Consider the following 72,089-nt stretch of genomic DNA (forward strand, 5'->3'; position numbering starts at 1 on the left):
TGACACCTTGCTTTTGCACTCCAGGCCTCCAGAACTGGGAAACAATCATACTGTTGAACACCAAAGATAGAGAATTCTGAAAGACACAAGAGAGAAATAACATGTCGCACGCAAAGGAGTCTCAATGAGATCAAGCACCAATGTCTCCTCAGAAACCAAGGAGGCAAGAAGGCCGTGAGATGATATATTTAGAGTGCTGAAATAAAAGTATTGCCAGCTAAGGATTCTATATCCAGCAAAAATGTCTTTCAAAGATGAGGGAGAGATTAAGACACTCCCAGATAAACAAAAGCTGAGGGACTTCCTTGCTGCCAGACCACCCCTACAAGAGATGTTAAAGATAATTCTTCAGGTTGAAATGAAATGACAATAGATCAAAGCTGCATGAACAAATAAAGATCTTCAGTGAGGGTCATGACACAGGTAAATAGAAATGCCAGTACTGTTGCATTTTTGGTTTGTAACTCCATTTTTCACTTCCTATGGGGTTATACAAGCAAATGTGTAAAATATAATGATAAATTATTTTGGACTCATAATGTATATACCTGTAATTTGTGTCAATAATTACATGAGGTTGGGGGAAAGAGGGATATAGGAAAAGCTTGGATATCCTGTTGAAGTGATGTTAGTACCATAGCAAATGTGATTCTTATAAATTTAGGATGTTACATTTTAATCCACATAGTAATTGAAAAGACTATATTGGAGAATAGGTAAACACCTAGAGGCAGAAAGTAGAGTACAGGTTTCCAGGGGGCAGAGGGATTTGGAAATTAATGCATAAAAGCGATAGGGTTTTGTTTGGGAAGATGGGAAAGTTTTAGGAATGGAAGGGGGTGAGGGTACCTCAATATTGTGAAGGTGATTAAAACTTTTGAATGGTATGTTTGGGAGAGATTGAGATGGGAACATTTTTGTTGTATGGATGGCCCCACAATTAAACAAAAGGAGAGAGAGCAAATAAAGAGACAGTGAAGCCATCTGGCTCAGGGCTAATCTTAATGGGAGGTTTTAATGACTGATTCTAACTCTTTAGTTGTGATTTGTTTTTTGAGGTCATTAATTTTTTTCTGTCATCAATATAGGCTGCTTATGTGTTTCTGGGAATTTGCCCATTCCCTCTAACTTGTCCTTGTTGGAATATATTTTTTCCAAGTATACTTTTATGACAGTCTTTATTTCTGTGCAGTCAGTGGTGATATCCCCTTTCTCCTTCCTTCCTTCCTTCCTTCCTTCCTTCCTTCCTTCCTTCCTTCCTTCCTTCCTTCCTTCCTTCCTTCCTTCCTTCCTTCCTTCCTCCCTCCCTCCCTCCCTTCCTTCCGGTTTGGCTTGTTGTTTTTTACTACTTCCTCCAAGTATGCAGTTAGGTCTTCAATTTTAGCTCTTCTTTTTTGATGTATGAATTTATGGCTATGAATTTCTCTCTCAGTATAGCTTTTGCTGTGCCCCATAAGTTTTGATATGTTGTGTTGTCATTTTCATTAGTTGCAAGGTAGTTACTGATTTCTTTTGAGATTTTCTCCTTGACCCAATGTTTTTCTAAGAGTGCGTTGCTTAACTTCCATATCTTGGTGCCTTAACGGTGCTCTGGCCCTTGCAGATTTCCAGCTTAATTCTATTGTGTTCAGAGGAATTATTTGGTATGATTTCAAACTTTCTGAACACTTTGAAAATTCTCTGTGCCCTAGTGTGTGGCCTATCTTGGAGAATAATCCATGTGCACTTTAGAAGAATGTATATCCTCCTGTAATAGAGTGTAGTGTTCTGTATATGTCTTTAAGCCAAGAACTTCTAATATATTGTTTAAAGTCTTTGTTTCTTTATTGATTCTCTGTTGTGATAAACTGTCTAATGGTGATAATGGTGTATTTAAGTTCCCCAGTATAGTTGTAGAGCCATGAATCCCTCAACTTAGTTTTTCCTGTTTTTGCCTCATGTATTTTGAGGCACCCTGGTTAAACCTATAAAAGTTTATGATAGTTTTTTCTTTGAAAGAGTGCCCCATTTACTGGTATTTAGTGTCCATCTTTTTCTTTCACAATAGTTTTGCATTTAGAGTCTGTTTTGTCTGATATTATGATAGCTACTCCTGCCTTTTTGTTTGTTTGCTTGTAAGATTGTTTTCCAGGTGTTCACTTTCAGTCTCCTAGAATTTTGGGTCTAAGGTTGGTTTCTTGTAGACAGTATATAGATGGGTCTTATTTCCTTATTCATTCTGCCAATCTGTGTCTCTTGACAGGTGGGTTTAATCCATTAACATTACTTGTTTTCTCTCAAGGAGTTATTTATACTAGCCATATTTTCTTTGGATTTGTGCATGTCATATGTTTTTTTTCTTCTCTTTTTGTATTTTTTGTTGTTTTTACAACCTCCTCCAACTGTATCTTCAGTTTCTTTCTTTCCTTCTGCAGAACTCCCTTTAGTATTTTGAAGGGCTGGTTTGTTATTGGCATGCTCTTATTTTCTGTTTATCTGGGAATATTTTGAACTCTGTTATTTTGAATGTCAGATTTGCTGGATAGAGTATTCTTGGCTGGAAAATTCTTTTTCTTTCTTTTAATATCTTGACTATACCATATCACTGCCTTCTTGCCTCAGTGGTTTCAGATGAAAAATCAGCACTTAATCTTATTGAGTTTCCCTTGTATATCATGGTTCTCTTTTCTCTTGCTGCCTTTAGTATTTCCTCTTTTCTTGAGCATTGGATGATTTGACAAGTATATGTCTTCGGGTAGGTCTCTAGGGACTTATACTGTTTAGGGTGTGTTGTGATTCCTGGACATGTACATCCATCTCCCTCAATAGGTTTGGGAAGATTTCAGCCATTATTTCCTCCAACACCACTTTTGTCTCCTTTCTCTTCTTTTCTTCTTCTTGGATGTCTATAACGCAAAATGCACAAAATGCTTGTGTATTTTGCATTATCATTCAAGTCCTTAAGTCACTGCTGGCTGTTTTCTATCTTTTCATCTATCAATTCCACAATGTGATTGATTTCTGATTACTGTCTTCTATATCACTAATTCTTTCCTCTGTCTCTTCAAAGCTGCTGTTATTAGCTGAAAGTGTACTTTTGATTTCTCGTTGTGCCTTACCACTTTAACTGGTATATTTCTTGATTTGGTACTTGCCCTGTCACTGCAGTCCTTTAACTCTTTTCTGGAGCTTTGAGAAGGATGTTTCTGCTAGTTCTTTCTGATTGTTCAAAGCTTCTGTGGGGGAGCAGGGCCTGAAGCTCTTACTCCAGCATCTTGAACAGGGTGGGGACACCTGAGAATATGAATTTTTAACCAGCTTCCTGGTGACTCTGATTCAGTGCATCAGATTCACATTGAAAAGTCATGAGAATAAATGGTCTCCAAGACTACAGTTAATAAAATACAAATGGTATTTTATGTATCACAGAAATAAGTCTTGAAGTAGACTGAATGGAAACACAGACTAAAGTAATAAAGATAGTGACTTCCACTTAACAGAACTTGCTTTATTATGGGAATACTCAGAGAGGAGACTGAAAAATGCTAGAGGGGTTGGGCTTCCAGAAAGATCCAAAGGAACCTCAAAAGAAGGTCTGAAACTGGCCTTGAGTCTGTGAACAGAAGTTTCCCCAAATGAGTGCAAGAATTCTAGAGGATGGAGGATAGAGCATATGGATATTTCATGAACAATTTAGGCAACTTAGTGGCTAGCACTAGGTTATATCATAAGTAGCCAGAATTTGCAAAGGGTGCTAAGATAAGAATGCATTGCTCTCGGTAAGGAATTGGCAATTTTTTTTTCCTGAAAAGGGCTAGATGGTAAATATTTGGGTTGTTGTAACTACTCAATATTTGGGTTGTTGCAACTACTCAACTCTGTGGTTGCAGTGTTAAAGCATCAGACAATCCATAAACCTTTGTGTACCAAAAGCAATCTGATCTAAGTCAAGCCCTCACAGTCATCCCTCTGCTAATGACCTCTGTAAGATAGCACCTGGAATGTCAACAGGATTGTTTTACTACTATGGACAGGCTTGTTCTCCCCCATCCCATCTCCTGCAAACCTGCAATTTTATGATTAGAATTTTTCCTTGGGTGAAAGCAGTGTCCACAGAAGTTCTCTAGATAAATGCAAGCATACTGGTCTTCAGAGACAGCATAGTCCACCTAAATGAAACTTTGACACAGAGAGCATTCCATCTAGGATAAAAACCATTTTATACATGCCTTTCATAGACATGGGAAAACTAGGGGGACCCCTTGTTTGGGAATGAATGGAGCACCCCAAAGCACAGTCTGGGAGGATGGGAGACTCTGGCAGCAGAGTTCAGCCACTTGTTACCTACTTCAGAGGGTCTCCAGTTTCCTCTAAGGGTGCCAAGGATTTCCAAACAAAATTAATTTCCAATCATTTTAACTGAAAACATAATACGAAGGCTATTATACATGAAGCAAAGATGACATGTCACTATTTTTGTAAAAGCCTGGAAATCACTGCTTTCAACAGTCAAAGTCATTGTCCTTAAACAGAATGTTATGCCTGATAGAAAGCCCCAGATTGACACTCAGTACTGATCAATTAGCTCTTCCTCTCTGCTTTCTTTGTCTTCCTATTCTGAGTTGAGATCAGAGAACATCAAAACATAAACAATCAGAAAATTCTCTGTGCAGGTGTATGTAGACACAATGACAGATAGATAAATGCTAACCTAGCACTCCATGGTAGTTAATGAACATATCTGAATCTCTACTGTCAGAAGCCAGGAGAGAGGCAGGGTGCAGGTCCTTCCCTACAGGTTTCACAGAATGCATGACACCTTGCTTTTGCACTCCCAGCCTCCAGAACTGGGTAACAATTCATTCCTGTTGCTGTAAGTCAACAACTTCATGACACTTTAAGAAATGCTCTATAGGGCACATGTTTTTTGAAAACTGTGGGTGATTTATAGACAAAATAATCACTACATAATAGAACACAAAGGCAAAGAATGCTAAAGAACTTGGACACATTAGAGCATGAACTTGAGATACAGCTCACTTTGTGTTGACTGTTTGCTTCCATTTACCCAAAGCACCAAGTAACTGGAAGCCATCACAAAGATGAAGGCAATATAAACTGAGGAATTTCCTCTTAACCAGCAGTCAATAAGCTTGAATTGAAATTGAAAAGAACACTATTCTTGTGGGGACTTGTTGGTGTGGGTGTGCTCTATTTATTAAATAATACAGAGTAGAGTGTGGACTTAGTAATGGGCCTGTGGAATAAAACAGGTTAAGAACCCTCAGGGGTGGAACAGCACTATTAGAACCTGCAAAGCCTGATCAAACCATGACTCACAGTTGGCACTGTGAGGCTTGAAGGAGATGGAGACTTGATTCCACACACCAAAGGGTGACAGCTTGTTTTCTTGAAATACATTTCAGGTGTTTTGGGGAAAGAACTCATGCTTAGTGGCTTTATAGAGACTTCTTTCCAAGCTCCCGCCAACTTCTTCCTCCTCTTCCTCCCACCTACCAGGAAAAAGTTTTTCCTACCTTCACTGCCTCTCTCTCAATCTCCTACACCAAGATTTTAAACAAAGAAATCAAAGGAGGCATGCTTTCAGGTAATTAATGAGAATCAAAGGACAAAGAAACTGTCCTTCAGATCAACCAGGACTTAGCACTCCAAAGAATGTCCTGATTGTTCTTATAGACCTCCCTCCATAAATAGAGAGGGAAAGAAGAAAAATATCCTTAAATAACTCTGTGTACCCAAGGCCTCAACACATTTTTTCCAAACATAGAGATTTCTAGATTTCCTAAGGGTAAATTCACTTCTTCCATTCCAATTTAAATTAGGGTTTCTCTAACATTTAAGCAGATAGGAACTATGCGGGCATCTTGTTAATGGACGATTTTAACGCAGCAAGTGTGGGGTGGGCCTGAAATTGTGCACTTCTAAGGAGCTCCCAGTTGATGCCAATTCTGTGGTCCAGAAGATCACACTTTGAGAAGAAGTTTTAAATTTTCTTAGAATATACTCTGAAGCCTTGTGTTACTCAATCTACAATAGCCTGGAGATATTCCGCATCATTCCATACACACGGTAAGCACAGTATTCCCCCTAATGTAGATTTAGCATTAAGAATTCCTTCTTTCACCAGTTCAACCTTTTAGGCTGAAGTCCCCAAGGCAGCATCACCTGGGTTGCCTGGAGCCATTCAGCTTTAATTTCCTGTGGGCCTAGAGAAGATGTGAATATTATCTGCCCAAGTAAGTGAAAAGAGAAAAAGAAAAGTAAAATGAAGAGGAAAAAGGAAAAGGAAAAGGAAAGGAAAGGAAAAAGGAAAAAAGAAACATGGTAAGAGTAACCATCCAAATTCTAAAAATGTACTTTAACTGGGAACTGAAAATGAAAAGCAAAACATGAAAAGGCCAGGGCAAAGGAAACTGGGACCATCTTGACCTTGCCAATTAGGATAAGGAAGTTGGTGGAGGTCCCTACTATTATAACCAGGTGGTAGGTGGAGAAATTTGCCTTTGGCAAATATTTCCTAGTCAGTCTTTATCAAAGCCTCTTTTCCTTCTATAAGAAGGAAAACTCAGCCACAAAATACTCCAAAGCAATATGATGTTCTTTATGTTTTAACTCATACCATCTGCCTTGAGATCAAAGTGCAGAATGGCAACTGTATTGATCTGGGAGCTGACAAAATCTCCAAGCAACTGGGAAGGTGATGGTATAGCTAGGTTAGGGCCCTTGAGCCATGGCCTTCACTGGCCCCTTTATGCCATGCCCCATAAGTTCTGTGGAGCTGGCTCTGGACTCCCACTTTGGGCAAGAACCTGCTTGTTCATGGAGTTCTCACTTGCAAGATCACCAGCAACCACTATAATTCCACAAGTTCTCATTGTACCATTCCAGAAATCCAAATAAAAACTTAGAAAATGATTTCTTTACCTGTTCCTTTGGGAGGGCAAACCTGCCCCCAACCTTAATTCAATTGAGGCCAAACCCTGACCTGAATGGATAAGAAGTTATTTACAGCCTCCAGGTCTCTGACTTGGGCCCTCCAGAAATATTAATGCATAGGTTTTGCCAGAGCACCTGAGATCTTCCTGGTGTTGTTGTGAGGTATATAATGCATGCATCATATTACCTTTTGAAGAGCCCCAAATTCAGAATTCTGAAGCAAATCTGGCCCCAAAGTTTTCAGAAATGGGTTGTGTCTTGGATTACCCATGTTCCGGTATTAGGTTGTAGGGTCAAATGCACACAAGTGTCATCCCAACGTGCTTTCAAGGAACTGCTCAACAAGTGGAGAAAAGTCTTTAGGAGCCATGGATAGAAGTTCTGGGTATATTTGATCTCTGCATAATCCCTCTATATTCACATTTTCAATGACTTGCATTACAGTTCTGTCATAGCATACTCACTGAGTTTTTGCTAACTGAAATGAGTATTAAAAAGAAGAGCTATGGTGTGGGGGCATTTTCAGGATTTGGAGTTGTCCTAGGTGGTGTTGCAGGGATGGATGCTGGACATTGTGTGTCCTGCTATGGCCCACTGGGAGGACTGGGGGACAGTGTGGACTACAATGTGGATCACTGTTCATATGCTGCAGCGGTTCTCCAGAATGTATTTGACGGGTGCAGTGGATGTGTCACAATGATGGAAGAGTTTGTTGATGTGGGATGGGTAGTGTGGGTGGGGTGGAAGGTATATGGGGACCTTATATTTTTTGATTGTAACATTTAAAAGGATATAAAGAAAAAAACAAAAGAAAAAAAAACTTAAAAAAATAATACATAGGCTTTAGGAATGCTGAGGTGGATGTTCAATTGCCTAGCATTCTCCCTGTTCTGGCCTCCAAATTTGCTAAGGAACCCTTCATCCAGATACAGCACCAGGCACTTCCAAGAGACCAGAATTTATGGTGCTTCAAGAAGCCAGAAGCTGGCTTGATGAACCTACCTGATAGGGATTGAGTACACAGCTATCTGATCCCAATTTCTTGGGTTTTGATTTTTCCTTCTCAAAATCAACAATTACTGTTAAAACAGAGCAAAGCAAAGCTGAGGGGCCAAGAAGACATTTAGTACTATTCAAGGCCTTGGGGAAGAGACTTAAGTGCTCTGGCTTCATCCTTGGACCTATGGGTAGATATTTGTGGACACCCCCCCAACTCAGTTCTGACACAGGAACTGTCATGGTTAACCCAAAGGCATATCTGACTGTAATATTCTCTCTTTGAGAGGACTTGAGCATAAAGAAAGAGGGAGGGGAGAGTGAGGAAAGAGAAGAAAGAAGAGAAAGATGGGGTAGAATGGAGATGGGGTAGAGAAAAAGATGATTAAAAAAGTTTTAAAGGGCCAATTTCACCCAAACCCATGTGAACAATTTAATGTATCAAGCAAAACACAGAATATCACCAAACAGAAAGAGCCATTACAATAATGCAAACAGTCAACTTGCTATCAGAATTCATCCCAAGTCCTATTTACCTGCACTGTTCCAGGGGCTAGCCCTGTCCCCCAGGGTTGGCACAGGATGGTAGTGGTGGTTCTTTGAGCTTGGGTAAATCCAGTGGTACCTGCAAATTTCCATTTCAGCTCTGCTGTTCACTGTCAATTTCAGGTAGCAAAGAGTTAGTGTCTCTATCTCTGTGAAAGATTCTATATCAGCATTTTAACTTATTCTTTTACCAATAGTTAAAAGAAATCGGGGAGTTAAAATATGCTATTAAAATGCAACCTTCAGGACCAACCATCAACTCAGTGTGAGTTGGGAAACTGGCCTTTGGTGGGTTTTCCTGTGGTATTATTGGAGGATTAGCTGGAGAGGGTGTTGTTGATACCATTATTTACAGGGAGAGGAAGGACTCTGAAATGGAATCTCCCTAGAGGATCTTTACCTGTAACATCTCCTCCCATTCCATATACTCTATTGACTACTTGGTCTCTGGTGCTGCTCCCAGTTTCTAATTTGTCTGCCTTCTTAATAATTATTACTACTGGATTGCATTGAAGACTTTTGTAGTCTCATGGGAATTACCTTTATAAAAGGTTATCTTACCCTTTAATTGCCTTGAAATTCATGAGACCCATCCCATATTCACAGTCCATCCCTTAGACTGTGTAGTCCACCATACATCATCCCAGGAGGGGTAAGGGGTGGTGGTGCTTGACTGTAACCATTCCCCACTGGCTCTGGGCATAGGTATTTATTTTCACTATTCAGCCATTGCTGGTGCTCTAAATTCTCACAGTCTATTACTTGGCAGGCATCAAAATGCATGGTCTGTGACTCTAGACCTTCAATCATGTTTATAACTAATTTGATGGGGCTAGCTGCTTTCTCAGGTTTGAAACATCATGACTAGTAAGATTATTTTCACCTGTAACTTAAGGCCTGAATTCTTCCTTTGTATTCCAAAAGAACTAGGGCCATTGTTAACTAGGATGATACACAGCTCAACCCCCTCCCTGCCTCCCCCCCCCCCAAGTTATTGTCCTTTATGTGTGATCTTTAAGGGATCTGGGGTTGAAATTATTTTCCAAGACTCAGACAAAGTTGTTGGATACTTATCATCCTGTTCAGGTACTGGTCCTTTTACTCAAGTGTAGTGAGTCCAGCCTTTTTCTGCTGTTCGGACTGCTGTTTCAGTTGTCAGCAAGACTTGATAAGGTGCTTCCCAGGTCAGTTGGAGCTTGGAGTCTTTCCATGACTTGATTAGGACCCAGTTGCCAGGTCAGTGTTGGTGGACTGCAAATTCTAGAGGCAGAGTCTGAGCCAGCAAACCCTGATGTCTGAGGAATGACAAAGTAGAAGACAAGGTCAGTATGTAATTTAGAAGAAATAGATCCTTTGATTCAAAGGAGGGGAGTTTTCCAGGCCACCTAGGGAAGGGCAGACCAAAGAGCATTTCACAGGAAGAAATTCCCAGTTCCCTCCTAGGGACAATCCAGTTTCTTAACAGAGCTGTAGGTAAACATTTAACCCAAGGTAATTTGGTTTCTAAGGCCAGCTTAAAGAAATTTTTTTTTTTAGGTTTGTTTCATTCTTCCCACTTTCCCTGAAGATAGCTGGTGCTAGGGTGTGTGGAAGTTCCATGTGACACCTAGACCCTACATAATATTTTTCAACACTCTGGATGTAAAGTGTCTGCCATTGTCTGAATCTATATTTTCTCCTAAACCATATCATGGAATGATTTGTTCAAGGATAATTTTTGAAGTCCCTGAAGCTGTAGCTGAAGCTAGAGGGTATGCTTCTACCCACCCTGTCAGGTGGTCCACAATAACCTGAACATACTTTAGTTGACCTCCAGGGGGCATTTAAGACAATCAACCTGAATGCTCTGTAATGGTCTGAGGTTGGGCTCTCTCCTCCTTGATGCTTGCTATCTTATTGTTGTTATGGGGCTGGAGTGGGGTGAGGGTGTTGGGGGTATATGGGGACCTCATATTTTTTGAATGTAATATTAAAAAAATAAAGAAAGAAAAAAGTTTAAAAAAATAAAAGCATCATAACTAAAATAATAACTAAAAGTCTTCAAGTGAAATAAATTATATGAGGCACTTTAAAATTTATCTTGTGGACTCTCTGGCAGATTATGAACTGTTCACTTATTCATTTGGCTATGGCATAAAGGCCCACACACCTGAATTTCTTGAGAACCAGATCACACATGACTTGTACCCCCCAATGTCTCTTTTGGTGCAAAACCACTGGTACTTCCTTCATTACTTGTTTATTCAACATCTACAGACACCTGGGAGGAGCCACTTCCGTTGGCTCTCTAAGGTCATCCCAAATTGTTCAGTTCTTTTATTTTCTTTTCAGAGAATACAGGGATTCCAATTTCTTTGGGGATGTAGGGCATCAGGACCATCAGTTCCAGAGGAGAACATAGGGAAGCTTCTTTGGCCTTTCCATCAGCCAATCTGTAGCCTTTTGATTTAAAAGTGTGACATTTCTGATGCCCATTTATATGTACCATGGATATTTCTCTTGGTAAGAGAAGACTGGCTAGCATTTGTTTCAACAGTTCCATATGGACTAATTCCTTCCCTCTGCTATTGATCAATCCTCTTTCTTCCCAATTTTTTTCCAAAGATTTGGACCATGCCAAAGTCATATTTAGAATCTGTATAGACTGTACCATCTTTTTCCTCTAACAGCTTGAGGGCTTGATTTAACATATACAGCTCACAAGCCTGAGCTAACTAATCATTGCACAGTCAGCTTCTTTCACCTCATAAGTTAGCCCATCAGCAGCAGCATAGCCATTGTACCTTTCTCTTCTAAGATCCTAGAAGACCCATCTATGAACAACTTTTTCTCTAAATGTAGGTCAGGCTGGACTCAGATTTGTTATTCAATTAAGTCTAAACAGACATGTTCAGGAGTTTCTACCTGGTTGAATCCTTTCCAAAGGAAAGAAACTGGGTTCAGACTATGATCAATTGTCAGAAGTAAATCATCTTTTTCCATAAGAATCACCTCATATTTCAGAATCAGGAATCTATTAACCACCTTCCTGCTTTTTGAGACAAAATAGTCCTGGCCTGATGAGGGGTGCTAACAACTAAGGCTCTTCCAAAGGTCAGTTTACAGCTTTCTTCTACTTAGAGAGCAGTTGCTGCCATGACCTGAACACACCTTTGCCATCCCCTGGAGATAGGGTCCAGGATTCTGGAAAGGAATGCCACAGGCTTCTTTTGGCCTCTCCAGATGTGGGTTAGGACTCCAATGCTGTCTCCTTATCTACAGTAACAAACAGATGGAAAATTTTTTTGAGAACAGGGGCTTGCACCAATTTCTATTTGAGCCCCTCTAAGGTTTTTAATTCCCCTCCTTCCACTCTAATTTGTTAGGATCTTCTCTTCCACCAACAGTTTTTAGTATAACTCTTTGGTTTGGGATGCCTAAGGATCTATCCATAATCTACAATATCCCACCAATCCCAAAAATCTTCTTAGTTCTCTTTTTGTCCAGGGAATAGGTACTTCAGCAATGGCCTGATTTTTTTCTGGATTTATCTTCCTCCTTCCCTCACTAAGGAGGAATTTGACTTCATTTTCTATAAATTGTAGATTACTTTTTGATACTCTTAGCCCTTGATCTCCCAAGAAATTCAATAAACTCTTTGTAGTCAGGCCACCATATGCCTTTCTTCACCTGATAGTAGCAGATCTTCTACAAATTGTAAAAGGAACATTTCAGATAGGTCTGCAAATTTCTCCAAAACTTTTTCCAGTTACTGACCTAAGAGAATGGGGGATTCTGTGAAGGCTTGGGGTAGAACTGTCCAGTTAGATTGCTGTTTTCTTTCAGTAGAGGATGCTCCCACTCAAAGGCAAACAAGTCGCTACTCTCTGGATCAAGGGGACAGGCCCAAAAGGCATCCTTTAGATCTATTATTACACTAAACCATTTTTGATGGTAGGGGATCTTACTAAGGAGAGCATATGGATTTGGGACTACTGGGTGTTGAACCTGAACAATTTGATTAATGACCCTCTCTTTCTCTAAACTCTGGCATTCCCATTTGAAATGACTGGGCTTCCCACAGTGATAGCTCCCTACAGACCCTTATATTCTCCTTGCCCCCTTATCTAAATGAGCTCATTTTATATCTTTATCTTGCCTCTTATTCCTCCCTGACACACCTTGAATCTTTTCTTAACCATTTGGTCCACTGTATTTATCATAACCTTTGTTTCTATTTCTGTTTTTCCCCCTCTCTCCTTACAAACACTTTCTGGGACTCTCTAAATAACTTTTCCAATGACTTATCCATTCATCCTTCTATTTTATGAATCTTCTTCTGAATATCAGGCCAAGACCCGTTCACATAGCTGACTTTTAACATTCCCTGAGCTACAGGGTCCTCGGGGTCATCCTTGAATATTTCCTCATTTGGTCTCTTAATTATTGCCAAAGAAGTCTCATCCTTCTCTTGGGCTACTTCAAAACCTTATTCAAGTTTTGAGATTTGGATACAATTTGATCCCCTATTTAATGAGGTCTCTAAGATCTTTCATCTGTACTCTGTCCCCAAGGTCATTATTATCCCAATTAGTATCTGTGTTTGGGAGCTTCTATTCTGCTGCCATTATCCTCTGTCTGGACGGATGCTGCTGATGGATGTAGGAAGACTGAATACCTGAAAGTGACTTGTTTCTCTCCCTGTTATTAGAATACAAAGAAAAGAATTGTATGTAAATCAGAAGGTAATGAAATGCAACTCTCTTTTTAGGCCAAATTCAGCTTTTAGTGGTCAAGAATATCATGTTGAAGCAATAAAGTATGAAAACCAGCTTCAACCAGTTGGCCAGGCCTGTGCAGAAGCAGCCCCTTGCTATCCTCACTTCAACTTGCTTAATTAACCTAGTAAAATTCCTACCCAGGCATGGAGTTATCCACCCCTTTCTTGACCATGCAATGTATGTACAAGTGTGATTTCCTGAACATACTAATCATACAATTATATAACCAGCTATGTGTGTTCATCCATATGCATAAAAATTAATGAATAATCAAAGCAAATGCTAAGTAGTAACTTGGGTATTTAAACAAGAGTAAAACTGCAGCAGAGGGAGTCAGGTCTGAGTCACTTTGGACAGGCCTTGGCTCCTTACCTCTGCAGACGCAATAAATATGAGTTTGCCTAACTCTCATGTTGAAGTTTTCTTCATGCCATCTCTGGTTATCCATAAAGGCCTTGCTTTGAGGCCTAACACTGCCTGTCCCACTACTCCATAGCTGCCTTCTGCACCACACCTCTTTTTTCTCCCATAAAGAGAATAATGAGTATGAACATAAGTTCAGGCCAGGTATATGTTCAGCCACATACCTGGCCTAATGGAAGGTATATGATCTTCCATTAGTGATTTCATCTTCTTTTTGAAGTTCCTTTAGTGCTCCTCAGTGGGGCATTAAATGGCCAATCTCCCCTGGCCCCACTGGCACTTCTCTCAGCAGATACAAAGGCTCAATGGAGTTTTGCTCTTTCACCCTCTTCTCAGATGGTCTAGGGAACTGAAAATTTTGTATATCTTTCTTACACTGTTCCAATTCTTTTCTTAGATGTTGGTGGGTTGTAATTGGTGGGGCTGTTGGGCTGCTTGATTCTCCAGTTCCCCAGGGTTGGAAATTTGTTCTATTGGGCCCTCCAAGTCTAATGGCCCTTGTTTCAGGAGGGGAGGGCTATGTAAAGAGGAGGGAGATCAATAGGGGTCTCAGGCTTTGGTTTCTGTGGTTTTAGGTTCTGCTGCCTCAGTTTCTGCAGCCTCAGTTTCTCCAGGTTTAGTTTCCGCAGACTTAGTCTTGGGGTCTATATTTTCACCTTTCACAGGATAGACAGTTGCCCCCTTTCCCTTTAACCAGCCCATGGCATAGTCAGACTCTCCTTTGGAGAAGGGTGTTTTGCCATTAACATACAATACAGGGTTAGCACAAAGCCAATCCTCATCTGCCCTCTATTTTGGCCAGAACACATGATGCAGTGAAATACTTTCCTTGGTCCTGATACAACAGCAATATTTAATAATTTTCTTCTTGTCATTTCCCATGGTCCAATCACTATTGGTCCAATGCCTTAATATCCTTCTTAATGGACTATCTGGAGGAATATCTCTGGGGATCTTACAGATTCTCCCTTTCCCTTTTTTCCCAGTCAGCTGACTGCCTATATTTCCCATTCTGAATCTAGTCTGGGTCTTTTTCTCAAATTTTTCACTTCACCTGTCTCCAGCTCTTTCCCTTTCAGGAGAAGGGAAATGCAAATTGGGACTCCACACTCACTTCACACAGAATATCATGCATCTCATGCACACAATCAACTTCATATTCATGAGAATCCTCACCACCAGGATTAATACTTATTAGTTCTGTTAATTCTTACCTTGGCAGAGTCACCTGGTCAATGAGTGACAGATTTTCCCTTTCCTTTTTCTCATCCAAAATCAGCAGATCCAAGTATCTCTCCTTGGGTCTCTTAGCTGCCAGAGGCAAGGCCCCTATCAGCAGAGTCCAACACCACCCCATCATCCACCTTGGGGGTCTGTCCTCTGAAGCTTCAGAACCCTGGGTGAGCCATCAAAGTTGTTATAAATATCTTCTGGTAGAAAATAAGCCTCACCTGATTGTGGAGAAGAAAAAAGTTTATTCTCAATCTTGCAAGAAGGGGTGCATAACTAGGAAATTATGCTTGTGCCCTGAACAAAGGAAAATGACACAATTTATATCCTAAGCCTAGAGTTACCAGATTTTGTTTAGGTTCTTGGTTTTGCTCCAGAAATGAATTTCAAGAGCACACTGGGTTAGTTAGGCCAGTAATGTATTCAGGTAGGGAGGGAAGAGAAATGGGAGAAAATAAGTAGTTCCAGAGAAAAAGGAGGAGCTGAAAAGTGATAAAGAGAGCTGATTTACAGACTATAATTCACCATTATAGGTTATAAATCCCCAAGTTTACTTGCATGGCCACATGGCAGAGGAAAAATGGTGAGAGCTGCATACAGAGGGCAGGATCAGGTCCAGAGACAAGAGAGTGAAATGCATGTGCTCTCAATTTTCATGGTCTGCTTTATAAATTATTAATTATTCCACCTCTTTGCTAATATCAGGGGAGGGGTTCCAACTGCTTGCTGTTTTGACCGATCATCCCACCCATCAATCTCTCAGTAAGGATCCAATGAAAAAGTCCTTGTGGAATATCTGGGGCTTTTTCCTTCCTCCCTTAAGTCTTTGTTCTGGATAGCAAACTTTTGGGTTTGGGGGTCTTCCAGTAGCCATCTTCTGGGTTACTGATGTCCACATGTACTCTCTGCCAGGCTCCAGATCCATTCATTAATTCCCTATCTTACTAGCTTGCCTCTCTGGCACACAAGCCCTTCCACTGTTCCTCCATAGATTGGATACTTCAGAGATTACAGCCTACCTGAGAAGTCTAACTTTCCTGCTCAAGTTTATCAGCTTTTGATTAACAGCTTCCCCTATCACATTTCAACTATTTTGGTTTTGCTTTCTCCTTTTACCAAATAAGAAATGGAACTTAGTGTTGATTTTTTATTGACTTAGCTCTTTCTTTGCATCCTTTTTACCAGCTAGAGGACTGGCTTAAGTTGGTTTCCTTTGTTCTTGCTTAACCTGGGAGTGGGAGACTGAGGCAGTAGGCTGCCAGGTTACATTAATTAATATTTTCTTTCTCCCTGCTTTATATTACTTTCATGTGTAAACTAAACTAATCCGCATCTCTTATAAGCCTGATTAATGCTCACAGAAATGTAAATAAAAATGATAGTGTACCACCATTATTATACTAAACCTATAAAGAAATGGAGAGGAAGCTATGTGCCATCAATATGAAACTGGTCATTTCTAGGGAAAATAGAAGTAGTAAATAGAAAAAGGAAAGAGGTCAAAGTGGGCACCAGTTGTATCTTTAGCAGTTTATTGTCTTAAGGAAAAACTATGAAGCTAAAGCAGAAAAGAAACAAGGACAGAAGGAAGGAAAGGAGGAGGAGGGGAGGGAGGGAAGAGGGAGGAAAGAAGGAAGATGGGATAGAAGAGAGAGTAGAAGAAAGGAAGGAAGAGGAAAAAAAGAAATAAGGAAGGAAAGAAGAACATGAAAATGCTCCAGAGGAAAGACTTTACAGCTTGGTACCAAACCCATTAATTAGTAAACCCTACATATGTATGCAGTTCTCCCAGTAAAATCTTCAGTACCTGACTGGTAAATATGAGAGTTAAAGTAGCCAGACAATTAAGGGCATCTTTCAACATGAAGGAGACCAAGAGAAACAAATAGAAAATAATGACAATGGAGGAAAATCAAGTAACATATAAAAATCAATAAAACCACTTTAAAATCCTTTCATTACTATCCTTGGAGAGTTGGACATATAGAGAATCCATAAAATACAATGAAAAAAAATCATAGAACAAGAAAGAAGGCTTAGTCTCAGAAATTAACCAATAGGAGAATCCACTGTGTGCTACTCTTATTAATGGGCAAAAGAATCCTGGTGAGAAAGAGACGGAATAAAAAACTTCCAGTGAAAATAAAGAATAAACAAACAGGTTATGTACAAAGGAATGAGTCTCAGAATGCTATTAGCTGCTGAAGATTAGATAATAATGGAGAAATTACTTAATAATTTTGGTGGTAGATAATGTGCCACATAGAGCTCCACTCATAATCAAATTATCAATCAAGTATATGGCTAATAGAGATATTTTCAGATACGCATGACTCAGAAATTTATATTTTAATAGAAAATTATTTAAAGATATGCTCCATAGTAATGATAAAATACAAGAATAAAGGAAGAAAACAAGAACTCCAACCCAGAAAGGCAGAAGCACAAATAGCCCAGTGGAAGAGGTTTTGCAGATACATGAAGAAATCTGCCGGGAATGAAGGAAGAGGGGCAATGAGGCAGAGTGCTGAGATTGAAGTCTCTTAGGGGAAAAAATTAGGGGAAAGAAAACATGATATAACTGAAAATTTGTGGAGAAGCATAGTCTTCAGAGAAAATAAATTCTACAGGAAAGAACAATTAGTACAGTGCACTGTTTAACTCTACAATGGGTAACTTTTTTAGTCATAATAAACACTTTGTTACAATTGAATATTTACTGTGTCCCATGAGCCATTTTAAGTTTTTGGACTCATTTAATTCTTGGAAATACCACAGAATAGATGATACAATTATCTCCCTTTTGATGCTGGGGACACAGAGGTTTGAGGGCTTCAGTAACCTGCACAGAGGTACCTCCTAAAAGCTTGCTTCCAGGGTGTCTGCTTGCACAGCCTACAGCATGAAACCCTATGGTTTACTGCCTCCATTTCCATTGTTTTAACTGAAAACAGGGCTGCTGTAATACAGGAGAGACTGGGGGAGATAAGCAGGGAAGAGGTAGGAAGATTGAGAAAAAATGAGCAGTAAAAAGAAAATTGAGTATATGGTTACCAAACATACTAAAACAAATACTTAAAGAAATAAAAGTGCCCCATCCCAGGAATGAAGGTATTTAATATTCTTGAAAGCAAATGGGCATTGACCAGGGTGTGTGGTTATGTAGCATTCTGAATAGCATCTTTCTGGTGCTGCTCCATAGCCCAGCCTTAAGGTTTTTCAGAAATAATGTAATTTGGTAGAGGTTGAGTTCTTTAGGGAGGAGCACTCATTGCTCCGAGTGTCTCCTTTTGTGCTAAAGATACTCAAGCCCAAGAGTAAATTGGTTTTGTCCATGAGTACAGAGTTAGGGAGCAATCTGTCTTCATTTGTGATGAGTTTGCAGTCATTTCTCAGATAATTATCATGATGCTCTTAAGGTATAACATGTGCTATAATTTGCAGCCTTTCCATGCATTTAAAAAAAGACTTTGCAGGATAAAATCATGTTTATTTAGGTTATTTCTGATAGAGCATGCCAATAGGGATATTTAACAGATACCCTATGATTTGAATCTATCTTTGAATAATGCTTTTCTGTAAACACAAGGACAGCTATGAAAATGATAAGCTTAGTAGCACAATTTTCATAATAATATGGCCTTTGCATAAATAAAACTTATTCTATATCCAAGTATGCCTAGTTCTCTGGAAAGCCAACTGAGAGGTATAAACTCTATAGGCTTTGGATATTCAGGGAGGATGCAAACTAACAGTGTTAATTCAAACTTACCTGGAGGATATAACCTATCTGATACTCAGATAAAACACTTGAAGAAACTAACAAAAAAGTCCTTTTGCATATAAGCACCATTTGACTCCCCACTCATACATCCTCTGTATAAAAGGAACCCAAAACTCCTATTTGGGGCTTGGTTTTTTTAAGGACAGGAGTCCACCAAGTCCAGCTGGTCATAATAAATCTTCCTCCTTAGCTTCTCACATCTTGGCCTTTAGTACTGTGTATACCCAAATTCTCTGCTACAACATCTCTGGGGGTTTGTCTGGGATACGCTGAGAAGGCCAAAGATGGCAATAGTTGTTTGCCCCTCCCAAATGTTTCTGAGAAACTTGGGAGGGTCCAGGTAAACCTCAGCCCTGGGCACCCTTGGACTTCCCTTAGTCCAGAAAGAGGTTGTTGACTCTGCCAGAGCCCTCCTGGAGAAACTGGAGGCACCGTTGGAACCCTGAATGAAGCAAGGAGCTCTGCATACCAGATGAGTAAGACGCCCCTGTGGCATAGTGTAGGAAAAGCCTAATTCTGAAAAATAATGAGGGGAGCCTAATCATCCCTGAAAGAAGACTGCAGCACTCCTGAGGAGAAGGGAGGAAGTCATCTTCCCTAGGTCCAAGAAAGGAAAAAGGGTGATTGTGTGTGTGAGATTGTGGAGAGTGAGGAAGATGCAGAAACACACGTCCTTGGGGTGAGTGCAGAATCCCGATCCATGGTTCCGTGGTGACCTCATCTGGTCAAGGGTAGTCTGGAAGTCCTCCCTGCAAAGGGACCCTCTTCTGAGTTGGGGTCTGATACTGACCCACTAAGGCTAAGAAGTGCCATAAGTTCCCACACTGAATGCAGCCAGAGACAGATGAAATGGAAGGCTGAGTGAGTGTTGTACAGCATTGACAAAGGGTGGAAACATGGGAACACACAAAGTAGGAACCCGTTAGGTTGTATGCTGAAAATTTTTCCCCTACCATTCCAGAGTTGTATAAAGAATAAAGTTCCAGCCAGGAAAGCTTAAAATGCTTTGTGAGTTAGAATGGCTGACTTTTGGCATGGGCTGGACCCAGGAGGGCACCTTTGACCCCAGATCATCTGTAAAGTTCATGACATAGTAACCAGAAAACCAGGGCACCCTGATTAGTTCCCCTACATTAATGTCGGGCAGGACACTGTGAGCCAAAGTTCATCCAGGTTAGGGAAATGTATGACTAAAGGAGTCAGTATTTGCCTGATACAAAAACTCTTAAGTACTGTCCCAGGAACAAGCACCATGCAATGGGCCCAGAGAAAGTGAGCTTCAAATCCAGTGCTGACCCACCCATACTAGAAGGGCCAAATGAAAATGACCTCCCACCACCCTATGTGATTGCTCCTACTGCACCAGTGCTGAGAAATGGGGATGAACCAATGTCCCAAAACAGCACTCCCCCATCACCATCCACACTGGGGGGTGCATCCACACCATCTCAGCAGCTGTCTTTGCCACCATCCTCACTGGGAAATGCATGGTGGCTGGACCACACTTATAGCTGCTTGCTCCTAGCAGCACAGTGCCAACCATCAGTCAGGAAGAAGTCCCTGAAAAATGACAAATCAGGAGCCCTGAGGACAGGAGGACAGGTGGAGAAGGGAGAGGGCTGCCTTACAGTTACCTCTCTGTGAAAGCCCAATTTCCTATTATGATGCAGATGGCCAGGTTCAAGGAGGAAGCTGAACATTCTTTTAACAGCCCTTCACAACAGAGCTCATTTAACAGGAAAAGTCACACCCCACCATACTCAGGGAAGCCTCAGGCTATGACAGGTTTTTTTCCCTCATTTTCTTTTAAATGTTACATTAAAAAAAATATGAGATCCCCATATATCTCTCACCCCCCGTACCCTACTCCTCCCACATCAACAACCTCGTCCATCATCATGGCAAGTTCACTGCACCTGGGTAATACATTTTGGAGCACTACTGTACCACATGGACAGTGGTCTATGTTGTAGCCTACACTCTCCCCCAGTCTACCCAGTGGGCCATGGCAGGACACATAATGTCCAGCATCTGTCCCTGCAGCACTACCCAGGACAACTCCAAGTCCTGAAAATGCCCCCACAGCATGTCTCTTCTTCCCTCTCTCTACCCTCAGGAGCTACTGTGGCCACTTTCTCCACATCAATACTACAATTTCTTCCCTTACTAATCACAATAGTTCCCGAGAAGAACACCAGTAAGTCCACTCTAATCTATACTCTATTCCTTCTTCCTGTGGACCCTGGGATGGTTATGTCTGGTCCCCATCTATGTCAAGAGGGGGCTTAAATTCTACATGGATGATGGATGCAATTCTCCTGCTTGCAGTTGTAGGCACTCTTTGCTCCATGGTGTGGTGGTTGACCTTCTTCACCTTCCTGTTAGCTGGCCAGGGTAAGTCCAATAAACCAGATGGTAGGAGTTGCAAGTCTGCTGAGGCTCAGGGCCTGGCTGCCACATGGACAGTCCAGAGATTCAGGTATCCTAATTATACAACAACCCAAACACCAACCACAGGTCTGGTAAAAGTAACAGAAGATGCATGTGTAGAAGGGTCACGTCTGAGTCCAACTCCATCACACTCAGGAACACAAACTGCCTGAACTCGAGAGTGATCTGCCATGACCATAGAAACTGTGGGTCTCTGTAGCCCTCAGGAGAACCAGTACCTGGATTTCTATCTACTTTGGCTGTCTATGGTATCCTGCTGAGCTATACATAAACATTACCTTTCTGATGACTGCCTGACTCTTTTTTGGAGACTCATAGCCATATAAATTCATTTGTATTTGCCATCTCCCCCTTTTATCCAAAGTCAAAAAGCAGTTTTTAACACCTGATATTACATATACGCTGAGATATTCTGCTGGTCTGAGTTGATTGACCTTTTTATTCAAGTCTTTTTCTAGTTACACCATCAGCTGGTGCTTGGTAGTAATCCTTCAGCACCAGGGAGGCTTATCCCTGGGAGTCATGTCCCATGCTGGGGGTAAGGTAATGCATTTACAAGCTGAGTTTGACTTAGAGAGTGGCCATATTTGAGCAATATGGAGGTTCTCAGGAGGTAACACTTAGGCAACCTGCAGCTCTAGGCCTAGTTCATATTTCAGGCACACAGGCTCATAATTGTAGCCATCAGTATCAAGGGCTCATTGTTGGACCATCTATCTTTCCTGGTCTTTGCCATTGCACTTTGAAAATTATTGTGGTTCCATTGGGGACTGTGATAGAGCTCCCTTGGTTAGGAACTTAGCACACTCTCAGTTGTTGTTTTTAAATGAAACCACTATGAAAATATCCAAATATTTTTATGTACCCTGTATACATGCCCCAGAGAACTCTCTCCCAAACATGTGCCCCCTATCAATAACTCCCCACACCAATGTTCCTCGCCTGCCAAAGTTGAACCTCTCTGTAGTCCAAAACTTCTTTAAAAAGGAAGCCTAATAAATTGCCAGGTTCCATTATTAGTAAAATGGAATATAGTGATGGGTTTAAAGATTAGATATAGAATACATACTAATTTAGAAAAATTAAATAAAGAAAAAATAAATTGGGGTATCAAAAAATGAAAAAATGAAAAGCTTTGTTTTTGACATTTGCCTTTCATCACTGCTATAGGTGTTGCCCTGTATGTACAGTGCCAAAGTGATTTCTTCCATTTATTCCTCAGTATCTATATCTTTTCTTTCTTTTTTAAATTATTTTGTCTTCACATAAGTTTTAGATCACAGTAATTCACATATGCTATATATGGTACTTCCACATATCCAACACCAAACCCTTTGCATGACGGACTTCTTCCAGTCCATCTTACAGACCCATAAACCTGCCTGGGCTGATTATAAACAACTCACCATGGCCTTATGCAACTTTGAGGAAAGAATACGAGTCACACAAGGTGCTATAACCTGGTTCAAAAAGCATCCACCTAAGGGAACTGTGGACAGTGACCAATATACCTGCAGAGAGTTCCCCAATGAGGATTCCCAATGGGATCCCAATAAAATGACTGGGCTGAATCGACTAGAAACTTCCCATAGGGCCTTAGTTGAAGGGTTCAGAGCTGGGAGCCAAAAAGCAAACTCAGCAAAACTCAGCAAAAACCACCCAAATCATACAAACTCTCAATGAAAGTCTGGCTCAATTCTATGAGAGGCTGTGTGAGGCATTTCATTTATACATGACCTTTAATCCAGAATATCCCGGAAGCCAAACAATGGTCAATGAAACATTCATTGCCCAATCACAGACTGAGCTGACATCTGAAGAAAATTGCAAGCATTAGATGGGTTTGCTGGTATGCATATTTCTCAGCTCATGGAGATAGCCACCAAGGTTTATGCCAATGGTGATGTAGAAACCACCAGAGAGGAAAACTGGAAGATGAAAAAAGAAGTAGAACTTTTTGTAGCAGCAATAGTTGGAAGAAGCAATCCTGTGTCAAGAAAAGTAAGCTGGGAAACCCCTGCTCCAAGGAGGGGAAGGGCCCCACCTCTATGGTGAAATCAGTGTGTGTACTGCAAGGAGAAAGGACACTGGAAGCAGGAGAGCCCCAACAGGCCACTTGACCCCATCACCACCAAAAAAGTGGCCAAAACATTAACTAGGAGAGCAAGTGGAGCATTGAAAACTAAACCCTGGGTTCATAAAAATTCATAAGGAAAACAAGCAAACCAGCTCATCAGACTTGCAGGAAAAGAAGTCTCTGATGGAGATTATTAGGACAGACTAGGCTTTTGTTCTCTTGGCTCCGTGGAGCTTATGGTTGGAGTTCAAATTGGAGGGCACACCATACATATGATGGTCAACATTGGGACTCAGTACTCTGTAATGATCAAGCCAGTTGGGCCATTATCAAAAAGACAAGCCACTATCATAGGGGCAACTAGTAAAAGGACCCAGTGGCCCTTCCTCCAAGCCAGAACCTATAACATTGGGGGTAAGGAAGTCACTCAAGGATTCCTGTATCTCCCAGAATGCCCAGTCTGCTTCCTGGACTGAGACCTGCTGTCTAAACACAGGCTCAAATTACCTTTAATGCCACAGGGCAATCCACATTAACACTGGGATGACCAAACCCTCCCTCTGCAGGAGGAATGGAGACTATTCTGCTTCAGTGAAGCCAGCCAATCTATGGCCGCACAACTCCCCTTCAATTATGTGCCCAAAGTATGGGCAGAGGCAACCCAATGGGGATGTCGTATGACATTTCTCCAATTATTATTGAAATAAAGCCCATAGCCAGCCCAGTGAGCATAAAGCAATATCCAGTTTCATATGAAGAACAAGAGAAAATCCAGCTACATATTCAGAGATTGCTGAATGAAAACAATCTAAAGCTGTGTCAGTCTCCATGGAATACCCCACTCTTCCCAGTTAAAAAGGCTGATGGGGATTACCACCTGGTCCAGGACTTGCAAGTGGTCAGCTCAGCAGTAGTAACCCTCCACTCAGCAGCCCCTAATCCTTACACCCTCCTCAGCCTGAAACCTTCAACAGCAGTCTACTTTTCATGCCTAGATCTTAAAGATGCCTTCTTCTGCATTTGGATAACACCCTGGAGTCAACTGACTTACAGCTTTATGTGGGACAATCCAAGTTTTAGTAAAAAATAACAGCTAACCTGGACATGGCTCCCTTAGGAATTTAAAAATGTGCCAACTATTATTGGACAAGCCCTGACAAATGATCTTAAATCTTTTAAACCAGAAAGCCATAACTGTTTTCTCCTTCAATATGTAGATGATTGCATCCTGAGAGGTCCCATCTACCAAGACTGTGCTAGTGAAACCCATGCCCTCTTAAAACATCTGCAACAAAAGGGCTATTGGGTGTCCAAGAAAAAAGCACATATCTGACTACCTGAGGTCAAATATCTAGGTTATAAAACAGCAGAGGGGCTCCATGAATTGGGACTTGAAAGAAGGGAGGCAATCTGTAGCCTCCCTGAACCCAGGGCTCACTGAAAGTTATGAGAATTCCTTGGAGCATCTGGATTCTGCCACATTTGGATCCCCAATTTTGGGGTACACACACCATTTATATGAAGCCACGAAGGGGGGAGATCATAACCCCCTGCTCTGGGAAAGTCCACAGAAAGATGCTTTCACTACTCTCAAGCAGGCTCTGATGGAAGCACTGAGCCTTGGGCTTCCAGATCTCAGTAAACCATTTTCTGTCTACATCCATAAAGCACCAAGGCATTTTAGTGGGAGTACTCATGTAATACCTGGGTTCCTGGCAAAGACCTGTAGCCTCTCTACCCAAACAACTGGACACTGTAGCCCAGGGAAGGCCCTCATGCCTGCAAGCTGTAGTAGCTGCAGCAATGTTAACACTAGAAACCATAAACTTAACTCTTGGGCAACCTACAATTGTTTGGATTCTGCATTCAGTAACCACATCTTAGAAGCTAAAGGAACACACTTACTAACACCTACCTGGTTAAATATCAAACCCTATTATGTGAAAGTCCATCCATCCAACTGGAACTTGTAAAAAACCCTGAATCCTGCTATACTGTTACCCATCGAGCTGGGAATTCCAACCCATAACTGCCAGGAAACATTGCAAGAAGCATATTCCAGCTGGCTGGACCTCCAAGACCAGCCACTACCAAATCCTGTGTGGGGTTCTCCATGGATAGGAGCAGTTTTACTCAGGGAGTGACCAGTTAGTAGAATATGCTGTAGTAACTTCTGAAACCACAGTGGAGGCCCAGTGCCTCCCAGATAACACATCAGCACAAAAAGCCAAACTCATTGCCCTCATGTGAGCCCTATAACTTGTGGCTGTGGCCAAGGTTAACATCTACACAGACTCCAAATATGCCATCCTTACCCTGCAAATGCATGGAGCCTTATACAAACAAAAAGGATTCATTAAGCTGGGAGCAAAGAGCATTAAATATGACATGCAGATTTTTACTATTAGCATCGGGATAATTATGAAACATCTGAAGCAGATTTCCTATTTAGTTTTAAGTGTCCCCTAGTCATAAATAAGGCAGGAAAACATTAAAATATAAAAGAAAACCATGTGCCCCATAAAAGTCTGATTTCAACACATAAAAAGGAAGCAAGATTCAGCTTAAAGAAGCTGCTGAATTAGTTTTGCAGCTACACAATATAGATTTTAATGGTCCAAAGAATTGATTAGTAATGTATTAATAATTATAATATTTAAACTTTTTAAAAATCTCAATCAGTTTCTAAAAGTAGACATTTTCTGTTTTTTCAGTTGTTTGTCATTGCAGTTGTCTCAACATTTTACAATTCACTGAAATCTCTTTCTCATCTTGAAAATTCTGTTTTTATGTTGTCAATAGCTGTATATTTTTAGGGAATCATATTAACAGGAGTACAGGTTTCTCCATCTACTTTACAAGACCAAAAACTTCTGCAACATCTGTTTAGTATTAGCCAAGAAAAGAATTGAGTGATTATAATTTCTGTCTTTGGATTTTCCCCCTTTAGTTCAGAGGAGCATCATCTCAACTCCAAAAGCAAAGCTCCATCTCACTTTGGAAACACTGGTTTGGAATCTACACGTACAAGCTATTCGTGTCTCTTCATACACAGCCTGTGGGTTTATGTGATGAGTCCAATATAAGAATTGTGTGTAAATGGTTAGCATCCAACTCTCAGCATTTGTTGGGCATTTAATAAATACTGATTGCTGACTCTGAGAATATTTAAGTGCACTTACAAGGGTGTTTGGTCCAGGGAAACCTCCTGCCAAACCATGCCATGATTTCATCTCTGAAAGGACTTTCAAATGAATGTTCCAGAACTTACTCTTTTACCTCAGAAACATTCATATGTACAATGATCTTTGGTGAAATCAGGAAGGAGCATTTAGCCATGCAGAAGATATTAGGTGAACTTTCTAAATCAAATCATATATGATGAAAAAATGAAAACCTAAGGTTAATATAAAATCAATGGAAATATATATGGTTTAGTAGCTTACTGAGAAATGACATAATTTAAAATGAATTTTCCTTATGCTGAAAGATAGGTTATACTAGAGAGAAGAGAGTCCTTCATTTCTTAAATTGCTGATTCAAAGACCACTATCATAGATGATTAAGAAGATGAAGATTTTAACCTGTTGAATGAAGACTCTGATGAAGGTAACATCTGCTGGTTTTAGATCTAAGAACTTTGAAGTAAAAAGCAATCAATGTATGAATAAAAAGCATCTCTGTTGAGGATCATTTCAGAAGCAACTAGAAGAATGAGCTGAGGCTGTGAAAGTTTTTTGAGAGTCTAGTTTTCATCTCTCTAAATGTACATTCAGGTCAAATTCAAAGTTTTTCTAGGGCCCCTTAAAAAGTAAAACAGTTATTAATTAAACTCCATAGCCAACCAAAACCCTATAAAAAAATTAAAACAAACCCTATACAGAATACATTATGTTTTATTTTCTTATAATGGAAGCTGTTACATTTCATTTTTCTACTCTTATTTTAAAACAAAGGCAAGTTTTACAATAAAACCACTTGCTTTTAAAGGATGTGAGATAAATATAATTGGCTGATTAGGGAACTTGAGAGAAAGTAATGGACCTGTGATTTATTTCTCACAGTGGGCTGAAAGTTCCCTAAAATCAGGGACCATGTGCCATCAGTTTTGTGTTTCTTCTCAGCCCAGCATGTATTGCAAGATCATTGGGAATTTCTTAAATGAATGAAAGAAGAGGTAAAATAATAAAATATTTTGTTTTTGGCTAAACCCCATGAAACATATGTCTTCCTTGTGTGTACACACACTCATACACACAAAACATAACAATTACAAAATCAAACTTACTGATAATGAACAATGTCTTCCTTTGAGTACAGATGTTCTGTCATGATACAACCAAATTTAAACTATAAAAACAAATGGAATGGAATTATCAAACCTAAATTTTCTACCTAATGTTAGATGTTTCTCAAAATGGGTGTCATTCATTTAAACAATTATGAATGTATCTTTACTGAAAGAGTGGGCAGTATTTTAAGCATGTATTCCATAGAAACAGGATAAATTGAGGATTTATATGAATGGTTCACAGGAAACAGGAAGAGGTTGGTATATGGGAAAAAGGTGTGCTTTTCTTTTCCTAGCCTATAACATTAAATGACACCAATTTGCTCTTTCTTCCCGGCACAGCAGGGGTTGAGTTTTAGAAGCACAGAACTCTGCAATCTTGTCATATTGACAGTCATATTTTTGTCATTCTCTCGGTCTCCATCACCATTCACACAGAAGTTCAGGCTTTTTAAATATTTTTGTCAAATTTCTCCTGCTGATATTATTCTGCAAAGATTTTAATGTTTCAAATTCCTGAAGATTACAGAGGAGAGTTCTTTAAGGGCAAATGCACCCCACAGGGATATAGGGCCTGCATGATGCCTCAGAACTTACCTAGACATATACGCATTTAAAGAAAATATTTTCACATGTGACCACTGCTAGTTTGGAATGCCATTGGGGAAAGAAGGGCATTTGATAAAGGTATGAACATTTCCAGAGCCATCTTAATTATTACCACATAAATGCCATTGACTTTTAAAAATTTTACTTTTAGCTTCTTTGTAAAGATTTTTTAAAAAGGAAAAAAAAAAAAAACCAAGAAAACTAGTTTTCCTTACAAAGCAAACACTTCCCAAGAGTTATCCAGAGAACTCTGAGGAAATGCAGTGAAGTGGTTGCAGTCATGATGCGCATATCCTGCACTATCTAACTACTCATGCTTGCTGTGTTTGACACTAAAAAAAAAAAAAAAGACCAATGAATACCACCCATGAGCTTCCTATCACCTAACTGTTGAAACTACAGCTGATACTGTCCTGTGGAAGCCAACTGTCCTTGGCATTACAAATGTGTTTGTTGTGTTGGAGCTTCCCCAATGGCTGAGGCCAACTTGAATCAAAATGAATTAATCCAACATGACTGAAGTCCTTGTAAATGGAGGGAATTCTAATGCAATCCGCTTGGAGAAGCCAGAGAAGGTGAGAGAGATCACCATGAGATGTGGTAGAGAAGTAGCCACAAGCCAGGGAACACCGAGGACTGGCAGCAAGGCAGCACGAGAACGCTCAGGTCCAGGAGAAAGCACAGCCTGGGGACATCTTCATGTTGGACGTGGAGCCTCCGGAGTGGCGAGTGATAGTCCTGTCACTGAAGCCAATCAGACTGTGCAATTTGTCATAGCAGCCCTGGCAAATCAAGACAAAGCTCTTATGCTATTTTCAGCAGGAATCGGGAGCAGAAGCAGAGCTTCTGTAGGTTAATAATAAGAAAAAGAAAACACTGTCTAAGGGATCTAGGGAATGGGACTAAGGAGACACATTTTTCTAAGTTCATTTCTATCCAAATGAAGCCATCCTTCCTCACCCAAATTCTGGAATATACAGCTCTGCTCCTAAAGTCGAATTCTCTGGAAACATTCTAGGAAAGTTGTTCAGGCTTAAAGCTTAAAGAATTTCCCTATAATGGACTCTCCTATTCTAATGATCCAAAGGGTACTGATAAAGCAAAAAAGATATAGCATCTGAAAGAAAGTGTTGTCCCTAAGACCTCAAGAGCCCGTTGCTCTCCTGCTCTTCCTCAAGGACCTGCCATCCATGGTCTCAAGTTGGATCTCACAAAAATATATGCCTCCTACCACCACGGGAGGCCACAGCAGCATCCCTAAGCCTGTCACTGTCAACACCATGTTCCTCAGCAACACCTGACTGGTGTGTAAGTTACAAACTCATTACCAACTGGTTTTAAAACTAGAGACAAGCATAAAATGCTGTCTTCAAGAAAGGTGTGTGCAGCAAGAATGGAAATATAATGCTATCTAAAACATCCTAAAATTGGACAATATTTCACAAAAGACAAGTGTCTGAAGCAAATGAATTTGCAAAGAAATGTTGAGGTAGTATAAGAAGGCTATTTGTTTTATTAAAACTCAGTGAGTGAGGGAAGGGGTGGGGTATATGGGAATCCCCTACATTTTCTGTTTCTTTTCTGTAACCTAAACTTTTTGGAACATAAAGTGAAAGAAAAAGACACTGAAGGAACATACAGAAGAAATTGTCAATATTCATAGAAGATAACAGTTCTTGCAGTGAAGAAAGTCAAAATGCAAAAACTTTTTTCATTTTTTATTATTTTTTTTCCTGGCTTTGTTTTCAGAGGGGTTTTGCTTTGCAGAAGGGTTGCAACTGTGGCAGGGGATGATCACTGGTGCAGGGTATCAGTGGTGGGGATGTGTGGGCAGGGAAGCACCTGGGACATGCCTTTACGGAACACGTATATGTTCAAGTGGTCATGGGGTATTGTCTCTGTGGGTGGAGACCCACAGAATACATGATTGGATATTGAATTCCCATCTTGGGGAGTCCTGTTATATTCTCTAACAGAGTGGCAAGAATATAGAGTACATGGGCAGTGTCTAGTGGAGGACAGACCTATACATCAGGCCCTTGTTATTGATGCTTGTATTTATGAAACTTGTACTTATAAAATTGAAACTTAGCTTCATGATATATATTGCCTAAGAGTTACCATCAGAAAGCCTCCTTGTTACTCAAATATGGCTTCTCTCTAAGCCAAACTTAGCACATAAAGTCACTACCTTCCCCCACAATGTGAGACATGACTCCCAAGGTTAAGCCTCCCTGGCACTGAAGGATTATTACCAAGTGGTAGCTAGAGATGCATTTGGATAAAGACCTTGACCAAAAGGGGAACTACTAAATACAAACAAGTTTTTATGGCTAAGAGATTTCAAAGTGAGTCAGGAGGTCATACCAGAAATTACAATGCACAACTCAGGACGATCTCGCTGACTGCCACAGTAAGTGTGCCTCAAGTAGGGGTACTCCTGAGGGCTCTAGAGACATTTAGACACTTTCAAACAAGGCAGACAATGCCAGGAAATGGGCACCCTGTCAGGGGGTTCTTATCTTGGAATATATGATAATGTATCTCCCCAGTGTATCAGAGTTATACTCAGTTATAATTTTCTTACACATGGTTCTTCTGCCCCATTTATTTGAACCTACAATTAATTTGGTATCCATTAAATATAGACTTAAATCTTCTGATTGTTCACATGCCAGTTGAGCTCTGAATCTCAGCAGAGTTGCAGCCAACACTTACTCTCCACATTATCAGTCTCACCCAGAAAAACTAACAAAAAGGATGATGATGGACAATGCCCATCCCAAAAAACAAAGAGTATCTACAACTGTAAGCAAGACATGTCCATTCATTTGTCCCATGGAATCTAAGCCCCATCTCAATCAGAAGCAGAGTGAGCATCACCATTCCCAAATCCTCAAGATTGAGGAATGAACAAGCAAGGGGAGAATGCAACCATGGACCACAGTAGGCTTAATATTATTCTAGCAATGGAAGAACTTGTAACATTGATATAAACGCAGTGACCACCAAAGGTTCTTAGGGGAGGGAGAGGTAAGAAAATGTGTAGCATGGGGCATTTTTGGCACATTGAAATTGTTGGGCATGATATTGCAATGATGGATACAAGGAGCCTTACATTTTGTCAAAGCCTATAAAATTGTGTGGTGCAAAGTGTAAACCAAAATGTAAACTATAGGACATGCTTAGTATCAAGGCTTCAATATGTGCTCATCAATTGCAACAAATATATCACACTAATGTAGGATGTTGTTAATGGGGGAAAATGTGGGAGGGGAATGGTGGGGAATATGAGAATCCTCTACATTTTTGATGTAGCATTTATGTAATCTAAAGCATCTTTAAAAATGAAGGAGAAAACCACAATGAGTAACTTTAAAACATGAGATATATTTGAAAAGGATGCCTTTTAAAAATCTGCATTCATCTTTTATTTTAATGTTTAGGAACCTCTATTTTGAGATGGTACACATCCCACTTGCAATTCCAAGGGGGAAAACTAGTGTAATTGTAATTTAAAAGAAGAGAACAAGGTAAAAAAATATAACCAGGTGTGGAAGTTTAAGATCGTATATACTCCAGAAAAGATCATGTCCTTAGAGCTAATCCATTCCTAAGGACATGAGCCTACTGAAGGTGGAACCATTTGATTAAATTACTTCAGCTAAGGGGCCTTTAATTAGGTTACTTCAGTAAGGCATGACCCTGGAGGTATTGATCCTCTTCCAGGTGTCCTTTATAAACAGAATGAATATGGAGAGGCACAGAGAAGAAAGACCCAGGAGCTCAGAGAGGAGCTCATAGAAGCTGAACCATAAAGCCATGACAGCAAGAAGCTGAAATCAACAGAACTCAGGAGACAGAAAGCCACACTGCAGCCAGAAGCTGAAAGCAGCAGAGACCAGAAGAGAAGGCCAAGACTGGCAAAAGTTGCCATTTTGCCCTGCCAAGTGATAGGAATCTGTGTCTTCAGAGAAAGAGATCAAGATTGTAAGCGTATACATAAGTAAATCTGCATCATAAAAGCCAACCCGCTTTTGGTATATTGCCTTGGCAGCCTTTAGCAAACTAAAACACCAGATAACAGCTTTTACTTCATATTTACAGCCTTGTTATTTGATGAGAAAATATGAAATGCAACTCCATACATTGCCAGAACAAAGGTACAGGTTTGTTAGGCCTAAAAAAAATGCTTTAGCTGCATTTACCAAAGGCACATATTTGTTTTAAGTTTCAGAAAGTATACTTCTTGATACTTCAGGATTATATTATTTGAAAATGAAGAGGATACAAAAAGGAAGATTTGCAAAATGTCCCAGAATCTGGAACAGTTGTTCAGGAGAGAGGATCATGTGGCATCCTGCACGCTTTGATGATCACATCTCATCAAAGAAAGTTGAGATTCCAAGATCTAAGAAACTTGCCAGCCACTTGCAAAAATTTAGCAACACCCTTGGAAATAGCCTCATTTGGTGTAATTCCATCACGATGGTTTAAAATACCCATGAGAAAAATTAAAGGAAAAAATGACATGGGAGAGCTATTATCTTGATTTGTTTTATAACTATCAAAATCTGATCATAATTGGTACTATGAAGTATAGATTTAAAATATTTTTTATCTTTAGATTCCAACTCAAGATAGTATAAGTGCCAAGGTTATAACGTACCTCCATTAAAGCTAATACATGTTATGAGGATAAAGCATGAACTGACATTTTGAGGAAAATGGAACCTTCAGTATTTGTGTAAAAAGGAAGAGCTGTGCAATTAAGAAGTGGAGATAAACATGGTTTGCATAAAATTAGGTTTTCACTGATTTTTGACAATCAGGAGTTCACTCATACTGAAATAAAAATGTTCAAGTAAGTACATTCTCTCTCTCCTTTGCTAATTAGCTTGCATTTAGCATTTTGGTGTCAAAAACACTGCAGCAGCTAATTGACCAGGAAGTGTTTATTATTTGGCAGGTGCTCAGGAGACAAAGGGAATATGAATGAGGATCCCAGTCCACAAGGAGCTTGGAAAGCAGTTAAAGGAAGCAAAAATTATCCACATGAATTAACTCTTTCTATTTCTTTTAGCAATGTTTTATAGTTTTCTAAGTAAAGTACTTTACATTTCTGGTTAAATATATTCCTAGATAGTTCATTCTTTTATTTACTAGTATAAATGGAAATTTTTTCTTAATTTCATCCTCATGCTTTACATTACTAGAATATAGAAACACTACTGATTTTTGCATGTTGATCTTATATCCCGACAGTTTGCCTAACCTGTATTATTTGCTTGAGTAGTTTTGTTCTGGATTTATTTTGGGACTTTTCATGAATAGGATCATGTTGTCTGCAAAAAACAATGTTTTACTTCTTCCTTTGAAATTTGAGTGCCTGTCTTCTTTTCCTAGCCTAACTGCTCTGGCTTGAATGTCCATTATAATGCTATATGAGAGTGGTGACAGTGGGAATCCTTCTCTTGTTCCAGATCTTATAGAGAAAGGATTCAATCTTTCACAATTGAGAATGATGCTAGGAGTGGGATTTTCATATAGGTCCTTTATCATTTTGAGGAAGTTTCCTTCTTTTCCTATTTTTCTAAGTGTTTGTATCCAGAAAGGATGCTGCATTTTGTCAAATGCCTTTTCTGCATCAATTGAGCCACTCGTGTGGCTTTTTTCCTTTTGTCTGGTAATGTGGTATATTATATTTGCTGATTTAAGTTGAACTTCTTTTTCACAAATCCCACTTGATCATGATGTACAATTCTTTTTAATGTGGTGTTGTATTTGGTTTACTAGTGTAGGGTTGAGGATTTTTGCATCCACATTCATAAGGGATATTAGTCTGTAATTTTCTTGTATTGTGGTCTCTCTATCTGGTTTTGGCATTAGGGTAATGTTAGTCTCATGAAATGAGTTAGTGTTCTCTCTTTTTCAATTTTTTTGGAACTGTCGATTCCCTTGTGAAGCCATCTGGTCTTGGGCTGATCTTTGGGAGGGCCACAGACTTCACCCTTAGGAACTCCCTTTATCTATTCTCCTTGCCCTGGAAATCCGATTCACTTTCCTGGACTTTATACACTAAATGACATACAGCTTGGCCACTCAACCCAGACTCACTTTTTTTTTCAGCCTGCTCTATATGCCTGCTTTCATGTCTAATACACCTTCCAGAGATCTTCTGGTTCTCTAACCTGTTCCTCCCATGACAGACTTTTCACATTTCCAAAGCATGCTTCTGATTGACCAGTAATGGTGCCCTGAAGCTTGAGCATCACGTCTTAGTTCACAACCAATCCAAATCCTCTTGGAACCATCTCAGTATAGACCCAGGTACCTTTATTTTCACCCCTGCTACTACTACTCAGGTCCAAGCAACGATGATTCCCCCCTGCATTATTGCAAGAATTTACAACTGATTGTCATTCTTCCTTCTCATTGTCTCCCTAAATACAGCAGTTGAAGGGACAGATATGCTCTAACCCTTCCACTGGCTTCCTCTCTCATTGAGAAAAAGACAAAAGTTCTCACAAAGCCCATGAGGTGCAACACACAACAATGTCTCTGGAGTCAGCTCCAACTGTCCCTTCATCCAAGGAGTCTTCTGCCCCAGGACCTCTGTACTACTTCATCCCTTAGCCTGGTTGCTCCTCCTCCAAACAGCTGCATGTTTCACTCCTTTCTTCTGCTGAAGTGTCAGCTTCTCTGCAATGCTTTCCCTGCCCACTCTATTTAAAATTGGAGCATGCACATTCACAAAAATTCAAAATAGATCAGAGGTATAAATTAAATAACCAAATCAAGAAAACTACCAGAAAACTTTAGAAGAAAATATAGGAATAAATTATTAGTCAAAGGCTTCTTGTATAGAAGAAGAGAAGCCCAAGTGACAAAAGAAAACAATAAGCAGGACTTCATCAAAATTAAAAATGTTAATGCTTCAAAGGACACCATCAAGAAAGTGAAAAAAACCGAACTCATACAATGGTAGGAAATATTTGCAAATCATATATTTGGTAAGGAGCATGTATTCAGAATATATTAAAAATATTGCAATGAATTAATAAAAAGATAAATAATTAAGTTTAAAAAGAATTTGAATAAATAGGCAGTTATCCAATGAAGATACACAAATGAACAAGAAGCTCATGAGTGATATTCAACATTCTTACTAACTAGGGAAAGGGAAATCAAGACCACATGAGATATCACTTCACCCCCAGCAGAAGGAGACGGGAGGAAGGGCTAACATATTCTATGGTCAAACTTAGAAGGAAAGATGGAAATGAAGACCAAAGATATCTAACAGTCAAAATTACATTGAACAGAGGTGCTCAGATGGGAGGAGATATCCTCCATGTGTTCAAAAGGTACAAGATGAAGTGTAGGGGGGAAATATGTTGGCCAGGTTTCTAAGAGGTAACAGCAACAAAGGGATGAATATAATTACTGGAGTATGTGGTAAAAATGCATAGTTCACTTTGAATGTTTGAAGACCTTACTGATACAACCTGGAAACATTTCATCATGCCATGCTCATTCTTCAAACTTCAGGCCTAGTTTCACTGGATAGAATTTTTAGTGTCTCCTGTGAGATCATGTCAAGCCTAGCTCTATTCTTTGTGTTTATAATAAATGAGCTTACTCATTTATTATACATTTAAGACTACAGACGTAATATAACACAGCCTTCTCTCTGTAGCATCAGGATGTTGTTATACATAATACAAGGAAAATCAATATATACAATCTCAAATAATGGAAACGACAGATTTGATGAGAGATGAATTTCAGAAAGGTCCTAACTTTTCAGTGTTCTGTAATATTTCTGAATTTTTCATAATGGGAAGTGCTAACTTGACTCAAGAAGCCAATTATTATTTTATTTAATCAAACCAGATGTTCTGCAGATGACTAGATCAGTACATTAGAACGTGCCTTTATCTGAACCCATTTTTGCATTGTTAAAGGCATGGAGGACATGCCATAGCTGGATTCCACTTTGCTTAAGAAATCCTCCCTGAATGCCTGTGTGCACGTTCTGAGGTTCACTTCCATAGAGGTGTTGTGTGCTGTTGTGATGAAACAGAATGCACCCTGGTGAGATCACTGCTTTGATGTGTAAGCAGATGGTTGTGCACAACTGGTTCTGGGAACACAGAACTGATTGACAGCCCAAGAGCCAGTGGAGGCAATGCTTGGTGCTGCACAAATCAACCAGCACAACGCTGGGACTCACTGCTACACAGCTTAGTTTGTAGCTTTAGAATTTCATCACGACAGTTTGTGTTCCATGGAAAATTCCTCACACTGTTACAGGTGTGCAGGAAATGCAAAAAACAAACAAAAATCTGCTGGCCAGAATCCAAACAATCATGCCCTCTGTTTCAGCAGTCTTTAAATTTTCCATTCAAATTGACTTTTAGAGATTTTTTTTCCATTATCTGATTTCAAAGGAAGTAAATGTACATGTGAAATACCCAGGGGTTTATCATCTTTTAGGGACTGTTCAAAAACCATTTTGCTGACAAAATAATCACCTTGGTTCTTAATTTCCAACTCACTCCAATCAACCTAATGGATTTGGGCTCCCTGTTTCAATGCTTGTTTTCCTAACTCTTTGCCTTCCCCTTGTGCTCAAATGTCCTTCATGTTTCATTTGGCAATGCTTTGTCTCCAAGGAGGCAGAAGCCACCTCATCCTAATCAACTAAAAATGATCAGTTCTTCATACAGGAGAAGAAAATCAAAATGAAGAGAACATACAAGAGAAAGAAATTTGTTTCTTTTAGAATTAAGAATCATAAGAAATTCTATTTTGAATGTAAAAATTTCCAGGAAAGAACTTTTTTTGTAGGTATCATCTGTGACTTGTAAGTCAAACTGAAAAGACACTCTGGAGAATAATAACTGGAGAATACATATTTATTTAATAGATTCCTCTATCATGTTTGTCTAAACATTTTGATTTCCCAATATGGTTATTACCTAAAAAAGTACAAACTCAACTTCTTTGAAGAAACTCTGAATCATTTATGAATAGATTGAAAAGATTTTCTGTAGCCTGTCACATTCCAATCAACACTTCTCATTGCATTTTGGTTTAAAAAATTTTTGTCTATCTTCTTTACCCAATCTTCCCAGAATTTTATTCCCAGAATCTTATTTACCACCTCCACCCCCTTTGCATCCCATCACCTGAGGTTTGCTGCACAGCTGACTTATACTTTGGCCCTTCCTCACCTGGGAACAATGCAGCTTATTGCTTTGCTGTTTCTATCACTCACGGCACAAATGGTACCCACCATGGGAGGTCCTTATCCCACTGCAATGGTTTGCACACCTGCTCTCCTTGTGCCTCTGAGGACCCAGAAGAAAAGCCTCCTTCCCTGATTTTCTCCACCCTCCCACCTCAATGCTGAGCACAACTGCACAATTGGTGTCGCGGGCAACCCTGGCGGTGGCGGGAAAGGATAGTCCAAGTGAAGGAACACTTCCTGGGAGCAAACTAGTCCCAGCTTGTGTGCTCCACGCTGATGGTTCATAGAGTCAGAAACAACATCGATGGTCAACTTAAAACTGGGGTGACTTAGAGGAAACCCATCCTGCCTCTTCATCAGGGAAGCCAGCGTCACGGCCCAGGACCTACCCGTGTTGTACCTGGGGCACGTGGCTCCACATCTCAGGGAAATGCAGGGACAGTAGAGCAAGGGGCAAACACTGCACGTGTCTCCAGGCTGGCTGAGGGCCTCCACCACACACCACAGACGGTACTTCCTATTCCGCCCCTTGCCCCTGCCTGTCTATACCCTGGTTTTAAGAGATCCCACGCAGGTCAGCTCTCGTCTGGGACCCTTTCTCTTACAGCCCCCTGGTTCCTTCCCTTTTCTGCTTTTGTTCCTTGGTTTTCCCTCTCCCTGCTTAACTTTCTGTGGGGTTTTCTTGCCGCGAAGTAAAGCGGGGTTTCTCTTTTAAGACAGAGAAAAGAAAAGTTCTAAGTCAAAGTAGACAAGTTATCAGAGATGTACTTACCAAACGCAATGGATGTGTCATGATGATGGGAACGAGTGTTGCTGGGGGGGGGGGGGGGGGCGGAGAGGTGGGGTGGGGGGGGTGGGGTTGAATGGGACCTCATATATATATTTTTAATGTAATATTATTACAAAGTCAATAAAAAAATAAAATAAAATAAAAAGAAATTCTAAAAAAAAAAAACAAAGTAGACAAGTTATGGAAATCAAATAAAGAAAAACTTGAGACATTGTCATTGCAGGAAGAGAGGACTGGGAAGAGGGCAATGTCAGATGAGCATCCTTGGAGAGGGGGTGGATTCTTTTCAGTTTTATTTACGTCCACACTTGTGAATTTTTAACTTGATAAATAAGATGCTATATTTACAATTGAAAAGAAAATCCTTAACAAAGTAAAGAAGAAATGGAAACCAAAGAAAATGAAAGTGGCTTAAAAACAGTGAAGATACAAAATAATGAGCTGTATCTAACTCTCAGATGAGAATGTGTACACTCTATGTATAACAGCTTGACTTTTTCAGCAGCTGTGCTTAAGCTATATTATAGGGATGCACGAAATTCTCTCTAATGTAAAATATCAGCACCAAATGAGCAAACGTGGAGTTCAGATTCCCCATCAGAGGAACTTTACTGATTTTCTCCTCTAATGACTCCAAGCTCTGTTTCTCAAATGGGATCTTACATGGAATCCCAGTTTATCAAATGAGTAATGGTGTAACAGCTCTGGGAAAACTACAAGGCTGACTCAAAGCTCATCCCAACCCGCCTCCATTTCACATGAAAGAAAGACCCAGATAGGAAGGTAAGAAAAAGGAAGGCGACTACACAGGCTGTGCAAGTAGCTCAAGACATTCTACGAAGAATATCCCAAGAACAGCATTCTTAGAATCAATGTTCTTCCTGCTATGTATTGAGATTGCCTTTAGTCAGCCTTTTTTTTTTTTCCTTGTATTCAAAATGTTGTCAAAGCAATAAATAGGTTTATGCCATTGATGACCTTGAAGAGAAAAACAACTTCAGAAAACTATTTCACAATCTTCTCTGAGATGAAAAATTTCAGGATAGCAAGGACACTGGGAAAACTAGATGTGTTCATGACATTTATTTTTTTAAGTATTTGGAGTAGTCAGTTATATAAAGATGTAGGAAACATGTCTTGGAACCATGAAAGAGCTGTCAGTTGAGAAATCTCTTAAAGTCAACACTGGTTCCAGTGCTATTAACTCCATTTATAGACAAGAGGCAGTAAGCAGGTAGTGAAACTAGCACTGGCCAACACCCATCTCTCTGAGATAGCCTTAGATCTCTGGCAACCAAAAAGCTTTATATGCCATTGTCAGGTTTCATGTGCCCAGTGTGCACCATGGAAAACCTAAAGAGTGATTTGATGGAAATGGCCCATCAATTAAGGACTCAGTCTCAGGAAAGTGAAAATACACTAGAAGCATCTTACCATAATTTTATATCTAGATCTACAGAGAATCTGACAATTTTTGTGTAGTTATACACACTAAACTGAATACTAAAGTCATATCTAGTTCCCTAAGTCATTCTGTAGTTTAGCTAATTTATATTTAACTTTGACTGACAATACAGGAGGTGGTATCTTAGTGGAAAGAGTGTGAAATTTGGCTTCAATTAGTCCTGGGTGCAGCTCTGTCCTTTGTGTACTATATGATGGTAAGGGACTCCCAGCTCTTGTCAGTCTTAATTTCCAACTAGGTAAGGTGAGGAGGTTCAAGTGAAACAACCTCTAGGGCAACCCACGGCTGGCTGCACTGCAAGTAGACCCATAGAAAAAAACATATATGTAGGACCAGTTTTGAAGTAGCAACTATTTCAGCAAAAATTAAGATTCAGTTGAAAAGGTAAATGTTCTATAATGTGGTTCTATAATGTGGGCTAAACTAAAATGGATATTTGAATGGAGAGAGAATCACCTGAAGTTGCAAAGATAGGCAACTTGCAGAAATTCCTTGGAAAGGGGGCACATATAAATAAAATCTCTTTGTCCCCATCAGTAAGGATCTTCTTCATTTTTTAATTTTTTAATTTTTATTTTTGTCTTTATTTTTTAAATATTACATTAAAAAACTATGAGGTCCCCATATACTGCCCACCTCCCTCACCCCACTTCTCCCCCCATAACAACAATCTCCTCCGTCATCATGAGACATTCATTGCATTTGGTGAATACATCTCTGAGCACCACTGCACGTCATGGCCAATGGTCCATATCATAGCCACACTGTCCCACATTCCACTCAGTAGGTCATGGGAGGACATACAATGTCCGGTAACTGTCCCTGCAGCACCACCCAGGACAACTTCAAGGATCTTACTCTTTTATAGCAAAGGTCTTTGGGCATTCATCATGAAAAAAATTTAAAAGGAGCCAGATTCAGTAGAATTCGAGTCATTCTATCACGAGGGGCTTAGATCAAGAAAAGAGTTTTCAGATCTCTTTATCCCAATGATAAAGGTATACAGCTGAATAAAAATGAACTGTGGTTACATAAGGAAGGCTTCTATGGAAATAGATTCCTAGATTGAACACCCATTAAATAGTTAAACCATAGGTAGGTATGAATAATAACTTTATGACTACATTGGTCCAATGTAGTCACCTGGGACAATCCCACTTCATTAACAGGATTTAAACAACACCCATTTTCATTCTCCCAAGGGTCCTGGCTGGACAATAAGTTATATGGCCCCCTTTTCAATGGCTAGTCACATTGTTTCATATAGTCCTGATGAAAGAAAAACTTTGTAATTCAGAGAGCAATCTTCCCATTTGTTTCTAGAAATGTCATGTACTTGTTTTTTAATTAAGGTGGTTCACTTCATATGATGGTATTTGATGGGTATTAGTCGTTACATGTTAGGCTGTGTAGTACCGTTGTGTCTACAGTAGCATTAAAGCTCTATCTGTTGATACTGACTTCTACTAAACACTGCTGGCCAATCATGGATTAGGAAACTCCACATCCATGAACTCACTGATAACCTCTGCACTGCTAGGGAGAAATCACCAACACCATGTTTAGGCTAAGGAAAGAGATCCAGAAAAATTCACCTTACTTTTCCAAAGGTGGACAGTAAATACAGTGTGAAGGGGGAATGCTAATTCAAGTCTTCCTCAATCTAAACTCTGTGCTCTTGTCACTACAGCACACCCAGCTTCCATTTTACATAATTCACCTTTTGTTTTGGTTACCACTTCTTTTTGGATAGGAAAACACCATTTATTTCTACGTAAAAAATAAATATAAATAAAACTCTTGAATTTTTTCATTCATTGGATAGCAAAATGGCATTTGTTACTTATGAATAAAAAATTCAAACAATATATTAACATTTTATTAAAAATGTATGGATTCTTAAGAGCACTAGTTGGGATGATCACCATAATGCACGGCATGTCATTTCATTTGATCATCTTTTTAAAATATCTGGAGGCCAAAAGATTAAAATCAGTTTTCAAGACCTGTGACAGCAACTTCCTCAAAGCAAACTGTGAACATGGCCAGAGTTTTCAAGAGGACGATGATAAATGCATTACCCATAATAAAGATAAACTAAATCGCACTTGAAAATCTCTCTGGCCTGTATAAAGAGCCAAGTTGGCACATTTCTGTATTTCTCTCCTTCAACTAGAAGGGGGCCTACAGTGTTGCTAGCTGTTCCCGGCTATTTCTTAGCAGCCCATACTTGGAATGTAAACAGCCTGGCATGGATATGCTAAATCACCTCTTTTATTTCCTCCCTGCCCACTAACAGAGATAAATTAGCTGATCCTGTGTTTTAGGGTTTTTTGTTTTTGTTTTTTTTTTAACTTTCAGGAATAATGAGAGAAGTTCTAAAAGCAATTTTTTTTCTTTCCTAAAAAACAAATGAGGTCTACTATGAGTGTATCAATTTACCAGGGGGCAAACCTGGTCAGAAATCACCCTGCAGCCATTCTCAACACAATTCTCCTTGAGTAAAAACATCAGTTGTTTGAAATTGCAACCTGGTGAGTCACTGCATATAGCTGAAGAGCATTTCTGTTGCTTCACCAATGCAATGACTTGTTAATTGTCCAGTGCTTTGCTCAGAAAACACTGCCCCAAAGGTCCGCCACAGTCTGACATTGCTACAGTGCAGTACACAGCTTTACTGACAACAAGGTCATGTGCAGTGACCTTACAGTTTTTCCTCTCTCCACCTTTCTGTGAGAATGGACCTTTCGTAAAAGGTAAAGAAACAAGATTTCCTATGTCAAACACTAGTAGCCAAACCAGCTTGCCAGAAACCTGAAAAATACTCAGAGGCATGCAAACATTTCTATGCAAAATAATTTAAATTGTTCCTCAAAGATCGAGCTCAGAAACCAAAAAAGAAAAAAGAAATAAAATAATGAAATAAGGTTCTCAATGCCAAGAGTTGTTCTGTTACTGAAAAACCTCTATGAAATTTTGAGTCCATGATCATCCTTCAAAATGGTACAATTTTGCCAATATATGGGGAAGATTTCCAACAAATATCCCTAAATTAAAAATACATTTGTATAATCACCACCACTGACCATCCTTTGTAGATTGATGTTCTCACATATAAATGAATTAAAATGTTTAAAATAAAAATAAAATATCAGTTCAAAATAAAATATCCTTGGCAATATTTATCTGTTTAGAGAAAATATTTTAGTCTTATTTTTGACATGGCTCCCTTAGTACATTTTATTTGTTTATATTTTACCATAACTACATTACATCAAATTCATCTCTCAGAGCCACATTGTTAAAAACTCAGTTTCATGCACCAATTAAATGCATTTTTGCCTTGAAATCAAAAAATTTTTTAATAGGTCTGAAATTTTATTCATGAAGGACAATAGGCAAAACAATTGAAGACAGTGACTTTTGAGATCTTACCTCCCAGCACGTATAATTTCCAACCCAAATTAGGGGAACATGAACTAAGCACCAAAACAAAAGTAGAGCCATGTGTTTTAGCCAATGTTCTTTAACTGCAAATCATAAAATGAAATAAAGATGTTTCATTGCATACAAATACAATGGGAGGACAGCCACACAGAAGTTTTTCAAGATCAAAATATACAAATACTTAGTTAAGGAACTTGATGAAATACTTTCCTACGCACAATAGACTAATTAGTACACCTGCACAACTTGGAAAGCACAACTTGGAAAGAAAGCTAATATCTATGGCTTTTATCAAGTAATTAAATTATTAAGCACATTGTTCATTATATAGGGCTATGTCTACAAACATGGTAAAATCTACACTTATTTAAGGAGAGATTCAAGTTTAACAAAATTTTAAAAAGCAAAACAGAAATTAAAAATTGTAAATGATACTATGCCATGTGAAATTATTAAAAAGACATGGTTATACTGATTCCACAGATACACACATATTCAATGGCATAAAGTGAGCTCTGTAAAGTAGAATTTGAGGAAATAATGGGACCATTCAAATCAAGCAGCCCCATTAAATTACAACACATCTTTTTTTTTTTTTAAATTATTTATTTATTTTTAAAAATTACATAAAAAAATATGAGGCCCCATTCAACCCCACCGCCCCAACCCTCCACTCCCCCCACAGCAACACTCTCTCCCATCACACACACATCTTTTCATCATTGCCTCTCACAATGTCATTTGAATGAGGCGATCCATCACTTACCTAAAATCCCCAGCCTGTAGTTAATTGTTATAACGATGACATTTCCATAGCTTGCCAGAATGCTTCCATCGATCATATTGCCAGTTCCTTCCATGTAAGATCCACCATGGATATACACCATAACTGGCTTCTTACTGTTCTGATCACTGGTATTTGGGGGGGCGAGGGAGAGAAGTCAAGTCAGGAAAATACAATAAAGGATCAAACTGACTGATGCAAATTAAGGTCAGGTGTTCATTAACACACCTACTTTTGAGTAGAAGTCATCACATTTATGATTATATATAATATAAGCCTTTATAAGATTGCCTAAGGACAACTGTCAATGTCATGATTCTATTCATAGAAATGATATTTGGAGAAGCATACAGACATTCTGAGTAATATGTATGCACGTGTAAACTTTTGTACATGTATAAAATACTAAAATATAAAGAATTTCAGATACTTTTTTGCTAAATATTTCTGAAACTCTTGATGGTGATTTGAATTGAAGAAGTACAGAACATCCACTACAAAATAAAAAGTTTGATCATCTTATTAAGTAAAAAATCAACTTGAAAATTTTAACAGATTTTTAATAAAACTGCTATCTTAAGTCAAAAGATAAGTATGAATATGTATGAGTACGTATGAGTATGTATAAAATCATATTCAACTTAAAAATAAACATCAAAGCAGTAGTAAAACTATAAACTCTCAATACAGGACAGATGATGACTTAAACAAATAAATCACTAAAAATGAACACAACAGCAATGTGTTTAAAAATCCGTAAGTATCTTTGCTCTAATTTATTTATTGCAGTAATATCCCAACATATTTGAATGAAAAAAAAAGGAAAGACAGATAATCAAAATGGTAAAATACTCTAAACTCAAGGTGAAATTATAGAAATAGTTTGTTTTCCAAAGAATAGAAATTTCCACCATATGCAACCAATGTATACTCTTCATAAATATGCTTTTATTTTAACTAACAAAGATGCAAAAAATATTTTGCAATGGACTGTGATAGAAATTTGGAGGCAATTGATGGAGTGTATATTCTGAAGAAGTCAAAGGAAATGAGAAGTCCAGCCTGATTTGCCATTTGGAACATATTCAATGTTTTAAAAGAAAATCTCAATGTTAACAAACTGAAATGCATGTATCCATGCAAAAGTAATTTCATTTATTCCTTCAATAACCCCCTCACCACCAATTTGCAGTGACTATTTTGATGGTGCCTACTAATAGAAGGATTTATTTCCACAAACACACTCCATGTGTGCCAATAGTAAAACTGTACAGAAAGGAGAAACCCACAAATTCTACCATGCACTGTTCACAGTAAAGCACAGAAAAGAGCATCAAGCTTCCCATCAGTCTGTTGATATTTCCTCTTTTTTTCTCATATGAACTTAAGTCCTAGTGTACACATCTTTTATTAATCCTTCACTGAACACAAAGTACATGGAATTTTTTAACGATCTGCTAGTTGTATGTGCAATGCTGCTTCCCACAATCCACTGCATCTTTCTTGTTCGTTTTTGGACTTATGCCCTTTTTTATTTCACCATTTCTGGCTACAGAATGGTGGAAAAAGAGTAAGCAGAGCTTTGAAATGCCTGTTGAAGGAGGTCCCTTGGAGAAAATATTAATGTTATCTTACCTTAATGAAAAATAGGACATGGTTACCTTGAACTTGAGGAAGTAATAACCAGATGCCAAGTTAATTCAACATAAAAATCACAGCTTATTGGTATAAGTGAAAATTAGACATTTTAACTGTAATGAAGTTGGATTGAGAGTTCTGTGAAAACAGATCCTAATTATCAAAAGGAAATATATTAAAAGGAGAACACAGAGCAAGATGATATTTGTAACAGTAAAATAATGGTTGGTTTTGTTTTTGAATGCTGATGAAGTGGCAGGCCTTCTGACACCCTTGCCTAAGGAGTGTGTCTAGATGATATTCTAAAACCATTTTACAGAGCTGTTTGAGTCAGTGTTGCCTCCTGAACTTCGGGCTCAGTAAAGAAATAATGTTAAGAAAAGACCAGGCTTGAAAGCAGTGTTGGCAAAATTAATTTTCATGGGAAGCAGTTGATTTATGAAAGAAATCAAAAAGGGAGCAAAAACAAGCAATTAAGATATATATATGTGTGTTTGTGTATATATACACTTTCAGGGAAGTTAAGCTGACAAGGATAATTCACCACTCACTTCCTGGGTTTAAACTGCCTTTCAACCACAGAACTAACATTTCATCGAGGGCCTTCATCTTTTAAGGTAAATAAATGGAGCCCCGTGTACTTTGTTACCTAGATGGGAGGTGGAGGGATGTGCTTTTATCCATCTTAGAGAAGCTTCTCTACAGGCAAGGGTATAAAAAAAAAACAAATTATTTACTCTACTGAAGACCCAGAATATACCATGCTAGATGTTTGCTTGGATTCCACAAAACTTCTGTTTTTAAAAAATAAAAAAATGAAAAGCATATATAAAAATTCATTTCCTTCTAGTGGATAATTTGTCAAGCAATTTGGGATCCATCAAGAAGAAACTTGCCATAGCAGCAAAATAGTTCAGGGAGAAAAATATTTTCAAAATAGTCATGGTGTAAAAAGAAAGATGCCTTTTGACCTTTTCAGTACTTAGATCTCCCTATTTTTTTTCCTTTAAATGCTGCTAAAAGGCAGTCCTGAAAGAAACAACAACAGCTCATTAAAACACTTTTTGATGTACTACACTGTGAAACAGAACAACTTATTTTGGATCAATATGTTTATAAAAGAAAAAAAGATGAAGTGCCAGTCCCCCCAAAAGTTCTTTTGAGGTGTTGCAAATTTCTGCAGTTTACAGAAAGAATTAAGAAAACCAAAGTTCCAAAATATAACAACTTACAAAATAATCTCTGGAAGAAAGAAAAGAACATATGTATGCATGTTTTAATATTGAAATTCTCTTCTGGTGACCAAGAAAAAAAAAGAAGGCAGAGGTCCTTGTAAACAGCATTTTGTTACTCCTGTATATTTATAAGCAAATTTTATAATTCTTTTCACAAGTGATTTGCAGTCATTACATGGTAATTTAGATTAAAAATGACTGTAATCTCTATATAAGAAGAAAATAAAGCAGCACTAATGTGTACTAGTTTCAAATAAAGGGAGGAAAAACAAGTTGAAATAAAAAAAGTTTATATAGATAGATATAAAATCATAAATCAGGGTTGAGCTTTGAAAAAAAAATTTAAAAATGCCTGCATCTTCACCATGATCAATACTCATTAAATCATCTGTGCTTTTCTTTGTGTTGGTTCCTGGGGTCACAGTGAGGAGGAAAATAGAGGGAAAAAAGAAAATTCAAACCAACTGGTTTGCAAAAAAAAAAAAATCAGAAGGGCGAGATACTATCCAGTAACAGAAAAAAACTGTAGCACAAAAAGTTGAAATCTGTTACAACGGTGTTTCAAAAAAATGAAATAGGGCGGATAAAAAAATACATATAAACATGAAGATGTCAAGAAGAACAAATTCAAAATGTTATTTCCAAAAAAAAAAAAAAAGTAGATATCCTGTGAAAATGCAGTTTGGGGGTTAAAATGATACTACTGTCGAAAAAAGAAAGAAAAAGATAAAGCAAAAGGGAGTTGTTTTTTTTTAAGAGAAACTTAAAGTATTAGAAAAGAGATTTCCCATATTCTTAAAGGAAATGCATATGAAGTATTCAATGTTTCTCTAATTTTGGCATTATAATATAAATAAATTTTTAAAATAACACACTTTGATTAGGAAATTTCATAATGTAACAGAAATATACTTAAGCAATTGTATGCACTTTAACCAAGATATCTTATCTATATTTTACTTTTAATGTTAAATCTATGTTACTTATATCCATAACTAAAACTATACAATTTTTAATAAGAAAACAGAAATGACACCAAGATCCACCTCTAAGTGAGCTACTATTATTTACTGTATTTTTCTGCTATAAATCGTCTACAACCTTACTAAACATGTTGTCTAAATAAATCATTGTAGCTATGTCCCTTTGTTCAAAATACTTGATTTAGCAGAGTATATAAAAAATAAAAGTGGATGTTACCCACCTTGATAGCCTTAAGCATGTGGTCTACATAGGAATTTTCATATCTGTAAATTGCAGAGACACACATAGCTGTGCACAATGATTCCCTTAACCCGGGTGAATGCAGTATAGCAATTTGGTTTATTGTGTTCCAGATACAAGAAGCCAAAACAACTTATTTTGTTGAATAATTTGGGGTTCTGGCCGCATCTGTCTTTTTAGAGACAGATGCAGTTCTCACACGTGCATCCAAGTACTGTGTCTCCATCAACTGGAACCCATCTTTGCCTGCTCCCTAAGGCACTGGGAGAAGTGGGCTGAGTTATTGTGAATAATAACTGTTACCTACAACACTTGTTTATGAAAGACATTTTTCCATTGTGTGAGGTAAAAAGAGCTAAAAAACCGTTTTGAGGCAAAGATACAGAATTACTGCTTTTCTTGGTCCAACAGAGGTAAAATATAGACCATTTTATGAGCTTCCAATGTAACCAACAGCTCCATGGGAAAGTCCTGTTTGTAGGATTTATTAATTTTCATGGTATAAATTCACCCACCAGAGCCAATTTCAAGCTACCAAGAGGTCACTGGTCACAGAGTTAGAAAATGTTGGTCAGAAAATCTGGAATGGCTGGAGCACATTAGCATTCTACTTAGAGAAGACAGAGTTGACCAACGGAGAGAACCAACTCTTGTCCCAATCCATTTATTACTCCTGCCTTGGTAAATATTCTTAAACTGATGTGTCAGTATTGCTCATTGGCTTGACACAGAACTCTATCTGTGTTGAAGAATTCTACTGTGTTCAGATGCCTAAAAAATAATACAAAAAGTAGTTCTCCATCAAATTAGTCCAATTGGTGTTTTTAATCAATGTTCACCAGTATAGAGCATATTTAGAGCTATCTCATGGGTTGAATTTACTGCTAAATTGTGTTTAGAACCCTAAAAGGGAAGCCTTTCATAGAGAAATACATTGCATGAATGACACACTCAATGCTTCGCTTGACTTAGAAAACAAGTCCAAAACAAACCACTTAATTTTTTTAAATGCTCTTTCATTATAAAAGGTACTAGGGAAAAGAAACTTTGTACTCAAAAGATGGAGAATGGATTAGGAAAGAGAATGTGCTCAGGATGACGGCTCTCCTTTACAACAAAATTTGGACCCTGAAGCTCTCCTTGTCACAATCTTCCTGAAAGCAGGAGGTAGTCCTTGAGAAGGACCTTCTGCCACCTGCAGTCCTCATCTCAAGTTTGACTTTCTCCTGTCTTGGCCCTAATGATCCTGCTCTCTTCTTGACTCCCTCTTGTCAATCTCTTCTCTCTTCTCTACCACAGCAGGAAGCAGAGAAGCAGGAGCACTGCTCAGGTCTGAATCAAACCCAACAAAGGCTTTGCAGCAAGGTCTGGGCTGGCCTCTCCCAAGCCCTTGGTTTCAGGTCATCAGTTCACCATTGTTGCACAGAATCTGAACACTCTGAAAAATTCCCCTGAATCAGGGGCAGCCTTCAGAGAAACCTCCCCCAATCAACTTGAGGAAGACAAGGTAATCAGCTGTAACATATACATAGACACACCACTGATTAAATAGCAATGCAGGCCAATTGACCCATTAAAATTCTTTGGCTGTCCAAAGTACAATTGTCAAGCACTTTATTGAAGTACAGTTTAAATAGCATAAACAAACACCTTTGAAATTTAAATTTAATGGCCTTCTGTAAATTTTTAGTGCTGTGAAATGATCAGCATATGGTGGTTTTATGAACGAGCCTTTACCCCTAAATTGTCTCTCACCAGCTCCAATGTTCCCACACTCAACTCCAGTCACTCACTAGTCTACTCTGTCTCCAGAGATTTACATCTTGTTTTTTGATTTTCACGTAATAAATTAATATAACAGGTGGTCTACTGTGTGACTTCTTTCATTCAGCATAATGTTTTCAAGGTTCACCCATGTAGTAGCATACACCAGAACTTTGTTCCTTTTTGTGGCTGAATAATATTCAATTGTATGGATTTATGATATTTATTTATCCATTCATCAGTTGATGGGATTTCATTTGTTTCCACTTGTTAGCTATTGTGAATAATGCTAAGTTTGGTGTAAAAGATTTTTTGTGGACATAGGTTTATGTTTCTCTTGGGTATTTCTCTAAGAATACAACTGCTGTTTCAAAAAGTTTATTTATGATTCATATTTTGAGGAACCACCAAATTGTTTCCCACAGTAGCAACTCCATTTTGTATTCCCACCAGCAATGAGCAAGGCTTCCAATTTCTCAACCTCCATACTAGCACTTTTCAACCTGCCTTTTTGATGATAACCATTCTGGTAGCATGAAATTGAATTTCCCAAATGTCTTTAATATCGTTCAAGCATTTATTAGGTATTCTAATATATATTTAGGAGAATGTCTTTTCAATTATTTTGCCATTTTTTATTGGATTGCCTTCTTAACAAATTGTAAGAGTTCCTTATATTTTCTAGATATGAATCTTTTATTAGTAATATGATTTGAAAATGTGTCCTCCCATCATTAGCTTGCCTTTTTAAAGTTAATGGTGCCATTGAAATGCAAAACTTTTTTAAATTTTTATATATATATATTTTTATATTTTTTAAAACTTTGATCAGGAAGTTTCAAATTATAAATTGTTTTACTTTATGGATTGTGCTTTTGATGTCATATCTAAGAAATATTTACTTAACTCATGTCTAAGATTTTCTCCAATTTTTAAAAAAGTTTAAGAACTTTAGTTCTTACATTTATACCTTTCACATATTTTGAGTTAATTTTTGTTTCCAGTTTGAGGTAAGAGGTGAAATTCATCTTTTTGCATTCAATTATTTCAGCACAGTTTATGGAAAACATAATCCTCTCTTCATCAACCTGTTGTGTCATTGTTACAGAAAATCAATTAACTATAAATATGAAGTTTCATTTCCAGACTCTTAATTCTATTCCATCAGTCTGTATTTCTATCCATATGCCTGGATCACATTGCCTTACTTATTGTATCCTTATAGGAAGGTTTAAAGTAGGGAAGTGTAAGTCCTCCAATTTGTTCTACTTTTTCAATATTACATTAGATGTTCTGAATTCTTTTCCTTTCCACACAAATTTTTAAATCCCTTCCATTTAGGCAAAAAACCTGCTGAGATTTTGATCAACCACGATTTTAAATTTAATTTTATAGAGCAGGGCTTGACTCAGAATCATAAGTACATGGGGTCTTTACTTTCTATGTATATTTAATCTTCCAAATTTTTTGTTCTGTTTTTGTTTTTTAAGTAAGCTACTGCTTTATTTGTCCTTAAAAATATAACAAATTAAATGACCTTAAAACAAACCGAATTCTCTTGAGTATCTAAATTATTTTCAATCATGAACCACAGAAACTATGGGGTTAGTATAGGAAAATACACAGGGGTTTTCCTACAGTCTAGTCAAGAAGAAACATATCATGTGATTGACAAGAAAGCATTTCAAAATCTACATAGGTCCTAATTTTCCTCCTTTCTTTTCAGATCTGCACTTCCCCAAACTGTCAGAATATTCCTGTATTACATCTAATAATTAGAATCACACCTGTGAGGAAATGGTATTAGATATTGAAGAGATTATTAAAACTATTTAAAAACAAGTACAGGTATTCTATTAATTATTAAAATAAAATCTAATTTTGTCAATAACATATTCCAAAGTCAATGGTCCTAAAGAATATCCATCCTTTTTTATATTTGTTTTCTGATGATCCCCTTTAGTACTTTATCTACACCAGTTTTCAAAAGTCAAACCATATAAAATAGTATTTTTACTCTAAATGTAATACAGACATTTTGTAGAGAACTTGGAAGACAGAACACAGTAACTGGAAAAATAAAAAACAATGGATAACTCACTACTCATAGATAGTTTGGTCACTATTTAGAGGCAGGAATAAAATTTTATTTTCTCTTAATATACATTAACTCCATTGATACTTACATATACATAGTATCAAATGAAGTCATCAGGTACTATTTCATGATTATATTATACATGCAAAAATTATAAGTAAATAATAAAACTGAAAACCCTTAGAATTATTGTTCTCAAGGTTAATATTAAAAATGTAATCACCAGTACATGATTTGTTTTCTTCTCACTCAAGAGGGAAAAGTCCTTGGGGCATTTTGACATTATTTTATGAATCCCAAAAAGAGAAAGTCTATGTGTAGCAGTTTGATATTATTGATGAATTCCAAAAAGAAATACCGGATTATGTTTGTAATCTGATCTGTAACTGGGCATGACTGAGTTGTGATTAGGGCAAATAAAAGTCATGGCAAAGCACAGAGTTGTGGGTTTCTGATGCTGGAGTTTTGATGCTGAAAACTCTAGCTGGAGCCCCGGGAAGTCAGCACCCAGAGGAAAGAGAAGCCAGACCCAGGAAGGAAGGAACCTTGAACCCAGAGAAAAGCAAGTCCCAGGAACATAGGAACCTGGGGATCCTGAGCCCTCATAGACATCAGCAGCCATCTTGCTCCAACACGTGAAAATAGACTTTGGTGAGGGAAGTAACTAATGCTTTATGACCTGGTATCTGTAAGCTCCTACCCCAAGTAAATACCCTTTATAAAAACCAACCAATTTCTGGTATTTGCATCAGCACCCCTTTGGCTAACACACTACATTTGTGGAAAAAATCTATTCCTATGGCTGTGAGACACTTTCGACTGAACTAGTCAGTGAGGTGTTACTCAGGTTGAATCTCCACCCCCACTGCTGGGTCAGATTAAAATAGAGACAGATTAAAATAGAGACACAGACATGAGGCTGCCATGTGAGAGAAAGGACTCTAGATTTTACCCACAGCTGCACTGCAAGGAGAGCAGTCCCCCAAAGGCTCAAAGAGCTGAAGCCCAGGAGAGATGAACCCTGTGCCTGATAGTTTGCATTTGCACTTGGAAAGAAAGAACAGAAGCCAAAACTGATGGAGGGGGCTGGAAAAGAGACAGGTGCTAAGCATGGTTGCACTCAGCTGAGCTCTGGGACACAGCAGATTCTGGAGGGGATGGCAGGGACCTCAGCGGAGATCACTGACAATCTTGCTTTGCTACATGGCAGCTGACTTTTTAAGAAAGCATCTCTGCTGATGCTTTAATTTGGATATTTCAGGGCCTTGGAACTGTATGCTTTTACCCCAAATAAATCACCTTTTAAAACACCAAGCCATTTCTGGTGCTTTGCATCAGCAGCACTTTGGCAGAATAAAATAGTCCAGGGTCAACTTAATCTTGTTATCTTAAATATACATTGTTTAGGCTAAATGGATTATTTTAATATAGGGGAAGTCATGCAATGCTTTATGCAGGGAAATGCTTTTCTGCCCATCACAGAGATATGCTTTACTCAGAGATATGCTTGTCACTCAGTCACAGAGAAATATATTCTTAAGTTTTTAATTGAATACTGACAGCAGGCCAGCAGGTCCTTATGACATCCTCGGCTTGCCTCATATATTAGTAAATTAATATTAACCTCTGCTCCATGGAGTCATTATTCATTTTCTCATAAACCCATTCTTTCAGCAAATGTGTGTGGACTCTTTGATTTTATCAGGAGATGGGGTACAGGTGAGGACAACACAGTTCATCTGAGGACAGTCACCGATCAGACTTCCCTATGGATGAGGTGGATAGCGCAGAACATGTATAAACTAGAGTCCTCCAATGTCAATGCACTGTGGGAGCATGCTACTGAGGATGTCAGGGGAATAAGAAATCAATAAATCCTCCAACGTCAATGCTTAGCGGTCTAGGGATAGAACTGGGTGATGTGAGAGTGCACTGCTGAGGACATTGAGGGAATGAGAAATCAAGAAAGGAAGACCCAGGTAAGGGCCCAACTGCTGTAGGTAAGGGAGGTCGGTGGCTGAGAGTGATTGGGGCAGGTTGGTAAATGAAGGGGATGCAAGAAGAAACAGGGCTGCAACCAACCTGGACTCATCTTCCACAGCCCCCTACATCTGGAGGCTGGCTCTAACTGGATATTTATTCCATATTTGATTTAAGCTAGATGCTAATTTCCACTTTATTATTAGCACAGCAAATCTGAAAGACAGCATGCAAACTTTTATCTATGGGTTTCATCAAACGGACATGCATCATGAAAATTTGCTAACTACAAAAAAAGGCATGCTACCTTTAAAACAATTAATGTAGCAGGCCTATTGATTCTTTTTCCTGAAATCAGAACATCTAACCAGGACCAAGCTTCGCTTGTAACAGAAATACCCTTAAGACTAGGAAGACTGTAATTTGCAGTTTTCAAGAAAGAGGCTTCCCAGAATCTAGCATTTGGAATAAATAATCCCTCTTTTCTTGCCATAGGAATGTAGTTCGATAAGATCTGTCAAAAGGAGTGAAGGTCACTTTATTCTGCTACAGCAGGAGGTGTGGAGGGATCATAGACACCTCTGGAGAAAACCTTACGAAAGAGAACATCTGGAGGCCAAGTATCTGGAAATTGATTTGTTCAAAATTATCTGCACATTTCTACTTTGAAAACATTTGAACAGTCATTCTCTGGTTTCAAGACGTCTGCTCTAAGATGAAGAACTAAATACAGAATTGTTGACCTGTGGGGTATGATTAATTGGTTGGCATAAGGTTCCCAATTTTAAATCCCTACCTGTGTCATCCTTGCTGTCCCTCTTCTCTAGAAATCAAGTTTTTCTTTCCTCTTCTTGAATATGCAATGGCCTTATGATTTCTTTTCTCAAAGACAAGTGATGTGCTAGTTCTACAACTTGGCCTCAAGACTCCCATATGTGTCTCCCACTTCCATAACCCTGCCACTAGCATGTGAACAAATTCAGGCTAGCCTGCCAGAGGGTAAGACATTGCATAGAGAAATGCACAGTGGTCCCAATTAAGTGCCAGATAACTTACAGTAGAGTCTCAAATATGTTAGGGCACCCAACCTAAGTCAGCAAAGCAGAAGCATGAGCTCAGCCAAGACAAAATTAACTATGCAGCTAAGCTTGCCTGCAGACTCATGAGCATTAATGAGTGCTGTGGTGCTTAAGGCACTGTCTGATTTCACATTGGGGTAAGAATCTGCTTGGAAATGATTTCCTTGATTACTGTAACATAGAGGTTATTTCATTATTTCCTTTGACCTCAATGCTATTTTTATCCACAGGTGTATTATGTCTTTTCACTTATACATCCAGATTTTATGGTTGCTAAGGCGCGTTTTTGTCTCCTTTGTTCTATAACAATAATCTATTTTTCTATATTCCCAGGTTTGTAGACTGTCTTACTTTCTCCAGTTTTTAATTTTCCTTTTCTATTAGATAAGTAACAGGTTTACAGAGATAATTCACAATGATATTAATACAATTCACCCTTTTGAAGTGTATAGTCCTGATTTTCAAAATATTCAAAGATCTGTGCATCAGCACTAATTCCAGAACATTTTGTCTCCCCGAAATAAACCCCATTGGTAGTCAGTTCCTGTTTGTTCCATGCTACCCTCATACCTGGGTACAAGTGATAATGATGTGGGCTATGGGTGGCAGACTCTTTGTCTCTTCAGAGGTAACCTAAACTATTTGTGACTTGTGGGTGTGGGATGATGAAAGGTTGCAGTCCTGCCCTTGGTGAACAGGAAACAGTTTAACAATGCAAGGTCTATAAACTTTAAGTATTCAGGGGAAATGCAAAGCAAATATGCTAAAAGCTTATCGAATGCCTGAAGTCCATGCTAAAAGCTTACTAAGATGTGGCAATATATGCTAATTCAAGCCTATTGAGAACTGAAACAAAAAGACCATTTGGCCTTTCCTCTCTGAATAAAAGGAACTAAAAAATCTTGTTTGGGGCTTGGGATTCAAAGAGAAAGTTCCCGAGTCCGGCCGGTCGTCAATAAACCATTTTTCCTTCTCAAAATCATTCCTGAGTCCTGGCCTCTCTATATTCAAGTAATTGAACTTCTCTCAAATTCTACAACATTTTTGGTGACCACGAAGGGACAACAAAGGAAGGCCAGAAACAGTAGCATTTTGCTGCCCCTTCCAAATCCCCGAGGAAGCCAGGAGGACTCAGGTGAACCCCAAATCTGGGTGCCCCTGGATTAAATTTAATCCAGAAAAGATGTGGGCTCCACCAGAATCTTCCCGACAAAAATCGAGGGCAAGGGAAGGTCTGAAGAGAAAGATTCTGGGTACAAAAAAAAACTCCGAACATAGAAGAAGGTAAGACTCCCCGGGTGAGCACAGTCTGGAAGGCCCTAGCTTTAATTGCTAGGAAGGGGAGGCTGATCACCTCCCGAGAGAACCCTAGTAGCCCCAGAAAATTGGGGGTAAGCCGTTCTCTCTAGGCTTGGGAAAAGGAGAAAAACCAGGAAAAAGCCCTGGTGTTTTGGGTTTGTCTAACTGCATGTTAGAATCTGGTACTAGTGTTATATCCACTAAAGGAGTGGAGTCTTGATTTTAATAGGAGGGTTGTTTATAGGTTCGAGTCCTAATGTCCTGGAGAAAAATGGGGAAAAAGCCCAGGTGTTTTGGGTTTGTCTAACTGCATGTTAGAATCTGGTACTAGTCTTATATCCACTAAGGAGTGGAGTCTTGATTTTAGTAAAAAGGGCTATTTATAGGTTCACGTCCTAATGTCCTAGAAATTGGTCTAGATTAAAAACAAACAAACAAACAACTTGGTTACAGGAAAATGGATCAGCTTTTCTGGTGGAGCTTGGTCTGGGTTTAAAGTTTAAACAGTGGAAAAAGTCTAGCTGAAATATTTTGTTATGGTGCTAAATTGTGAGTGAATTCACTTTATACCAAATGTTAAGTGTTCTGAGGTTTGTGATGGCTGTGGGGGCAGCCATGGTGAAAATATATATAAACTTGCCGGTCAAATTAGTGACCTTTGTGCTTCTGTCTGTGTCAGCTCAATGCTAGTGTTGGAGTTGTGTCCTTATATAAAGTAGAATGACAGCTGAGCCGGAGCCCTCCCTTGCCATTGGCAAGGGAGTAAAATGATTATGGGGCAAAACTGAGGAGTCTGGATGTTTGCGGAGTCTAGATGTTTGTGCATGCTCTGCTGTCTTGACTCTGGTCTGGCCCTTTGCCGAGGCTTGGAGGCCATCTGTGTCCGTGCCTTGCACCCAAGTTTGTTGGGGCTGCCCCAGTCAGGGTGGCTGGGTCCCTGGGAGAGTTTTTGTCTGCTCATTTTGGCTGAAAGCTGGAAAGGGGGGGAGGGGCTCGCCCCTTTACTTTGAGTCCACACCTTCTATTCATAAGCCGCATTCCTGTTTGATTGTTGTGCACCTGACTGCCTGGAAGGGGGGAAGTGAAAGGGGTGAAAAGCAGAATCAAAATAAATGCAGTAAAATTCCCTCCCTAGGGTGTCAAAGCCAAACTATATTTGCATTCTGCCCAGGTTCTTAGAAGGTATTGTAGGAACTTTAAGTAAGAGAATGTGTTCTGTAAAGGTAAAATTTGTCTTAAAGGTCTAAATAATTATAAAGATTTTACAAAGCATTGTTTAAATTAAGGCATTTAAATGGCTAATTGCAAAAAGTCATTATTAAACAAAAACTGAATTGATAATAATAATAATGAAAGGTAATTTTATAACAAACTTATTCGGCAGCCAGCCTCCCCTGCCAACTTGCTTCCAAAAAAAACTGTTCCTGGTATTACATGCTACTAAGTATTAAAAGTGAAGAAAAGTTCATTATTTTAACAAGCTTGTTTAGTATTAATGGCAATTATATGTTGTAAGAAGTTTGCCTGGTAACTTAGTATGTGGGATATATGGAATGTGTTTTTATTGTTAAGGAAGCAAAAGATGATATTGTCCTAAGATAAAATAATTGATTATTGGAAAGAGTAGAGTGTGGGACAAAATCTGAATAAATACTGAAAGTGTAGAAGGTTTGTGAAAAGAAACTTTTATGATTAAAATTGAGTAAGATCAGTATACAAAGAAAATCTGGTTTATCAAAATAGCTTGTGCTTTAACCTCATCATTTCCTCAGTGTTTGAAGAAGGGTCTGATCTCATCAAATCCTGAAAAGTAGCTTTTATTTCAAACTAACTGCAAGAAATTTATTTTACCTTAAAAAAGAAATTAAAGTAATGGTTAAGTTCATTTAATATGTTATAAGTCGAATGAAAAGTATTTAAAGGTGCTATAAAATTAATAGGTTTTAAAAAATTAATAAAAACTGTAAGAGTTAAAATCATTTATAAATGCATTTATATTATAAAACAGTGGAAAAACAATAACTGAAATTATAGCTGGGTGAATTTAGCCTGAAACTATTATTTAAGTATAAATTCTAAACTAACCTTTCCTTTGTTTATGGTTACTTCAAGCCTAACCTCACCCCTTGCCTTTGCCTATAGTTATTTCATAATTGAGAAGAGCTGGGACATCACTGTCTCCTCTCCTGGTATTAGTAACCCTTTCTCTCATGAATTCAAGTGTAAACTAAATAAATTGCTGCCTGATGGAATAAGGTTAAATAACCACTGGAGTTTTATTATCTCCAAAATCAAAAAGGGAGGTGGAGGAGAAGTCTCCTGCCTTGACGGTCAGTGTTCCTAAGAGTGGCAATTCATGAGAGAAACCAGTCTGTCTCCCTGAGGCTTCAAAAAGCCTCAGTAAATATATATAAAATTAATCTCATTGTTTATCCAAAATTCTGCTAATTTCAAAGTAAAATATAAAGTTTTAAAACAAAATGGTGCTAAAGCATTGAGAACATTTTGGTTATTACAATCCATTAAGTAAGAAAGAAAATTCTTGTGTAAAACTGCATAGTCATAGTATAAAACTGCACAGTCATAGTCAAATTAAGAAGAGTTTCAAAGGTCTTTGAAATGTTTTGCAGTCACACTTGTTTTGTAAGAATTAGAAGTTTAAAGTAACTAAAGTTATGTTGTGTCAAACTATTCATGTCTGCCTATTTGCTCAAATTGTTGAGGTTAAATATGCAGTTATAAGTAATATATATTTTGAGACCCCAAATTAAGCTAAACAATATATAAAATAATGCAAATTATAAATAATATCAATGAGTTTTGTTTCTGTGTCTAACTCTTTGTGTTTGCCCATTTGCTCAGTGTATGTCTTCATACATCAGGATAATATCAAATTAACAAATAAAAATTCTTAAAAGAGCTCTATTCAAATTGTTAAAAATTAAATATGCAGTTATATTTGTAAATATTCTTAAAGCCCAAATTAAACTAAGCAGGATAAAAAAGTCATATAGAAATCTAATTATAAAAACAATTGGGAAAAGGCCTCCTCTTTGCAAGAGCTTTAAAGGCAAGATTAGGTGTGGCAAATTAAACCTATCTACTAGGCTAGGGAATTAAAAATCAGTTTGCCCAGTAATTTCCTAGTTTAAACCTTTTGTCAACCATAAAATATAAAAAAAAAAAAAGATTAGGTTGGTTTTCACATAAAGGAAAAAAAAACGTTGATTGGTGTAACCTGGTGGCCTGCTGCCTCAGTCTCCCACTCCCAGGTTGGACAGCAGTGGAAGAAACCAGCTCAGGCCAGTCCTACAGGCAGTGAAAGGTTGCCCAAGAAGGAGCTAGGTCGGTGCCATTTCAACACTAAACTCTATTCCTTATTTAACAAAGAGGAACAGGTAAAAACTAAAATGGTTGGAATGTGAGATAAAAGAAGCAGTTAAATCACAAACTATTGCATGGGAACGTTAGATCTCAGATAACCTTTAACTTCTGAAGTATCCAATCTATGAAAAACAAAGAAAAAGCTTGCATGCTAGGCTTAGGGGTATAAATTGTGTCATTTTTCTTTGTTCGGGGCACCAGCCATATCTGACTCTGCACCCCTTCTTGCAAGACTGAAAATAAATTTTTTTCTTCTCCACAATCTGGTGAGCCTTATTTTCTTCCAGATTTCTTTCCAACAAAATAAAGGTAATTAGTGGCTCTATTAACAAATTTCAGTAAGTAAAGTCTATAAAAACTATGGAAAAATCTTTCCTGGGTTATGATTTTAAAAATTAAGTAATTGTGTAATGTGTTTTAAAACCTAGTAGTCAGTATGCTTTTAAATTATTAATTTTCATAACTTAAAGAAAAGAAGTTTTTAGCTTCCTGTAAGGGAAAAAGAGAACATTCCTTGCATAAACTATTATGGTTTCAATTTTATTTAACTTGAGTGTAATCTCTCATAGTTAATTTATAAACTAAATTAACATTATATATACAAAATCTTTAGAGTAATGAAAATTGTAAGTTCACATTAGTAAAATTAGGCTAAAGGAAAAAGATTGTAGATATGCTCTCTTAAATAAATAGAGTAAATTTCTTTGGTAATTGTAATTTGATAAGTTTATTTAAACATGAGGTGTCTAGTCAATGTGGTTACAGTCAGTTATAAGGAGGTTGTAAAACATCTGTCAAACTGAAAATGTTTAAATAGTTCTAGTTCTAGAAGTCATTGTTAACTAAAACTTAGATTGGTATTGGTAGCAGAAATAACTTAATAATAATAAAACCTGTCTGAAGACCACCGCAAAGTACATATTTAAGTAAATGGTAATAAAAAGTTACCTTGATTCTATTGAAAATCTTCTGTTTTCATTTTAACAATGAAAAAAAATTTTCTTTTATTACTAAAGTACCTACTGTTATCTTCATAGTAAAATTGTGTAAGTGAACAGTCATTTGATATATGTGTTGCATTAAGTTGTTTAAAATATATATAAAAACAAGAAATAAACTTTAACATTGTCAAACTCTTGTGTATTCAAACAAGGCCTTGAATACATTACAGGTGGCCTCTCCATGTAAGTTATTGGCTAGGCTGGTCACTGACCCCTCAATAAAAAATATTTGCTATATCAACCTCTAGTTCTGCTCCTGAAGTCCATGGAAACTATGTTGCAGTTTCAAGCTCCTGCAGCAGCCAATAATGACTCAGTACAGCCAAGTGTACAAAGGATATTGCCTCCAGACTGGCACTGTTTCATAGTGCCAAGAGAGCACTATGCACCAGGCTAGTAGAATACTGGAAATTCTCTCTAAGATCAAGGATGCTGCAACTTGCTCACTGTGTTAAAGAACATGCTAAGTGGAGCCATGATACCAGGATACAGTAAGTGAAACTTAAACACAATTGGCATTATGGCCTGCTCTCATGGAGAGATAACATGTAAAGTATTACGAACCTGAAACTCAAAACTAATAATTGCAACTCTGAATCCTTATGCATTAAATAATACATTAGTTAATATTAAGTGCTGTACTTTTATCCTGTACTAAATATATGCCTAATAATTATAACATTATCTTTTCTATTTTGAATCAAGTGCAAAAGTATATTAAACATGTTAAATTCCTGGTAAAATCATTTTCTAAACAGTTAAAAACATATCTATAGAATAAGGTGGCAGTCTCAGCCAGTCTCAGTCAACTTCTATATTCTACTGTACACTGTTGTGTAGCAAAGGTGAGGCTTGCTTGCTGATAGTGAGTCACCTATTAAACAAGTCAAAATTGCTAGAAATTGTACAATGAAAACCAAGGTATAAAAAAAAAGCCTTTATTCTGTAGTTCTGATCACTCCCACAGGTGAAAACAAAGAAAATTTCCAACTTTGTGTTCTAATCCTGAGTAAAGCCAGTTGCCCAAGGAGTGCCAGTTCACCAGGAGCATCTAACAGAGTGAATGAGTGCCAATCATTAAACAGCTTAGAATGTATCTTCAGACAAAGCTAAGTATCTGTTGCAATTTCTCTCTAAAGATGAATAACTTAAAAAAGAATATATATGCTGTTCCCACCAGCTTTTAAGGAGTGCCATCTTTATAGGCACCTAACCTTGTCTACCTCTGTAATCCAATGTGTCCTCTTTTAAAAATGAGTATTCCAAATTTTTAATTAAGTTTGTTTCTTTCAGAGTAAATATCTTATTAACCATATGAAAACTTCATCCAACTTTGTACAGAATGCCAGATCCATCTTCCTCCAGTTAAAATAAATTAAGAGTTTTACACCTTATTAGGCAATGACTACAGCCCATGGCCAGCAGGAAGCAGTTACAGAAAAGAAATCCGTCTCCCTTCAGCACTCCTTTTAAATTACAGGTGTAAACTCTTCAAGGGTAAAATAAAATTAATAGATGGATCTGAAACCTGACTAGAAATCCATGTGAGTGCTGGTAGCCACAGAATAACTGCAGGAGGCCCCCGCCCCATGATTCTGCTGTCCAGAATAAAAACTTCTAACCTCTTAAAAACAGTCCTGGATGCTACACTAAAGATTAATAAATAATCATTCAAAACAACAAACAGCCACCCACCTCATAGCTCCAACAATAATTATGCCAAAGCTTAGCAAGTTAAACTTTGGCAAAGGGGGGAAATGATGTGGGCTATGGGTGGCAGGCTCTTTGTCTCTTCAGAGATAACCTAAACTATCTGTGATTTGTGGGTGTGGGATGATGAAAGGTTGCAGTCCTGCCCTTGGTGAACAGGAAACAGTTTAACAATGCAAGGTCTATAAACTTTAAGTATTCAGGGGAAATGCAAAGCAAATATGCTAAAAGCTTATCGAATGCCTGAAGTCCATGCTAAAAGCTTACTAAGATGTGGCAATATATGCTAATTCAAGCCTATTGAGAACTGAAACAAAAAGACCATTTGGCCTTTCCTCTCTGAATAAAAGGGACTAAAAAATCTTGTTTGGGGCTTGGGATTCAAAGAGAAAGTTCCCGAGTCCGGCCGGTCGTCAATAAACCATTTTTCCTTCTCAAAATCATTCCTGAGTCCTGGCCTCTCTACACTCAAGTAATTGAACTTCTCTCAAATTCTACAACAATAAGTGTTCTATTTCTTTGAATTTCACTATGATAGACATTTCACATAATTGGAAATAAAGAATATTTTTCCCTTCAAAATTGGCTTCTTTCACTAAACACAGTGTTTTCAAGGTTCCTCCATTTTGGAGCATAGATCAGTACTTCATTCCTTTTATGGCCAAATTATACTTCACTGGATGGAGTATAATGTTTTGTTTTATCCAATCTTTAGTTGATGGACATTTAGATGGTTATCTACTTTAGAATTATTAAGAATAATGCTGGTATGAAATTTTGGGGACACATCTTTTTGGATTTATATATATACATTTTTAAAGCATTTTTTTCTCTCTTTTTTTTTTTAAATGTTACATTAAAAAAAATTGAGGTCCCCATATAACCCCCACCCCTCACCCCACTCCTCCCACAACAACAACCTCTTTCATCATCATGAGACATTAATTGTATTTAGTGAATACATTTTGGAGCCCTGCTGCACCATGTGGATAATAGTTTGCATTGTAGTTTACACTCTCCCCCAGTCCATCCAGTAGGCCATGGCAGGACATACAATGTCCAGCATCTGTCCCTGCAATACTACCCAGGACAACTCCAAGTCCTGAAAATGCCCCCACATCATACCTCTTCTTCCCTCTCCCTACCCTCAGCAGCTACCATGGCCACTTTCTCCACATCAATGCTACAATTTCTTCCATTACTAATTACAACAGTTCCATAGTAGAATATCAGTACTCTCGGATTTATACCTACATATGTACTTACTGGGCTGTAATTTTTCTTGACAACTAGAAGGGCCAAGTATCCTTTCCTTGTAATTCCATTTGAGAACTGCCTTATCTATTCTATTTATTCTTTAAGGTGAATTTTAAGATCAAATGTGAAAAATCCCTTAAGTCTCCAATTAAAACAATACTGAATTAATAGACTAAACAGGACAATTCATATCTCTTAGTTGGCATTTCTAACTGTGCAAAATGAATTGCACAATTGTCCCAGATTCTCCACCTCTGCTTGTATCAACTCATTTTTCAATGTAACTTTCTAGGTGTCCCATGAGAAGGTGGGGCAGTCCCTGAATGTTGGTTGCTCTTGTGACTTAGATTGCCCAACAGGACCTGGGATAAGAGACACTGGTCGTTCTTAGCACTCAAATGTAAGAAGCCTTGCACATTTCCACATGGACCACATGGAACCCTGCTAAGCTGCCAAGTAAACAATTCCGGGGTAGCCAGTGGAGAAACATCCCACGTGGAGCACAGGCGAGCATCTGAGCCGAGGCTGTCCTTGTCCAATGAGCCCCCAACATACCTGGCAACATACTCAAGACTTATGAATGAGTCCAGGCATATCCTGAAAATTCTGCCAGGCTGAACACAGCCCAAATTTCCATCCCACAGAATCAAAATCTAAATAAAAGTTGTTGTCTCTTAATGCATAGCTTTGGAATGGTTTCTTATGCAGCAAAAGCTAAGTGATACACACTATGAACATGATTTAACTCATATAATCAGATCCCCTTAGGGTATTTTATGACCTTGTGCTATACCCATTTCCTGGAAAACTTTCCCTGCTCTCATCCCATATAACCCCCCTAAGATATTCTACGGGATCACAGTTCTGAATTCCTCATATTAAATTCAGTGCATCAGAATGGTATTTCGTAATCATCCAAACCCTTATCTGTAAACTAATTTACATTTCTCTTATATTCACTCCAGTAAAATTTTTCTTAACAGTATTTATTACAATTGATAGGTGAAATTTGTTCACTAACAGTGTTCCCATTAGATTGTTAGCAAAGTCTTTGTCTTTTTTAAAATATATATATATTCTCAAATCTTCAATGATGAACAACATAACCAACACAGGAAGGTCACATGATAGATAAATATGTCTATGGCATGAATCATATATTTATCTCAAGTCCACTTTTTCTACAAGTAAGGGATGCCTGCACTACCAGCTTTAAAAAATGACCATAAATACTGGTGAGAGAGGCACTGATTCTTATGTAGTGTGTATAACTAATTGTTCTCTCAAGTATGAAAATGAAAGCTGCATTCTCTTAGTTTTTTAACAAATAAATTTTGTTGAATGCTATTAATAGAGCATAAATCCATCCAAAGTGTACCAACAGTGGTATTTGGTATAATCACATAGTTGTGCATTCATCATTATTAGAACATTTTCATTATTCCAGTAATAATCAAAAAACAAAAAACAAAAAAAAATTCATCATCTCTCTATTCTTCCTCTGCTATACACAGCTGCTATTCTATTTTGCTCTCTTTAGTTTACTTGTATTTTGTAAAAACAGTCTTACATATGAAATATTATCCAAATTCATATTCACATGAGGTTTCACTATTATACAATCCCATGTTACATTCTTTAGCTTTCTTTCTAGTAATATACATGTCCTTAGATTTTATATTTCAACCACCCGTCATACCTCTTAAATAGCTCCGCTAGTTACAAACGCTATGATGTGCTTTCACCATTTCTATTTATTTCCAAATATTTACAAGCAACTTTTTTGCCAATTCTGCACATATTAACTCTCAGCTTTCCATTCTCTACCCTCATTCTATTTGCTGGTCAACTATAATCTAATTATTAATTCCATGAGTGTACACAATATAATTAGCTCATAAATGTGTAATCATACTGTATTTGTCCTTTTGTGCCTGGTTTGCTTCACTCAACATAGTGGACTTCAGGTTCATCCATGTTGTCATATACTTAACAACTTCATTTCTTCTTACAGGTGCATAATATTCCATCATGTGTATACACCACAAATTTTTACCCATTTATCAGTAGTTGGACAGCTGGGTTGTTTCCTTCTTTTGGCAAATATGAATAAGACCACTATCAACATCAGTGTGCAGATGTCTTTTCATGCTCTCAGTTTCTTCTGGGTACATACCTAGTATTGGTATTGGCAGGTCACATGGCAAGTCTATATTCAACTTCCATAGGATCTGCGAAATAGTCCTCCACAGTGGATATGCCATTCTACATTCCCACCAACAGTGAATAAGCATTCCTATCTTTTCTGACTTTTTAATAATGGCCATTCTAATAGTGTGAAATGATATCTCATTGTAGTTGTGACTTGCATTTCCCTACTTGCTAATGACGTTGCCATTTTTTCATGTGTTTTATTACCATTTGTATTTCTTCTTTGGACAACTGTCTATTCAAGTCTTTACCCATTTTTTAGTTGGGTAGTTTTTCTTTTTATTGTCGAGTTATAGTGTCTCTATATAATGATGGACTTTGAACCTTTATCAGTATATGATTTTGGAGTATTTTTTCCACTGAGTTGGCTGCCTTTTCACCATTTTGACAGAATCCTTTGAAGTGCAAGAATGTCTAATTTTGAGGAGGTCCCATTTATCTATTTTTTTCTTTTTTTGCAAGACCTTGGTGTGTAAAGTCTGAGAAACTACTCCCTGCCACAAGAGCTTGAAGACATTTTCTTACATTTTCTTCTAGGAGTTTTAGGGTTGTCAGTTTTTATATTAGGTCCTTGATCCACTTTCAGTTAACTTTTGTATAATGTGTGAGATAGGGGTCTTCTTTCTTTTTTTTTTTTTTGAAATGGATATATAGTTTTTCTAAAACCATTTGTTGAACAGACTAATCAGGCTGAGTGAGAAGGACTGACCACCTTGTCAAAAACCACTTGACTGTAGATATGAGCAGTCCATTTCTGAGTTCTCCATTAGATTCCATTGGCCAATGTGTTTGTCTTTATGCCAGGACTATGCTGTTTTTTGTTTGTTTGTTTTGTTTAACCACTATAGCTAAATAATATGCTTCAAAGTCAGGAAGTAAGAGACCTCCAACATCATTCTCCTTTTCTAACACATTTTTGTCTATTTGGATCCTCTGATCTTCAAAATTTGATAACTGGCCTTTTCATTTTGGCAAAAAAGGCTGTTTGGAATTTTATTGGGATTGTATTAAAACTCTGAAGCAGTTTGGGTAGAAATGGCATTGTAACAAAATTCTGTCTTCCAGACGTGAATATGGAATGTCTTTCCATTTATTTAAGTCTTCTTCCATTTCTTTTAGTAATGTTTTGTAAGTTTCTGAATATAGGTCCTTTATGTCCTTGATTAAGTTTATTCCTAAATATTTGATTCTTTTAGTCACTTTTATAAATGGATTTTTTTTCTAATTTCCTCCTCAGATTGCTCATTAGGATACAGGAATGCTATTAATGTTTGCACATAAATCTTATATCCTGCCACTATGCTGAACTCAACCATTAGTTCTGGTAGCTTAATTTTGAGGATTTTTAAGGATTTTATAGATATAGGATCATATCATCAATGAAGAGTGTACCAGTTTGATATATTTATGAATACCAAAAATAGACACTGGATTATATTTGTAAACTGGTCAGTACTTGGGTGTGAGTAAGTTATGATTAGGGCTTTGATTTGGCCCCTTGGTGGGTGGGGACTCACAGATAAAAGGTATGGCAAAGGACAGAATTGAAAGGTTTTTGATGCTGAAGTTTGATGCTAAAGCCTTAAGCTGGAGCCCTGGGAAGTAAGCTCACAGAGGAAAGAGAAGCCAGCCCCAGGAAGAGACAAACCCTGAACCCAGAGAGAAGCAAGACCCTGGAAGGGAGGAACCCAGGAAGCCTGAACCCTTGCAGACATCGGCAGCCATCTTGCTCAAACACGTGAAAAAGACTTTGGTGAGGGAAGTCACTTATGCTTTAGGGCCTGGTATCTGTCAACTCCTACCCCAAATAAATACCCTTTGTAAAAAAACAACCAATTTCTGGTATTTTGCATCAGCACCCCTTTGGCTGACTAATACAAATAGTAAAAGTTTTACTTCTTCCTTTCCTATTTGGGTGCCTTTTATTTCTTTGTCCAGCCTACTTGCTAAGCTAGAACTTTTGGCACAATAATGAGAAATAATGGTGACAGTGGGCATCCTTGTTTTGTTCTTGATCTCAGTGGGAAAGCTTTAGGTCTTTCACCATTGAGTACAATGCTAGCTTTAGTTTTTTCATATAAGCACTTTGCCATATTTAGAAAGCTTCTTCTATTGCTATCTTCAACGTGTTTTTATCAAGAAAGCAAGCTGTATTTTGTCAAATGGCATTTCTGCATCAATCAAGAGAATCATGTGATTTTTCTTTCTCAATTTATTCATGTCATTTATTATATTAATTGTCTTGTGTTGAATTACCCTTGCATATCTGGGATCAAACCACTTGATTGTGCTGTGTAATTCTTTTAATGTCCTTTTGAGTTGAGTTTGCAAGTATTTTGTTGAGGATATCTGCATCTATACTCTAATTTAGAGGTACTGGTCAGTAATTTTCTTTTTGTAGTATCTTTGCTTGATTATGGTCTGGCTAATGTTGGCTTCATAGAATGAGTTTGGTAGCATTCTTTTCTGTTCAGTTTTTGGGACAACATATGCAAGATGGGCTTTAGATCATCTTTGAAGAATTAGTAGTATTCACCTGTGAAGCCATCTGGTCCTGGGTTTTTCATGTTTGGAAGGTTTTTGATGACTGTTTCAATCTCTTTACTTAGGATTGGTTTGCTGAGATCTTCTATTTTTTCTAGGGTCAATGTACACTGTTCATGTGATTCTAGGAATATTCTAGCTCATCAGTATTTTCTAGTTTGTTGGCATAAAGTTGTTCATAGTAACCTGTTATGTTCTCTTTTATTTCTGTGGGGTAATTCCCCCCCCGCCCCCATTGCAGATTTTCTTTATTTGCAACTTCTTTTTTTCTTTATCAGTTTAGCTAAGGGTTCCTCGCCTTTATTATTTTCTCAAAGAACCAACTTTTGGCTTTGTTGATTCCATTTTTCTGCTCTTGATCTCACGGATTTCTTTTCTAATTATTAGTATTTCTTTCCTTCATCTCGGTTTGGGATTGGTTTGCTATTCTTACTAGTCCCTAAGGTATGCTGTTAGATCATCAATTTCAACTCTTTTTTTAAAATCTATTTTTTATTTACTTCTCCCCACTCCCCATTCCCCTGTTGTCTGCCCTCTGTGTCCATTTGCTTTGTGTTTTTCTGTGTCTGCTTGTGTTCTCATTAGGCACTTGGAAAACCAATCCTGGGACCTTCCAGAGTGGGAAAGAGGTGATTACTCTCTTGCACCACCTCAACTCCATGTTCTGCTATATCTTCTTATTTTCTCCCTGTTCTGCTATATCTTCTTATTTTCTCTTCTCTGCGTCTCTTGTTGCATCATCTTTTTGCACCAGCTCTCTGTGTCAGCCAGCACTTCTGAGTGGGACAGCTTTCCCATGCTGGGCAGTATTCCCATGCAGGTCAGCACTCCGGTGTGGGGTTGCATTCCCACATGGGTCAGCTCTCTGTGTGAGCCAGCTTGCCCTCACCAGGAAGCCCTGGGTGTTGAACCCTGGACTTCCTATATGGCAGACAGAAGCCCAATTGGTTGAGCCACATCCATTTCCCTCTTCTTTTTTTAATATAAGCCTTGAGAGCTCTAAATTTCCCTCTCAGCACTACCTTTGTGGGATTCCCATAGGTTTTGTTATATTGTGTTCTCATTTTCATTCATCCTGAGATATTTACTGAATTTTTTTGCAATTTCTTCTTTGATCCACTGATTATTTAGGACTGTGTTGTTTAATCTCCATATATTTACAATTTTTCCCTTTTTCCATCCATTATTGATTTCCACATTCATTCCATTATGATCAGAGAAAGTATTTTGTATACTACCAATCTTGTAAAACTTACTGAGACCTATCTTTTGACCCAACATATGGTTTATCCTGCAGAAGATCTGCGGCATTTGAAAATAATGTTTATCATGCTATTTTAGGGTGTGAAGCTCTATAAATATCTTAGGTCTAGTTCATTTATCATATTATGCAAGCTCTCTGTTTCCTTATTTATCCTATGTCAGGACGTTCTATCCAATACTGAGAGTGGTATATTGAAATCTGCAACTATTGTCAAAGACACATCTATTTCTCCCTTCATTTTTGTCACTGTGTGCCTCACGTATTTTGAATAGCTTAGTTTAGATGCATAAGTATTTATTATAGTTACCTCTTCTTGGTGAATTGCCCCTTTTATTAATACATAGACTTTCTTCATCCCTCATAACAATCTTGTATTTAATATCTATTTTGTTTGATATTAGAATTGCTACTCCAGCTCCTTTTTAGTTACTATTTGCATGTAATATCTTCTCCCAACCCTTCACTTTTAACCTGGTGTGTCCTTACATCTGAGGTATCTTGCAGACAGCATATAGATTGCTCATATTTTTAATCCATTCTATCAGTCTGTGTGTTTTGATTGGTGAGTTCAAGTCATTAACATTTAATGTTATTACTGCTAAGGCATTACTTTCTTAGTTCATTATGCCCTTCAGGCTTTCAGTGATCATACCTTACTACTGGCTGTCTTTTTACCCTTTAATTTACCCTTCCTATATTCTTCATTTCTACACTCTTATTCAAGTCTCTCACCCTTGTTTTTTTTCTTTTCAGGCTGCAGCACTCCCTCTAGTATCTCTTTTAAGACAGTCTTAGAGTTTGTCTGTCTATGAAGACCTCAAACAAAACAATGAGGATGAATGTCATTCTCATGTCTGAAGGACAGTTTTGCCAGATGCAGAATAATTGGCTGACAGTATTTCTTTTTCAGTACCTTAAATACATTATACCACTTTCTTCTTGCCTCCAAGATTTCTGATAAGAATTCGACACATAACCTTATTAAGATTTGTTTATATGTGACTCATTGCTTTTCTCTTGTTGCTTTCAGAATTTTCTCTCTCTAATATTTGTCATTTTGAATACTTTGTGTCTCGGAGAAGGTGTATTCTTATTATTCTCTTTGGGGTGCTTTGTCTTCCTTGGATCTTGATATTTATGTCTTTCATATGGGCTGGGAAGTTTTCAGGCATTATTTCCTCAAATATTCTTTCTGCTACTTTTCCATTCTCTTCTTCCTCTGGGATACCAATAATGCATATGATTGTGTTTCATGTTATCAATCAATTCCTTGAGACCCTGATCCATTTTTTCCATTCTTCTCTCTTTCTGTCTCCTGCCTTAAGTTTGCATGGTCTGTCCTTAAAATCATAAATTTTGTTTTCCTTCAATTCAAATCTGTTGTTATGTGCCGCTAATGCATTTTTAATATCATCCACTGTGTCTTTCATTGCCATAAGCACTGTCATTTTCCTTTGCAGGCTTTCAAATTTTTCTTTAGGCTCACCCACCTTCTTAATATGCTTTGTCTCTTTAGTCATGTTTTTCTTCAACTCTTTGAATTTATTTTGGTGATTTCTGGAATTATCATTGATTAACTCATAAATCCTGTATCTCTTCAGGATATTTGGTTTCTTCCTTTGGTTAGGCCATCTCTTCCTGTTTCCTAATATGGCTTTTGTTTTGTTTCTGATGACGGGGCATCAGAATATGTTGGTTAATTCATTCTGATGGTCAATTTCTCTCTCTTGCCTAGTTTTTTTTCCCTCTCCCATAGCTCTTCTTTGATTTTTTGGTTTAATTTTTTCTAAGCCTTTAAAATTGTCCCACCTAAGTCATCAAAATGGAACCAGGGATTCGTTAATGGGGCACAGGTTTTCTCTCAGGATGGGACTGAAGAGAAGCAAAAGCAGTTTTTCTCCTTGCAATTTACTGACCAGCTAGCAGATGCTGCTTCTCAGCAAACCTTTCCATGGAGGTGATTCTTTCAATCTTACTTTTCTGTGTTTTGGTCTGGCCAGAGCCAAGATTCATATCAGGTTCTGCTGGTCAAATTCAATGAAGAGAGGCCCTCCAAGTTACCCTCCCGCTTCCTCTGCAAAAGCTGAAAGAGATGAAGATGTCTGATCCCCTCTCAGTTAGCTTCAGTGAGCCAGGGTGTTATCTAGGCTTAATGTCTTGAGGGTGGGGGCTGGTGGCCACCATCAGGGGTAGTAACCCATGTTTGTTGTTTCAGACTCTTCCTCTCTCTGTCCCTTGCCCTACTGGGAGTTGTGCAGCACTGACTTGGTCTACTAACCCCCAAAACAAGTTTATTAGAAGTCCTTGGCCCTTTCTCCATTGTTTATGTGAGAGATTGAGCCCTGCCTACCTACTCTGATGATGTCTTCTATATGGGTTTGTTGGGTTGTAAATCATCATCATGTGGCCTCAAAAGGAATTTTAATTTCATAAAATATATTATTTCAATCATTTAAATTATCTAGGGTTGTCATTTCAGGAAATTGTTGGTGTGCTTTTATGATATAGTTAAAGCAAGGTCTGGTTCTAATTTTCTAACAGTTAAAAATGTTGCAT

The sequence above is a fragment of the Dasypus novemcinctus genome, chromosome Y (assembly GCF_030445035.2).
Source record: "Dasypus novemcinctus isolate mDasNov1 chromosome Y, mDasNov1.1.hap2, whole genome shotgun sequence".
Classification (NCBI taxonomy): domain Eukaryota; kingdom Metazoa; phylum Chordata; class Mammalia; order Cingulata; family Dasypodidae; genus Dasypus; species Dasypus novemcinctus.